The sequence below is a fragment of the Protopterus annectens genome, chromosome 4.part1 (assembly GCF_019279795.1).
Source record: "Protopterus annectens isolate FY-2018-M chromosome 4.part1, PAN1.0, whole genome shotgun sequence".
Lineage (NCBI taxonomy): Eukaryota > Metazoa > Chordata > Ceratodontiformes > Protopteridae > Protopterus > Protopterus annectens.
Genome location: NC_056734.1, coordinates 332,462,081 through 332,534,169, shown reverse-complemented (window position 1 = coordinate 332,534,169; position 72,089 = coordinate 332,462,081).

The window sequence follows — 72,089 nt, the reverse complement described above, 5'->3', positions numbered from 1 at the left end:
TAAACCTGTCTCGCTATGTTAAATGGGTTTAACATAGTGAGACAGCTTTAAAATAAGCAATGGAGATCTCCGTTGCTTATTTTAATGCTGTCTCGCTATGTTAAACCCATTTAACATAGCGAGACAGGTTTTAAAAAAAAGCAACGGAGAAAGCAAGATCTCTGTTGCTTTTTACACACTTTGTCGCTATGTTAAAGGAGTTTACCATAGCGAGACAGCTTTAAAAAAAGCAACGGCGATCTCCGTTGCTTTTTTTAAACCTGTCTCGCTATGTTAAACTCCTTTAACATAGCGAGACAGTGTTTTTAAAAAGACTTATACTAATGGGAAAAGTCCGGGCGACCGGACCTTTTGCCATTAGTATAAGTTGATTTACAACATGCACGCTGGCCAATCAGCATGCACGTTTTGGAATATTAATGGGGGGTCATGGTATAATCACCAACAACTGATCAGCCAACCCTTTTAATATAATCTGCACTTTCACCTACTTCATGCCGTTTTGTCATCCACAAGTTTCTTTTTTAATCTACTTGCCTGAATTCATATATCTTTTTTCTGTCCAGATTCCTATACATCCCTGCATCACCAAACCTTATTTCAGCACCTATGATAATTAGTATGAAACATTATCCTACCATATAACTCAGCCAGTTTTGACCTCAACATCATAACAACCTCTTCCATATTTTTCCACTGTCACCAAAAATACACAATAACTTCTAAAGTGTTTTTTATTTTATCCACAGAAACACATCCACACTATACCTTCCTATTATAATACCCCTACAAACTACCCATCTACCTGTACCACACACACTATGTTCACATATCATGGTTGCCCACTATTAGTATTTTACTAAGATACCAGCTAGTCTTCCCCTACTCTGTGTTACAAAGCCCAGTCCTATCAATCTACATCTTTTCATCTGGAATTTGACCACAGCCCTTCCTATATAATTTCAACTCATGTAAGAAAACTTTATATATTCTCTCCCTCCTTTGCCTAAATATAGCTACTTCCCATTCTATAGGGGAGTTTATCCCCTTATTTCCACTTGTGCATCTTCAAACTCCTACCACTTACCCCTACTGCTTGACATATCTATCATTTCTTTGTAGATAGGCCCATGGGGCCCCTGGATACCCATTTCTGACAAACCTACAATCCCTGTCACCACATCAAGGGCACTCACCCTTTGTAGGTCTTCTCCATGGATAGTAACTGAGTACCTATACATACTGGACATCATAAACTCCCTTTTTGAGTTTATAGTCTTATGTCTTTGCTATGGTCACTTAACCTTCCTATTATCTACTCACATGTTCTTGCACTATCAACTACTGCCTATGCAACAACTCATTCAATTTTGGGTGTCTTTCGTTTCTTTGAATAATGATTTTGGTAAAATGTATCCATTGAAGCACATGTAGTCGGACTTCTTTGAAATTAGTATTCAGTGCAGAAAAGGAGTTTCTCCTTTTCCCCACTGTTGACCTTTCTCAAAGTTGGTACGTATAATTAGCATTGTGTATAGGGGCATCCCCCCCCCCCACATTGTCCCCAACAAAATAGATGTCTTGTTTTTCAAACCAGTATTAGTTTATGCTTCTCGTCTGATGTTTCCCCATTTGAACTTTTTTTGTTCACTTTAACAAACTACATTCTAATATGTTACCTCTTTTTTATTTGGTTATGTTCATAAGCTTATAGGTATGTACTGGACCAATGATCACTGGGGCTTTTTTAAGCCTCACCATGCATCCCAAATCTCTGACAGGCTCTTGTACTTTTTCTAAATGTAAGCAGGGGCTTGGGAGGTGAAATATTTACAAGCAGGGCCCTGAAACATGAACCATTTGCAGGGTTCGCAAACTCAAATGAGCATGAGGGCCACAAATAACACCAAGGATTTTTTGTGGGCAGCAAGTTCAAGGCATCAACAAATTATACTTGCCTGCAGCCATCCCTTCAGTAGTTTGTGCAAGCATGCACAAGCACTTCACTGACACAAATTCTTTCCCCCAGCAACCCCTTCAGTAGCTTGTCTAAGTATACACAAGCACTGAAATAACAAAAATAAATTATTTTGCCCAGTGATCACTTCAGCAGTTTGTCCAAGTATGCACAAGCACCAAAATGAAACATTTCCACACTGACCCCAGTATGTTCAGATATGCACACATATCAAAATGAAATGCTTCCCCCACCAGTCCTTTCAGCAATAAGTCCAATTATGTACAAATACCAAAATGAAACATATCCCCACCGATCCCTTCAGCAGTTTGTCCAAGTATGCACAGACACCTTAATGAAACATATTCTTCCTGGCAGCTCCACTTTTGTATGGAAAAAAAAATCAACCAACCATACAACAACTCTAACAAATCTGCCTAATTCAAAGATGATGCTATTGAAGGAGGATCATAAAAAAAATATATATATATATATATATATATATATATATATATATATATATATATATATATATATATATATATATATATATATATATCACCTGACTGCAATCTCCATTCACATCTCCAATGCATTAGGTATGTTTAGTGACAGGATTCATTGTTTGAACAGAACACACAACACTAAAAAAAAGTAACAACCGCATACCAAAGCAAGCAACCAGGGCCACAGAAAACTACATTGCAGGCCGCATATGGCCCGCGGGCTGCATTTTTGAGACCCCAGATTTACAGTCTGCCTATGTCAATTAGAGACATAGGTGCCAAAATATTGGTGAATTTTCAGGTTTCCAATTTACACTTCAATTGTGTTAGAAAGGAACTCTGCTTCACATGGATAGGGAGCCTGCCCATAGATGAGGAAGTCTCTGGGATATAATCCTGTCTCTCTAGCAGGTCCTATTTGTATCACAGACAAGGTTTAAGTCTTTAGAATGGGTAATTCTGTTGCTGTTTGTTTTGCAGATATGCAGTAGGTCCATTAGATTGGGATCTGGTGTAACTGTTTCTGCCAGGCATGGATCTCTGTTAAACAGCCTGTAGCAGACAGATTACAGGGATAGGGCTTTGAGATGATCTGTATAAGAAACATTATTTATGTCCTGTAATCCTTTAAAAAGGAACTTCTGTGCATGTTCCATTTGTTGGATGTGCCTGGTTAGGTACATATCAAATGGGGCTCTCTTCTCAATGATATGTCTGATTAGTGCTGAATACAGTGGATCAATGGCCTCCTTAGACCTAGATGCCATACCTTTGTTTACAAGTTGCACAGTGTAGAATGATTTCCTCACCACTGTAGATGTGATGACTAAAGGCTAGATTACTGACTATGTGTGTTCACAAGTCTCTAATTGCTGGTTCAATTTTTAGAGGTGTGTTGTCAATATAGTAGTTACTAGGAGTGGTTAATTTCCCAGAAGATACTATTATGCCTCCCTTGGCATTTACTATTAATCCATGACTTTGACACAAATTATTTTTCTGTGTTAGCCCTTCCAGGAAAACATTAGAGCTGGTTGCAGATTCTATGACTGCTCCTAATTTGCAATCATCTGCAAATCTGGTCAGTCAAAGGCCCTTAACATTGGCCTTGATTTCAGAGAAGTAGATGTTAAAAAGGAATGGTCCCAGGATCAACCCTGAGGGACTTCGCTGGTGACTGGCCTCCTTATAGAGGTAGAGTCCACAGTTCTAACTTGCTGGGCCCTATCTGTGAGCCAAATTGCTATCAGTTGGCTGACATAAGGGTTTATCTCACCCAGTGGATGACATAAGGGTTTAAACTTAAACTACTGAGTTTGTCAACAATGCTTGAATGGTCAAGTGTCTTGACCCAGTCAAGGTAGGCAGTGTGAATCACTTTGCTTTTGACCATTATTTTTCTGAGCTTCTCAAAGAAGTCCACTGGGTTGAGTAGGTATGACCTGCCCTTATCAAAATGAAAATGGGTTGGGTCCAGTGGTTGGAGATTTCCTGTATCATTTTAGATCACATCCAAGGTAATTTTTTCCATGGCTTTAAATAAAAGACTAATGAGGCTTATGAGTCTGTAGTTTCCAGGGTTTGTAGATGACCCACTTTGTGCAAAGGGATGATGGTTGCCATTCTCCATTCATGAGGTGTAAAGCCTATATGGAGGCAACAACTATAAAGTGATTCTAAACAGCCTGATAGGTTGTGCTTCATGCAATTTAGAAGTCAGCCTGGGACATTGTTGGGCCTGATTTATGCAGTGTTATTGGCCTTAGATAGTGCATTGAGAACCTTCTCCCTAGTGATAGTTGGGAGAATTATATTTGAATCCATTTCCTGAGAGGAGGCTTGGAGAGAAAGGGGTGAAGTTAGAGCTGAATTTGTTTGTTGGCAATTTTGCTATTTCTTCTAGCTCTTTGTATTTGGCTCCATTAACAATAAGCTCTGCACACAACTGTGCAATACTTTGAGGTTGCAGACAAAAACAAACAATGCCTTGTTGTTCTTGACCTTGGAAACCCAATTTACCTAAAATTTAGCTTTGGTAGACATTATTTGTCCTCTGAGTTGTTTGTTTATTTTGATGAGAGTGCTTTTATCTTCCAGGGAGTTACACCTTCTAGTTTTCTCCATAAATTTCTTCCTTCTGTTATACAGCTGATTGATGCTGTGATTCCTCCTGGTTGGCTTGTTTTTTTGAGTTAGTTCTGTACTTAATCCTGGTGAGAACAGCTGTCTTTGTGCAGCTATTAACATATTTGTTTAGGGTCAGGGGCTTAAAATTTTGCAAGGTTATCACTTAATAGTAGGAAGTTATTCCCAGAGTAACTCCTGAATGGTCCAGGGTTAGCTGGGGTTCCCAGTTTTACTTTTACTTCAAAGGAAGCTGTTTCATGGTCTGACATTTCTGGAGAGGATATAACAGTAGGATATGTGCAGCTCTCTCCTATACTAACTGGGACCAGATCCAGTATGTTTGCGTGCATGTTCAGCACACTGACATTCTGGTCCAGGTAGTTTGTGATTACAAATTCTAGGGAAGTACTTTCATTATCCCTCTCACTTTTTTTAGTCATCTATTCAAACTAATTTATTTATTTTATATTTGTTGACTGGGATAGTCTTTCTGGGTGTGAGTCCAATTTCATTAGAGGCCTGGGGAGAAAAGCTCCAATAAAACAAGAATAACATTGACAGGTACAGTGTCAGTTTTACATAGAGTTGAACAGAAATATTTAGAGACAACAAAGAAAGTGCAATATACAATAAGTACTTTAGTGAAAAGGAGAATGTTATTACAATATATTAAAGTTGTGTTTGTGTGTGTGTGTGTGTGTGTGTGTGTGTGTGTGTGTGTGTGTGTGTGTGTGTATATATATATATATATATATATATATATATATATATATATATATTCATATATATTCAGGGGTACATCTTTAGTTGATCATTTGAGTATATATACCCTTACAAAAGAAAAGGAATTATAAAATTATATTCTTAGTGTAGGTAGCTGACAGATATTGTTAACAAGTGGGAGTGGGGTTTACATGTAGACTATAACATATAGGGGAGAACTTATTTGGATATATGCTTTTTATAGGAATAAAAAAATGAAACATAGAAAACAAGATACAGATAAACTAAAAAATAACCCACCCTCACCTGAATGCTTGAGGGTAAATGTAGTACAAAACAGGATATACATACATACATACATACATACATATATATATATACGTATAGATATACACACATATATGTATAGTGTCTGACATTATGGGCAAATAAATACTGAATAGCATATATACATGAAAGAAGACATCCAAATACAACAATGTCAAACTAACCCATCTACATAAGTGTTAGGGTTAGGCATAGGGCTCTTTGTTAGAGTAATGTGTCGGGCTGGAGTTATCATTTGTGTTTTACAAATAGTTTTCTACATTAAAGCCATGAGAATAAGAATACTTCCACAAATTGATGCATCTTTTAATATTATATTTTAAAAGACCTTATGCTAGAATGCTAAGGTGTATGGCAAGGTGTCTATGCTTAAAAAAATTGAACATGCAGACATGATCTATAGATATTATTGTTTGGTAAGTGAAGTGACTTACTTTTTGTCGTACATAAAACAATAAGCATCATGTAGGAAAGCTGGCAGCCATCTTTTTAAACTATCTATGATATGTTGATGGATACCATATTCATTGTCATTTTCCTGAGCACTGTATTGTACAGTGAGACGTGTCTTGTTGAATTGCATTCAGTATAATCATTTGTAGAAATACCACAAGCATTTGGCATGGCTGCTTAAATGAAAATCTCACATTAAGGATGGATAATATGAATTTCAATGGAAAGGATAAAAGAGCTTGTTGAATTGGTCTTTGATAACTATGCTGCATATGTTCACTGATTGCAAAACAGTGGAACTAGAATGGGATGGGCCTGGAACAATAGTGTGTATTGTGTAGTGAAGTAGAAAGTACAATTGTGTAAGTTGAACTTATCATAACAGTGCATAGTTGAATGATAACTGCAGCAGTAGCCTTAACTACAATATATAGGTCATATCTTGCCAAGGATATAATGGTTGGCCAGCTTCCAAAGATTCAGGGCACCTTCCATGTTTTCAAACTGTCAAGCAGTTTAGTGTGAGATGACTGAAAGACAAGTTTGGGCGTGAATCCTTCAGAGCTTTCCTTCTACCAGAAAGAAGGAGGGCGAACCCTGAAAGGACTAGGCTAGGAACAGCAAAATATAAATGTCCATGCCCTGGCATAAAAAAACACACTAAAAAACAAGGGGAGTGGAGGGAGGGAGCAGCTACTGCAGCAGTGATCATTTGAATAACCAATGTTATGGTAAATTCAACTTACACAACTGTATTATGTTCATCATATTGATGATTGCTGCAGTTGCCTAGCTATATGGGTATTTTAACATGCCTAAATTCATTTGTGAGGTAGAAGGAGAAGAGTCCAGGAACCCCTGAAGAATGGTCCTAGCAAAGCTTGACCTGAACCTAGAAAAGGAATCAAGCTTAAAGTGCTTTATAAAAGAATGTACAGGGACCAAGTAGCAGCTTCTAAAATATTTGTAGAATCCAGCCATTTCCAAACAGCCATAGATGAAGCTAAGGCCCTGGTAGAGAGCACCTTGACCCTTCCTAGAGTAGATTTGCTATGGTGACTATAATAACCATTTAGAAATAAACTATTTTGGCACGAGTTGTCCATTATTCTTACTTTCACAAGAAATAAACAACTGATCTAAAGATCTGAGACATACAGTTCCGTCAGGATAGAATTTGAGTTGTCTGTGGACATCCATGTTATGGAGTATACTGTCTCCCTCATTTTTAGACACAGTAAAAAAAATGGGGAGATGGATATTTTTGGCTTAAAATAAACTTGGCTACCACTTTAGGCATAAAAGGATTAGTTCTCAAAGAATCCTTGTGCCTGTGGAAAATGAGGAAGGGCTGACTTATAAGAACTTGCAACTCAGATACTATTCTTGCAGAGGTCAGAGCAATCAGTAAAACAGTTTTCCATGTTAAGCATCTCAAGTCATCCAGATTAGCTGGTTTAAATGAAACAAATGTTAGTTAATGTTCTCTTTGAACCTCAGCTTGTGTAAGAGATCTTTCACCCAATTGAGATTCCTGACACCTTCAAAAAGATATTGCAAAGATAAGCAAGTCATCTAAATATGGAAAATGTGGATACCCTGTAGCGTGTAGTCACTGGATCTAACTGGAGTTAGACATTTTTGAACATTCTTGGTATGGTGGACAGTCCAAAGGTTAAGGTAGAGAATTGAAAATGTGATCTAAATAAAGAAAAGACATCTGAAGTCTGGATGAATAGGGATGGATGATAAGCATTGTATAAGTCCAGGAAAGCTAGGAAACTCGAAAGAGGAAGTAGAGGTAACAGGCTGTGAAGTGACATCATTTTGATTTAGGGCACTATCACAAACAGGTCTAGGAAAGAAATATCTAGAACTGGTCTCCAAGCATTTTCTTGCTTTGTCACAAGGAATATCCTTGAATAAAATCTATTTCCCACCTCGGAGGGAGGAACTGGTTATATCAGTCATTGGGGCAGCATGTGATGAAGAAACGGTGGAATCAAAAGGGGTCTAATCTGGAGGATGAAGAATGACCCACATGGAAAGTAGGAATTTCCAGAACTGCCATCTCTTGCCTTGATGAATGAGATTCAGAACCTATTTGCTGCAGGAATTTGTTGCCAAAGTGAGAAATAGAGGTTAAGACTTCCTGGAAGAAAGGGGGGGCAAGGTAGGAGTAGGTCACAAGGTCTCTTGAATAGTCATTCACACATTTTGGAGTGTCCTTGATTTTGGGAAAATAGAGACTTTTTTAGGAACTCACCTGACATTCCTTCTTAAACAACTGTTTACCTGAATTCTGTTGAGACTGTTTATTCTGTTTGTTGCAAATAAAGTATAGGAGGAGAAAGAACATCCCTTGGACAATATAAAAAAGGAGAGCTGAAACAAAAATGTTAGGGATTCCCTGGATCAGCTTGCCCCTTCATCACACTTTTTGATCAGCTCTGGAGCGGAGGGGTCAAATACTAAATCTCTATCCAAGGGAGAGTTTAAAATCTCAGATTTAATATTATATGGATGATTCTGAGAATGTAGCCATGCAAAGCATAGCAATAGAAAAAAGATAAACAGAGACATATACAAACTGCAAACAATGAGTAATGGCCTGTGCAAAAGGAGAAACTAAGTATTCCCTATTGGAAATGTCTGTACTCGAAATGCTAAGTGCTGAACAGTCAAAAAAAAAAAAAAAAAAGACTGAAAACCTGGTGAACAGCAAATTTAGACTATCTCTCGTCTTAAAACTTTTCTTTTCAAGGGGCCACCCCCCCCACATTGCACAGTCCCCCATACCCCCTAAGCTTATATATACCAACCCTGAGATCACCATACCTTGCAGAAAAGGGAATATTCTGAGAAATGGCATCTTGGAGTTGGTATATACAAGTTTAATTTTTTGGCCATTCAGTCTATACATTTCAGGAGTCAATATAGCGGGTCCCGACATGTCAAATGGTTACCAAAACTAAGTTATTTAAAGCAGTTTTTTTCTCACAAGAAGAAACTCCAGATAAAACGTTCCCTCTCTTTTCACAATGTATCAGAACAAACTTTAATATATAAACCTAACAATTCAAAATTCTGAAATACAAAGTTGCAGTAGTATGCGCTTTTTTCCTATACCTGTCAATAACTTTCCCATCCTTATCAGAAAGAGTAGGTTTTGAATTAACTAAGTCCTTATCACCAATGGGATGAACTAAGGCTATAGCTGCTGGGTCAGGTTTGGGAACAGTGTATAAAAATTTAAATGCCTGAAGAATTGTATACATCCTATCTGCCTTTTTAGGGGCAGTTGGATGACTAACAGCAAAACTGGAGGCAGTGATAGAAACACATCCTCTAAAGCTGACAGAGCAGCAAGAACAGATGTAAGTTCTGGACAATCCTTCTGTAACAACTCTTAGTATTTTCTGAGGGACTGAGAGACTTCAGTGATCTCCAGCTGAAAACAGTGGAACATTCTAGCAATAGTCTCAGAGAAAAAGAAATGTCTACAGGAAGAATCAGAAACTGAGCTCTTCCCTGAGTCTGAATCAGAAATCTGAGGAAAAACCTGAATTCTCCCTTGCATATTCCTGCTCAGATTCAGAATCTTGAATCTCCTCAGGAAAAGGGGAATTCCTGTTTCCTTTATCAGAAACTACTTTACAAGAAGCCTCAATAGCCTGAATTAAACCCCAAACCAGAGCCAGTAAACTTCACCTGTCGAAAGAAATTTGAGGAGGAGATGATACATACTTGGTTTTATGTTTCTTTTTGGTAGGAAAAATGGGGTCAACCATATTACTAATGGCAGCAACTGCTTTCCGAGGGATGGGCACAACATTCCAACACAATAGGAAAATCTTACTTTTTGCCTCTCCCAGTATCAAAAAGATTGGCTCTTTCTTGCTCAATGAGGGGAGTCCAACAATCACAGAGGATATGGCTAACCTCCAGTCCATAGTGGCTGTAGCAGCTACAGCAGATAGTTCCAAAGTAAAAGATGAGTATTCTGAGGTACAACAAATGGCAAACAGGAAAAATACAAACTCATTGATGCAACTTATAAAATTAAGCTGTTTATTGAGACAAAGCTTTCAGGTAAAACCCCTTCTTCAGTGTAGATCTCTCATAGATGTCTCAAACAGCTTATTTTTATAAGTTGAGTTGCTGAGTTTGTAATTTTCCTGTTTGCTGCTGATATACAAACTAAGCTTTTATCTTTTTCTTGATTTGGTATAGTAGAACAAATGGCCACAGCAGAATCGCCCACCTATAACTGAGGCAAATTATTAGCCTGTTGTGGTGGCAAAGGCTGTTTGCTTAATTATTTTTTTTTTGTGGTTGGAAGCAGAAATGACTGTGGGACTGGTAATTTGCTCCATTGTCAAGGCAAAAATGGTGCCTCTTTCATGAGGAAGACAAACAGCAAATGCTGGTGAAAATACCAGTCTACAAAAGTTACATTTTTTTAAATAAAAATACAGTGAAAAGAACTTACATAGCCAAAATGGAAGCAAAGCTCTCTCCACCCAAGATTGTGCTAGACAGTCAAGAGGAGAAGGTTAACACCCACACTACACCTCAAGCAACACATAGCCCTTCTAAATCCACACCACCAACACCCACATATAGCAACACTAAATCCACATATGCAGAGGCCCTTAACTGTAACCTGCCCAAGCAACAAGGACCTCTGAAGCTGAAATGCAAACAAACACCAATTGCAACCAAAGTGTCACATAGTTCACAACACCAGTGTGCCACCCAACAACAGCCCCTAAGGCAAGACAATGTACCTAACACTTTAGTCATAGGTGATTCTGTAGTCTGGCACACTGATGTCCCTCTCACCAGGTTGAACAAGGAGAAAATTGCAGTCAGCTGCCTGTCGGGTGCCAGGATCCGCCACATAACGCATGCACTCAACTCACTCCACAACAAGTGCAAATATCACTCTGTCATTATCCATGTTGGTGTGAATGACTTGAGATGTACCTCCCTGGACTACATGAAAAGAGACATGGAAGAGCTCTCGGATCATGTGGCCCAGGCAGGTATGACCCTAGCCCTGAGTAGCATCCTGCCTTCACCCAGAATGATGCCACAATATAAGGACAAAATGATTGACTTCAACAATTGGCTAAGCTTCTGGTGTCATTCAAAGGGGATCCAGTATCTGTCTGCCTGGGATGACATGATTGACAGACCATGATGCTTTGCCAGAGATGGTCTGCACCTGTCGCCCCTGGGATTCAGGTTACTGGCTAAGGCTCTTACCACCCCTATAGTGCCTTTTTTAGGCAAAGTTCAAAGGACAAAACCCCCACCGTAACAGGTACAAGCATGCAAAATCTGAAGGTAATGCTACTCAATGCTAGAAGTCTAAACCTCAAAATTCACTCTCTCGAGGCACTCCTAAAAATGGAGAACATCGATATCTATGCAGTAACTGAGACCTGGTTCAAGGCTCCTGAGAGCACTCCTGTAATACAAGGCAACAACTCTTACCACACTTTTTGGCCACCAAAGCAGATCCAAAACACTAAAGGTGGAGGAGTGTCAATATTCACCAAGGATATTCACACCACCAGGCTAGCTGCCCAACACAATGCGTGTGAAATTCTCCAGGTGCAACTAACATTAGGTAAGACTGCAATCCAAATTGTAGCTTGCTACACATCATCCACCATACCCCAAGATTCTCACTACACCTTTCTAAACATACTGGAAAATATTAAGATAGAACCAAACAACCTGATACTACGTTATTTTAACTACCCTGCCATTAACTGGGAAAACTACTCATGTACCAACAACTTTGCCCAACGGTTCTTGGAATTCATAAATTCCAATGCCCTGGATCAACTAATCCATAGTCCTACCAGGGGCTCCAATATCCTAGACCTGGTCATTACCAACATGGGAAAGCAATGCTCCACACCTATGGTCACCCCCTCGTTAGTCAGGTCTGACCATAAGCTAATCACCCTTAACATCCATATCCCACCCCCACCCCCCCAGTAAGGACACCTCCATAAAAAACTTCTCCAAAGCCAACTTCATGCTACTCAAGTCAGAAGTGACAAATTTCATGACACCCATGCAGACTGGAACTGAAAGTTCAACTGCTGAATCCTACACTAAGGCACTGTACGAGCACATCTACTCATGCATGAATCGTGCCATCCCAAATAGAACCAAGATGCTCTCATCCAAAAAAAGGAAGCCAATCTGGTAGTCCCCTGCCATAAACAAACTTTACAACAAAAGGAAGAAACTGGTGCAGAAAAGAGGAAAATCCCAGGATGCAAAAAACTCCCTTACCAGCCTCAGTAAGAAACTGAGATCCCTCATAAAATCCTCCAAAGCTAGTTACGAAAATAAAATTAACAAAGATTCCAAAGACAACCACAAGGCATTCTATAACTATGTCAAGAATCTAAATGGCAATGCTCACATCTGCTCTAAGCTAAAACAGAATGGCATTAAATATACTGATCCCAAGGATATTGCCAATATCCTGGCAGATCGATTCAGTGCCAACTTCACCCCCCTCTCACCCCCTAAATGGCCATTCTCAATACCGGAAGATTGCCAAATTCTGGTAATAATGGCCACACAGGTAAAAAACGTACTCTCCAAAGCTAAGAATACAGCATCCATGGGACCAGATGACATCCCGGGCTGTGTACTACATGAACTACAATATGAACTGGCACCTCACCTAAGTGTCATGTTTAATCATGGCCTCACCTCAGGTTTTGTGCCCACTGAGTGGTGCAGAGCTACAGTTATCCCACTCCAAAAGGGGGGATCCACCTTGGATCCCAGAAACTACCATCCCATCAGTCTGACAAGCCTTATCTGCAAGGCCATGGAGCATGTTATCATGGAACTTATAAACAAAGACATTGGCAACCTTCAAACACTGGACCCCACCCAGTTTGGGTTCGTGAAGGGCCGATCTTGTCTCCTGACACTGACTGACTTCTTCAAATCAGTCTCCAGAGCCATGGACAAGGTTAAGGTGGGCCACACAGCCTATCTAGGCCTTGCCAAGGCCTTTGACACCATCCCCCACTCTGGAATGATAGATAAACTTACTAAGTTAGGCATTAATCCCTACATCATCCAATGGGTTGCCAACTGGCTTACTGATAGAACCCACACTGTAAAAGTAGCCAACTCCAAATCCAGCTCCAGACAAGTGACAGGTGGAGTACCTCAGGGTTCAATCCTGGGACCACTCTTGTTTGGCATCTACTTCTCTGAAGTACAGGTCAACACTAAGGGACTCTGGCTAACAAAGTTCGCAGATGACTGCAAACTGGGAGCCATTATTGAATCCCCAAATGATGTGGATAATCTACAAAAGGGCCTTACAGAAACAGATGCTTGGTGCCAGAGCCATGGGCTCAAGCGCAATGCCAAGAAATGTATAGTTATCCCCTTTGGGAAAAAACATGTATCCATGAATTACCATATAGGTGGCAGTACACTAAACACCGAAAGTGTGATAAGAGACTTAGGGACACAGGTGGACAGTGGTCTCACCTTCGATAACCACATCGCCACAACAGTCAGGAAATCCTTCTATGTGGCACACCTCATCACTAAGGGCTTTTCATCCAGAAAAAAGAGGTCATTGTCCCACTGTACTCATCCATCATTAGACCCATTATAGAATACAACACCCCATTTGGTATGTACCTCTCAAGACATCTGCAACAACTGGAAAGGCCACAGAAATACCTCACTAAAAGAATCACAGGCCTAAAGCAGATGCCCTACGCTGACTGCCTTAAAAAACTCCAGCTATACTCTGTCGCATATCGTCTACTCAGAGGTGATCTCTGCTTAACATACAAGGCCATGTCAAACCCAGAGCTGTTGGACATGCTACACTTAAAAAAATCCCAATCCCTCAGAGCCACATGCTCCAGGGATCTAAACCTTGTCATCACAATAAAGAAAACATGCTGGAGGGATAGGTTCCTGACCCAGAGACACCCCAGACTCTGGAATAGATTGCCCATACATGTCAAGCAGAGTGCCTCTTTGGCCCTCTTCAAAAGGAACCTTGACAATTGGATGGGAGAAAGGAAATTTACCCCAGGGATCACGTCAGTCACCCTGCTAGACAGCGGTCCAGGGAAGTAAATAGTGTGGGAAGAAATAGCCAGGGAATTGTTATGGCTAGGCTTGTATAGGCCCTAGGGCTGACAGCCTAGTACCAACCTATGAACCTATGAACCTACTATGCTAGCCACACCAAGGAAAAATAAGCACACTGTCTCTACAGTAAATATGTTTTCAGTTAGTAAACACTACTTTTACACTGACAGAAAAAAATGAGATTACAGTCATGAGACAGTCCATTAAAACACAAGATTCCAAGCTGTAAAATAACTTTTCTTTGAGGAAAGTAATGAAACATTAATAACTTTAAGAAAATGGAAGTTTTTCCTCCCAAAAGGAACTTTTCTGACCAGTGACAGAAAGTGCCAGCCAACCATTGATCATCAAAAGCCTTAGAGAAACATACTCTTCAGCAGAAGAAAAGTTCTTAAAGGCTTCACATCCAAATTTGTCTTTTAGTCAGCTCAGCCTGAGCTGCTTGACATTTTAGATGTATGGAAGGTGCCCTGAAGCTTTGGAAGATGACCGCTTGTTATATCATTGACAGGATATGGCCCATATAGCTAAGGCTACTGCAGCAGTGATCAATATGATGAACATCTACAATTATTTTGGTTTATAGTGAGACATTTCAGTGTTCAGTAACTTTTAGATCATGCTTTTACAGTTAGGAGATTGGTCACTGAAGAAGCCTTTGTGCATGGGTTTTCTATGATAATACTTACTAGGGGGGGCTTTATGACATAAAATGCTAGACTGACAGTGAGAGATATACATTGCAGAGCTGAATAAGTCATTGAATGGAACACTTCTCTAAGGCCCTTTGTTTTATCTAATTCTGGTCCATACTTTGCTGTATTGTAGAATGATGTGAATTATTTTTGCTGTTTCTTTTCTTTTCTTTTTTTTTGTTAGGTATTTGGAATAATTTCAGCTTGTACTGTTATGTATTTTTTGTAAGATCATTTGCCTTCTAAGAAAATGGTCTACTATTACCATATAATTGATGGGGATGCTTTAGACTCTGAAGCCCCGTTCACCCTCATGCTGGATTGCATGGTAGTACTGGGAAGTCTCTAGTTATCATGAAAGTGCATTATGTGTACTGGGAAGTCTCCAGTTATCATGCAAGTGCATTATGTGGCAAAAAATTGATACTTGTGTTGGTTAAAGTTTGCTACTACCAAATAACTTAGTCATTATACTTTTCTTAACTTCTGCAGTTTTAATTTTGTTTTTCATGAAGAAAATATACTGATTTTTTTCTTTTGGCATAAACCCATTATTTTCTTAATTATTATTGTGTGTGTGTGTGGGGGGGGGGGTGTGGGTGTGTGTGTGCGTGTGTGTGCATGTGTGAGTGTGTGTGTGTGTGTGTGTGTGTGTGTGTGTGTGTGTGTGTGTGTGTGTGTGTGTGTGCGCGTGTGCGCATGTGTGTCTATGTGTGTGTGTGTGTGTGTGTGTGTGTTTGTGGGGTAGGATCAACCTTCCTATGTTGGGATTCATGCTCATTTAGTTCCCTATTAATTGCATCATTTATAAAATCTAGCATATTAAACACTTAGATTTCATCCTTAAAAGGAAAATGGTCAAGCAATGCTACAAACTGAACAATGTCATTTACCACAAAATGGCAGCACAAAATGATAATATTGCTGCAGTTTTTTACTGAATTACATAACAGGAAATGTCCAGCATCTAACAGGAAAGCAGAAGACATGGCAGTGACACATATCTCTCATTATATAATGTAGTATAGTTATGAGGTATATTTCATTTCACATATAGTGATAAGCAAACAATAGTAAAAAAAAACATGCTTGTCCACTGTATCACTATCAGCTTACTTTTTGCATAATTCACTTGTTGGTATATTTTATCCATGTGAATGAACTTACTATGCCACTATGGCAATCATTTAAGGGAATAGTATAATTTGCTTAATCTCAGAACAAGGTGGATAAATCATGGTCCAGTACTTAACTGCATTACTTTGAATTTTGTTGCCTTTAATAATCGGTTTCAGAAAATCACTGCATTGTTAAACCAGTTTGAAAGAAATTACAGGAAATGGTGCTTTTTCTTTAACAGACATAATTTCCAGCGCAGCTCATATGGTCTTGTCACTGTTAATGACACGTCTACCCCATCTTGATGTTGTACGTGCTTCATGCAGGAGTCATTGTGAATGTTTTCCTTATTGGGGGAAGATGACTGTGTTTCATTGTGTAACCTGGCAGTCACTGATCATGAGTATGATTTTTTGGTGAACCAGTGATTCAATTATGCCTTTTCTTTTTCTGTTTATTTGATTGTTATGAAAGTAAAATATTCTTGTTTTTAGGAAGGTAAAATATTCTTATCTAAGATGAGTCTCTGCCTCATAACTAGCATTAGATGTACTATATTTGTTTTATTTGATTTTTATGAAGGTAAAATATTCTTATCTAAGATGATTTTCTGTCTCATAGCCAGCATTAGATGCACTGTATTTGTATACTAGCTCATGGTTTGTTTAATGCCTAATTGCTTATATTATATGAGAGTGGATATGTTTACAGGAAGACAGTATAATTGCTGTCACTTTATAGCAAAGCATGGAACTGAGCCTTCCTTAACAGTGTAAAAAATGTAGCTAGCAAAAGTTGTTTTCTTCATGTGACTGGTCAGTGTGAGTTTTGTATGCTAGGCTTAGCTAGAATAGGACAGCTATTCCCCCTGCTTTCCATCTGTTTGCCTGAGCTGCCTTATGCTTTCCAAAGGCAATCACTGCCTCAGTCTCTTCTGACCATCTTGTAGATGGCTCTGTCTGTCAGTCATCCTCTCCACTGAGATGTACTTCTTTGTGTCCAGGTTAAAAATTAATTGCCATAACTTGGTAGATATATGCTTTTCTATCTCCTCTATTCTTACTGTCCAGTCTAATGACATTCCACTTCTATTTCAGAGACATAGTTCATACCTGTCAACCTCTTAGAGCAAGAAATCTGGCCAAAGGCCCAAAAATATGGACAGATTTTAAATATAGCTCTTACAACCTTAGAAAGTTGATAGAATAACAGGTTTTGCATTAACAAGAATTTTCTGAAGGGTATGAAATCTGAAACTCAAATGTCTGTCTTTATTTTCTAACTTGAATCTTTAATGCTTTGCCATTAATTTGACAGAAAACCTTAATTTTATGAAAAATAGACCAAAAATATGAGGAACAAATCTGGACATTCTGTGAAATCTTTACAGTTTAGAGGTATGACATAGTTATACATGCCCTGTCTCTGCTGCCTCTCCTCTGCACCTGCTGGAGAGCTTATTCAAAAGTCACCTACCTCACCCAACATCTTTCGTGCTCCCTTTCTGTATGCCCTAATAGTGTAACCTCTTTCTCCCAGTAAAGCCTACTATACAATGCACATTATTCCACTTGTGGTCTTTGTGTTTCTTGCCTGAAAAACATAATCACTGTCCTACACCTGGATGACATACTCTGAGACACGCATGCTACCATCTGCTTCCCCTTCGTTTCTGTCCTCTGACAGTGTGCCTGATAATTCATGCTATCATTAATTATACCTCTCAATTTTTTCTATCTTTTCTCGGATTTATATGCTCAGTACCACCCAGTTGCACATCCAACCCTTTTGATGCTCTTTGCAGGGTATGTCACAGAGCAATTGGAAATGCTGAAGTGAAACAGACACCTCTTGGACCATAAGTCCTTCCTCTTTAGGTCCCTTGCGAGGCTTGTACCACTGCTAGCTACTACTCCAACAAGTTTGACATAGTTTCTAAAGACCTTGATCAAATTTGGAATGTCTCATTTGAGTTTTGAAATGAACACATTGAAAAGGGATGGACCATAAATTAGGATCAAACTTTTATGGATACCACTTCCTATCTTGCCTTCCTGACAGTTGACCCCTAAGTACAGATGTCTGCTCCTGTTCTCTGACCATAATATGTATCTTATTCCTATCCCCTCTCTGTACTGCAAGGAGGCAGTGATCTGTAATCGTGACAAAACATTTTCAAATGTCCATGTAGAACATGTTTATAGGGTTTCCACTGTCTACACACTGGATTAAATTAGTCAGTCAGGATCTAACTAAGGCAACATCATATTCTGATTCATCACCAGAACATTGTGCTCTAGGAATCTTGTGAGTCTTGACTTCATGATTGCTTCAAATGGCTTGCCCCTACTGAAGTCAGGCTCAGTGTCACACACTATTCTGAACTGCTTCTTGCCCTACCTTTCTAGAAGTGTACAATAAATCATTGCTTCCAATCTTCAGGTCCACCCCTTTCCTAAGAATCCACTTGAAAATCTCTTTTAGAAGCAAGGTTCATGCCTTAAACGCCTCCTTGATGATCCTGAGCTGAGTTCTATTAGTTTGCCTGACTTGTCCTTTTGCAGTGCTCCCAGGGCATCTCTCTACTTCTTAATTGCTGTCTCTCTATCTCTCTTTCCAATCTCTTCGTCTGACTTCCACCCACTTCATGACTGCTATTTTGTCCTCATTTTTCCTGACAAACATAAATGCAAGATGTTGATTTTCTCAACAATATCAAAAAGTAACTAAGAAATGGAAATGGTGTATCGGGGGGGGGGGGCTCTTGCATTGTCCACACCCCCTTATAATTTCATATACTAACTCCAGGATTGCAGAACAGTGTGGAAAAGGGCAAATTCTACAGTCCCCAGTGTACTGCAACTTTAGTGCAATTCCATTTGTATTTATCAGTTAGTTTTTGATATTTTAAGTTATTGATCATGTGGTCACGACCTTATGAATTTTGACAAAGTAAAACTTTGATAAACTAACATAAACCCATAAAAGCTTGCATATACAGAAACACACAAACTCACACAGACACTCACACAAACACACACAGACACACTTATAAAACAGAAGCTTCTTTGTTTCTTTCCTACTGACCTTGTATCATTGTGACACAGCAGAATGGGGATCAGGGGGTGTGGGAAAACACTTGTCTCTTTCTTAATTTTATTAATAGCAATTCAGCAAAGATGATCAGCAATTAAAAGTAAAAGGTTCTTGCTTTCCAATAGCTTTTAAGGATTTTTTTATTCTAAAATTGAAACCTATGGCATAAGATTTCCTTTTTCTCTGTCTGAGCGCAGGTTTGTCAGAAAGTTCATGTTGATGCAACGCAATTATTTCCTCATATTTATTAAATTGCCTGTTATATGTCTTCATGTTCCTTATGGTTTTAGCAGTCTGTGTATAATACTGAAAATCCAATGTCAAAATGGCATTGACATTAAGTTGCCGCCATTGCTACACCAAAGCAAGAAAATATAGATTACAGGCATTCTGTTGTTTTACATCCATTCCATCAAATAATCATTATACAGTTATGGTATTCATCATCATTAATTGATTGTACTGGACTGATATTGTTTAAACAGAGATAATTATGTACCACCATACTGTACAGTTAATGCCATATAGCTAATGCAACCAGCATTCAGACTGGTACATTGGTTAAGTTATAACACTTCAGGTATATATATATATATATATATATATATATATATATATATATATTTATGGCTCTACTTAAAATCAATGAAAACTGACATCATAGAAATCCATTTCATTGAGACCAGTTTAGCAAAAATGCACATAATCATAAACTTACAACATTAAATCCCAGAACATCAAAATGGGTGTACTGATTTGTAGGTAGTTGTATCACTAGTAATGTACCTGTAAGTATGCCTTTTTCTTCATGATAGTGCTATCTTGGAGTTGATATATTCAATTTCCAGGGGTTGGGGGTGCTGGGGGGCTTGCCCCCCCCCTGAAAAATGTTGTTATATAGTTATTGTCTTGTTTAAATTTATTTTTGGTGTCCTGTTTGCTTAAGACCACATAGACTTATGGGAAGATTTCATAGTGAATGTTGTGTATGTGGTATAGGGTGAGTGCCTTCTTAATGTACGTAAATGGACAGTTGTAGTTGGTTTGTTGTAATATTCTTATTTGGTAGAAGTGGATTTGATGTTCCAAGATTCAGTGTTGTACATTTTTGATTATGTGCATATTCGCTAAACTGGTCTCGATGAAATGGGTTTCCATTATATCAGCTTTCGCTGATTTGAAGCAGACCCATATATATATATATATATATATATATATATATATATATATATTATATATTTTATATATATATATACATATATATATATATATATATATATATATATATATATATATATATATATATATATATATATATATATATATATATATTATATATTATATATTATATATATATATATATATATATATATATATATATATATATATATATATATATATATATATATATATATATATATATATATATATATATACAGATATATAGATATATAGATAGATATATCTGTGTGTGTGTGTGTGTGTGTGTGTGTGTATATATATATAAATATATATATATATATATATATATATATATATATAGATAGATAGATAGATACATTATAGTAAGCAGAACGTATTATTTGGAGTAATTTGGAAACTACTCACTCATCTTTCTTCTCTTTTTTCATCTCTCTTTAATTCTCTCACCATGTAAAACTTTCTCTGTCTCACTTCTACATAAAGACATTTGTTTAGTAATACACCATAAGCCAAACAATAGGCTGGGGAAAAGAAATGGAACGGTGAAACTAGCCCTTTCCAAATACTGTTGAAGTTAAATAAATTAATGATAATATGCAAAATATAATGGCAAAATGCCCTCTAACATCCTGGAATTCTAGTACATCAAAAAAAAAAAAAAAACTAAATAGCAATTCAGCAGATGAAATACCAAAATAAATTAAAAAGAGAAATAAATGCTTTCTTGTTTTAGATGCAGGAATGCCGATGTTCTTCAAAGAAAGGGAAGACATTAACACTTTTCAGCAGTAAAAGTAAACCATGATATATCAGTTCTTGTCTTTCAAAAACAGATGTGAAAGCAGCAGTGTGTTTTTTTTCTGTTTGTCATAAACACATTCATTAACACGATGTGTTAATAAACATCTTTAAATACATAGCCACAGGTCAGGCCCTCAAAAATATATTTTCTCTAAAAGTGTCTTACAGGAATTATGAATGATAGTATATGAGATAGGATACGACAAACTAGAATGACATACAGATGTGGCCATTGTATCTTTAACATCCAAAGCAGGAAAAAGGAATACTCTGATGTTTTTCAATTCCATGATGAAAATGTTGCAACTCATAGTAATATTGAGCCCCAGGTGGCAACAGTAAATAAAGCTAATGAAAATCCAGAAAGCCATGTTTTCATTTAGCAGAGATTTTCTCTCTCTCGCAAACAAGGCAGAGAGAGACAGAGAGACAGGCAGACAGACACAAAGAGAGCAAAACAGAAAGAGACAAAGACACAGAAAGGGGACGAGGGGAAAATGGAGAGACACTGAGAGAAATTAAATTTGGCAAGGTAGTATAGCCTTAACTACTTGAATGCGAAACATGCTTGTTCTTGGCTCTATGGCTTTTTTGAAATGTAAGAGTGAATCAGTTTAATACTGAAGAAAATGTACATATTATATTATATTTTATTAACTTTATGATTGCCTTGTTACATTTTTTTTTATATTATTTATCGTATTTATTTATGGATTGATTACTAGCTTGTCCATGTTAAAGACCAGAGAAGGTGGGTTGGGAAATTTCCAAAATGTTACAGAAACAGGATTTACTAATCATAATAATTAGTAAAATATTAAATTAGCAGCATATCAAAATGTTCGTAAACTGCAAAACTGAAAACTAGATGGCAATACACATTATTGATTATGTACAACACATATCACTTGGCATACTCCCAGAGCTTACTCTAAAAAATACACTGCCACGGCTTGGATTCCCTCACAAAGTTCTTTATTTGAACAATTCCACACACATTAAAAGAATCGTTTAATGTGTGTGGAATTGTTCAAATAAAGAACTTTGTGAGGAAATCCAAGCTGTGGCAGTGTATTTTTTGGAGTAGACTGTGGACTTATACACTGTTGGGCTCATTTTTGTATACTCCCAGAGCTGTTAATATGTACTTGCTGACACAACAATGATATGATGAATAATATTTTGTCAATATTATGTTATTGTAAGTAAACCAAAATGGAATCTATATTATAGATTAACAGGTAAGCAGTAGGCTAGTTGCCCTTGCATGCCATTATAAGCCTAGAGAATTTCTATCTTTGAGCTCATATTAATCTATCTCATTTGGTTAGAGAGTGGAGATCGTACTTACCTATCCCATGGTCGATAACTGTATATTACCTCTAATGAGAATAACTGGGATCTTATCTTACATAATTTGAGGGGACACATGCATGGGATTAAGTATTTATGGGTTGACTCTGTCCATTAGTAGTACGGGGAGCAGTCCTGGAGTAAATTTTGTTTTCCATCAATAGGTGAAAGTTGCACTTAAATATGGACAGGGATGAACTTTGTTTTAATTAGATGGGGAGTTTGTTCCAGAACAGCAGTATCCCCTGCTGTATCTATGTTATATATTCACAACATCAGAACAAAAATAATATAGTTTCAAGTCCTTGTATTGCCAAGTCTAATAATTTGTGTCCCCTTCCTTTAAATATCAATATATGATATAGAGTCAGTCGCAGGATTCACAATAGTATGCAGTATTGTTTATTTATCTATTATATTTTATACTTTTTAATATAGTTGGTTTTGCAGAGGGGTACTGGTATCAGCTCCTGCCTACTGGCCATTATGGCAGCTTAACTGCTGCCATAGCTGCACATTTGTTCTCCACTAGGACAAGAGCTTAGTGTGTGTGTTCTTTCTCTTATCAGGCAAGAGTGGTCCATGCCATTGCCATCAACAGAGCAGCCATGAATGCATTTTCTTTTCAAGTCCCTAGCTCCACTTCCTTGGTGGAAGCACACCTACCCATCATTACTTATGCTTTTGATGTAATGATGTATAGATCCAATACCTCCTACACAGCTATCAAAAAACAACTGCAAAAAGATATGGCCCAATTTTCCAACTGGGAATTCAATAGAGACTTCTTTTGCACAACAAAAATCAAAATGTAATGATTTTTAGAAAAAAGAAGAAGAGCAAGCTAGCCAAGGATCTGAACAACTGGAAAATAAACCCTAAAGAACATTGCCTTCTAGATGCCACTACCCATTTTTGATACTAAACAATATTTCTTGAACAAGACAGTAACATTCAACAACACATTCAAGTAGAAAAGTCAAAAACAATCTGGCAAATATTTTAGCCCACAAAGATCTCTCACTTTCTTTCCCCCAAAATAAGGATGGCCATTGGTAAAGGTATGGTCCTCTCATAGCTTAAGCTGGATGTGGAACCAGACATTTACTCCTGGTCTGGCACCTGTGGTTCTATTAGAAAGAGGCAGCCTATAAATGCCTGACCAGCCATCCCAAAGCCTATATATACCCCTTAAAATAACACTATGGTATCAAAACCTTTCAGATAATTTTGGGACGCATAACTTGGTTTAAAAAGTTAGCATTGGATTGTCAGCCTAGTAATCACCTATGGTCTTCTTCTGGTCACCTCAGCATTGAAAGAAAACCCTCCCATATTTTAAGAATGAAATCAATATCTGAAGATTCATCATATTGTCATGTAGAAGACATCCCCAATTGCCTAATCCTTGCCAAAGTCCAATGGCTTCTCATTACACACAGGATAACAGTATTAAGAGACTATCTACTTTTTAAATTAACTAATCTTCAATCTTTCCCTTTCCAGATCAGGTGGTCATTTCCCTGGATAGTACTATTGTTTAAGTTAATTTACTATTAACAGTTGATGCTCAAATTGATCATTGTGGCATTAACCTGAAAAATATGGTTATATGTTGTCATGCATTGGACTTCCATCAAGTTTAAAAGCTATGAGTTTCTTCCTCACAAACAATATTTCTTTCCTTAGTGGAAGAGCATGCATTGGTATAAGGGGGCAGATGGGCATGAAAAACTCAGAGCTTTCTTATGCAAAGGCTAGATGTTGGTAACAGTTAGGTCAAAGCCAGCATTTGTCATGTCAGTAGGACAACGTCAAAGAAGGTCTTCACATCCCTGCCAAGAAAAGAGCAGGAAGAAAAGGGGGAACATGAGAGGCTGCTAGCACCACAACAGGGATCTATTAGAATATCGACTGCTATAGTAAGTTAACTTATACAACTCTACTATGTCCTTCATTAGATCATTGTTGCAGTAGACATAACTTTATGAAACAATTGCTATAGCTTAGGAAAAAGTATGAATGTAGAAGGATCAGATTCTAGAAATGCTTGGAAGATGCCTTTTATAAATGATTTTCTAGCTCTGTAGACTAAATCAAGTTTGTTGTGCCTTGTTAAGGTGTGCACTGAAGACTAAGTAGCCACCTATATGATAAATCTAGAGTCCATCCCTTTCAAAAAGCCTCAGAAGTAAACATAGCTCTAGTAAATTGAGCCTGACTTTCAGAGTTAGGATTTTTATAGGTTAATAGGTTCATAGGTAAGTACTAGGCTAGCTTCCCTTGAAAGCCATTTAATCCTAGTCAGTTTCCCTTTTGGTGCTCAAAATAACCCATTGCATTTGGTTATTGATTTGCCTCACCCATCCCATGGTCAATAATTATATATTAGCCCTAATGAGAATAACTGGGATTATATCATAAAGAATTTGAGGGAACTTATTAATGGGATAAAGCACTTAGGAGTTGTCTCTATCCATTAGTAGTACAGGGGGCAGTCCTGGGTTAAATTTTCTGCTTCCCAGCCATAGATCTATGTCGCACTTAAAAATGGACAGGGATGAACTTTGTTTTGTGTGGATGGGGAATCTGTTCCTCAGCAGTGATATCCTCTGCAAATGTATCTGTCCCGCCAAATTGTTCTGTTGATTTTGCAGAAGAGGTTTAGATCCCTTGACTGAGCATTTCTGATGGGTATTTTTTCGTAGTGAATGTATCAAAATTTGATAGCCCAAGACATCCTTCTAGAAATGCATAGTTTAGAAATTGGCTATAATTTCTTTTTGGCATTGATGAATACAAAAAGTTGGTTAGAATTTCTAAAATCCTCACTCCTGCCCATATAAAAATCTCAGTTATCTGTAGACATCGAATGTGTGAAGAAATGCTTTCTCCTCTGTTTTGGGGTTCAGGATAAAACATAAAGGGATACTTGGTCTGGTAAAGTAAATTTAAAGACAACCTTTGGCAGAAAAGAAGTTTTGATTCTAAGGCTCATCTTGTCATTGCGGAAAACCAAAACATTATATGGTAACATAAAGGCTACCAATTCTAATTACATGTAGTAGGTGTCAGAGTAATGAGCAAAGCAATCATCCATGATATAAATTTTACAGAAGTGCTGGTCACTGGTTCAAAATGAGAAAGCATTACCTTTTCCAAAATAAAATTAATATCCTAGGCAGGTACCACTTCTCTTCTTTATGGCCTAATATGCAAAACCCCTTTCAAAATTTTTTTAACTTGATATAAAGATGAAAGGGGTGACCAAAAGGTAGATAAGCGTAAATGTCTGAAAGATGTAACTTTGTAGAAGTCTTTATATAAGTCTATCCTAAATTAAGCAATTCACACAAGTGTGGGCAGAGGAGCCATCACACAGGATGGGTCTTGTTCTCTTTTATGGCACAAGCAAAAAAAAATATATATATATATATATATATATATATATATATATATATATATATATATTTTATATATATATATATATATATATATATATATATATATATATATATATATATATACACACACACACACACACATACATATATATATATACACATACATATATATACACACACAGAGACACACACACACAAACACACACACACACAAACACACACACACACACACACATATATATATATATATATATATATATATATATATATATATATATATATATATATATATATATATATACACACACACACATATATATATATATATATATATATATATATATATATATATATATATATATATATATACTGTGGGCAAAAAAGTGTACACACACCTGTTAAAATGCCAGGATTTTGTGACTACAATACATTATTTCAAAATGTTTCCCACCTTTTAATGTGACCTATAACCTGTGCAATTCAATTGAAAAACAAGCAAATCTGTTATGGGGGAAAAATATAAAAAATAAAAAATGTACAATAAGCTGGTTGCATAAGTGTGCACACCCTTAAACTACTACTTTGTTGATCACCTTTTGATTTAATTACAGCATTCAGTATTCTTGGATACATGATATTGGATAGATCAATTAAAGACAATCTGATTAACTGCAAATAAAGTTCAGGTGTCCTAGTAGGATTTCTCTGACATTTATTCAGTTGCCTGCTACAGCAAAAGCCATGGTTTGCAGAGAGCTGACAAAGCATCAAAGGGATCTCATTGCTGAAAGGTATCAGTCAGGAGAAGGGTATAAAAAAATTTCCATAGCATTGGATATACCATGGAACACAGTGAAAACAGTCATCAAAAAGTGCAGAAAATATGGGCCAGATTCAGAAGGTGAGCTCAGTAAGATGACACTTTGTCTGGTGGGAAAGATGCAATGGATGGGAAGTTGGCTGTCAGGCACTTAAGAATCATAAACTCATGAGAGATGTTTAAACAATATTTTTCCCTAGTCTTCTGAACATATTTATGATAAACTGCAAAACAAATAAGGTGTCTAACAACTGAAGAGCTGAAATAAGGGGATTGGTCAAATATGTAAAAATATGATTGCCCTGAAGTCTGCAAAAGGGCAGTTACTGAGGTCAAGCCATTTGGGAAAACAGCACTGGAAAAAAAACAAAACAAACATGCAAACTGAAAGAGCAATCCTGTGGCAAAAATCTAAGGAAATGGCTGAGCATTTTTGGAATGCATGATTTGACATGTTTTAAGTCCTAAGTTACTAGAAAAGCCTTAGAATCAAAAGGGGAAAACAAGTTTGTAAAATAAAAAAAAAAAAAAAAAAAAAAAAAAAAAACATACTGAATTTTGGAGTCACTAGAAATGTGTTTAGCTTTGAAAGGTCCAAAACCCATTTCCATGTGTCTTCCTTTCTGAGGAACAGAAACATTTTGGAATATAAAACCTTTGCCCATTTGGGATGGAGGCACTAGTTCTATTACACCATGAGACAACAAATCTAAGAGTACTTGAGGAAACAGGTGGATTTTTTTTTTGGTGGTTGAGTAATTCATGATTCCACTGGAAGGGATAGACACTAACGTCTGTAACCATCTTTGATTATTTTTAGAGCCCCAGCAACTGAAGTTATCTTTTTCTAGAAATGAAGGCAGTGGGAAAGATTTCCTGCATTTTGAGAAGAATATCAGGATTAGGAGGAGTTAGAGGCATAGGTAGCCATTTTACATTCTTTTGAAAGGAAGTCCTCAATATTTATCTCCATTCATTTTCTAATCTCCTTTTCATTTCTTCTTGTATTAATGTCTAGCTGCCTTTTGATGTTGTCTAAAATAAGGAACAGAAGTTGTATGATATATAGAAATAGGAGACAAAAAAGATTTGTTTGATTCCATGCATCAATGTATCCCTTTATTAGTTTTTTTAAATAAATGTTGATGAAGAATTGCCAAAGAAAATGTCTCTGTCAAGAGGGAGGTTATGCTACTGATTTATAGCATCAATACAAAAACAATGTAATATTATCCATACATTTCTATGCATTACATGCCCTGTGAAACAAAGTTTAATATTTCTGATAGGGAACATTTCGTGTCCGAGTTCAAAAGGAAACCTAGGTCTCACTACACTTTAGCAATAATCTATACATGGACATATGAGTCTGGCAATTAATAATTCTAAAATCCAGAGTGGAGGATGTATAGACATTCTTTCCAAATATAGCAAAGGAATGGTTGTCTTTATCACTTGAGACAGGGTTAGAAAAAGGAAAGGCCCTAGAAAGTCTGTCCCCATTTATGTAAGTAATAGGAAAGTCTGCAATGGAGTTTTTGTAAAGTAATTTACATGTGTCAGGCATCCTGTAAATTCTGCCAGGTTTCTTAGGAACAGGGGGGTGGAAATCAAGGGAAATAGCAACAGAGACAGATGTAACCTTTCAAGTTCCTAAGATTGGAGAACAGCTGCTGTTTTTGAGAAATTCATTCCCATTATTTCATAATATCTTGTCTGAGATTCTACTTACCTTCCTATTCAAAGTATGCCTTCGTTTTTGAAATTGTTTATCCAAAATAAATTTTGCCATGAGGGAAGTATGTGAAGAGGTTTTCTTTTGATTCACACTCCAAGGAGTAGAGGAGGATAATAGGGTGACATAGTCCAAGACCGTAATATCTGATTCAGAAAGAAGGAAACCTCTTTTGTTAACTGGTGAAGAAACTGTGAGTGAAGGTAAAGAAAGTGGATTCTCTTAAACACATCTTGTGCAAAATAATACCAGATTGATAGAAGGGCAGGACGAGATGTTCGATATTTTGTTGTCTGAGTCATCTTTTGGGCGTCTATATCCTTAAGATCTTAGGATAGGCATCAATAGCCTGACCTCCACTAATGCCTAGTGACTACTTCCATCACCCTCAAAAATTATGGTCCTAGGTTCTGTCTTCCTGGCTGAAGCCTGACATATGGTCTAAATGGACATGCTTAAGTCCCAAGCCATACAGGCCTCATACAGGGATGCACTGGTGTGACCAGGAAAACTATATTGATGGCCATGGGCTACAAAATAGTTAGTAGAGATGTCAGTCTGGCAATTAATAGTGGATAAAGTCAAATATTCCATGGACATTTCTTTCAATACTCTTTTCTTTTCTCCCTAAGACGGAGGTTGGCTGAAAGAAATTCAGTCCCAGGGTGTTGCAAATCAGCTGCTTAATGTGCCTATTCTCTGGAAATAATTTAAAAAGATATTTGCCTATTGATTGAGGTTTGGTGAGCAAACAAAAGACAAATCTGACAGGACCTAGTATTGAATTATCTCTCTAAACAAAAAATACAACAAGAATGGACATCCTTGTACAAAATCTGTCTATCACACAAATATTTGCCCTTATGACAGACATGAGAAAAATAGAATACATTTTACTTCAGAAAAAGGAATATTCCTCAATAGGAATAATTATCTGGCCAATTTTATAGCTGAAGCTGACTACCAAACTCATGACATCAAGCTGACAAGAAGTCTGTTTAAATGTGTTAAATTGCAAGAAAGAACTGAGTATTTTCTAGCATTTATAGACTCCTTATACCAGCACATTCATCCACACTAAGAAAAGTCATTTATGGTGTGAGGGAGGAGGAAAAGCTTTGCAGCTGTGCAGATATCTGGCCACGCTGGACAAATGTCTAACTGGTATGCAAAGCTGGCCAGATGTGTGATCCTTGGCAGGATATTTCATATCATTAAGGCTACAGCAATGGTGATCTAATGAAGAACATCTCACTGCCTCAAAGTATAACTTCAGTACAGAAGCTCAAAACCAAACCTCATTGCACAGACCACAGTTTCCAACAAATCTGGAAATCATTTCCTAACTCTCTCAAAGAAAATTCATCCTTCACAATATTCAGAAAACAATTTTGTGATAATGTGAGGTATTGATAGCTATGCCAGGAGAAAAAGGGCAGTGGATGTGTAACATCTGTTATCATATAGCTCATAGATTCATAGGTAGGTACTAGGCTATCGGCCCTGGGGCCTATATAAGCCTAGCCAAAAAGGTTCCCTGGCTTTTGCCACCCAAGATTGTGATTGAACCTCTTGTGTTTATTCTAATGAGATATTTAGTATTTTCATGAAAAAAACTAGCTAGGGTTTTGTAAAGAAGTATATGTCATTTGTATATCAAAGTGATTTGTAAAGGTGTTAGGGTTGAAAATGTATTTGCAAAACAGCTTGTGCTAAAATATGTACCGACAGTGGGTCCTGCTGGGCAGAAAAAAGAAATACACCTGTATATCAGACTGTATTATAACTATTGAAATTAATATTGCAACAGAGGATACTGGAAGAGAAGAGGTTAATCTCAGTCCCGCTAACTCTGAAAATAGTCTAAAATTAAATTACCTGGTAAGCCATAAAGATTTTATCTTACAGTTTTGATTGCAGTCAGAGATGAAAGGTCTGTAATAACAAGGACCAAGAATCCTGTTGTATTGTCTTTCACAGTGAACTAATTGCTACCCTGGAAGGGTGGAAGTGTTGAAATGGTTTTATGGCTTCCAGATGCTATAACAGATCTTAGCAAAGTGCTATATGTGTGTATGGTAACACATATGTGTGAGATTCTGGTTCAGTTTCTAGTAAAGGGTGCAGTATGGGAACCAGATCTCAGATGACAAGGCGTATGTGATACCATTCTGTAATCTAACACTGAAATGATGTCTTAATACTAGATGAGACAGAAGGTTCAGAGCAGTCTGTTTTTGAAACCTGACAAAGAAGGAAGGACCATTCAAGAAAATATAGTGAGATTAGTTAAGTACCTGTCTGAGTCTATCCATCTATGTTATTTTTAATATTTCCTGTGATTGAAACTCTTGTGTTTATTCTAAAGAGATATGTATTATTTTCATCTTCTTTTATTATTTATTATTAAATATATTTATATTTTCAGTGTAGCTGGTCCTTTATAGAATATTTAACCTTTGAGAGAACATATATTTATTTGGTGACACTGTAGCCACTCCTGAAAGCCTTACTGCATTTGTCAAACACTACTATTTGTATTACTATTAATTTCACTTATTATAATTGGGTACCCTTGTAACAGCCTTAGACTAGTTGGCTTTGGAGTGCCCTGGAGGAAGTATTACCTTATAGTCTGGGCAGAGGGGAATAGCTAGTAAATCTGCCAGCCTTTCCCAAGTGTGTGTGTGTGTGTGTGTGTGTGTGTGTGTGTGTGTGTGTGTGTGTGTGTGTGTGTGTGTGTGTGTGTGTGTATAAATCAAACCTCAGAGAGTGTGTGTGTCAGCTGCTTGGAGCAGGGACAGAGTGCAGTGGTTTCATAGAGAGAGTGGTAGAGGACTTGGCCTAGGACACTCAGCTGAGGACTCATCTCTATAACTGTGCCAGTGGGGAGTCTTACTGTGAGCCAGGAGAGAAGGAGATGGAAACCCAGACCCCAGACTGAGTGTGTTCCCTGTGTGCTCTTAAGGGAAATTGTGGTTGGTGCAGAGAGCTGTATCTGGAAATACTGTGTGTACCTATCTTTGTTCTAATTGAATGTTCCTCATTAGTGTCAGTGGTGAGGATTCAGGCTCCTTGATTACCAGCCCAGAGAAAGGACGTCACAAATTAAAACAGTTTCTATTCAAAAATGCAGCCTGTTGCTGATACATAACTGGCTCAATTACCTAAGCCCTCTCCACATTCTTAGCATGTTATGCTAATCCCCTTATTAACGTTCAAACAGTTCTTTTATACTTATGTCCAGTTCTATTACCAAAACTACAACATAACTTTCTCACTTAAATCATAATACATATGCCTTGTTATTTAATATCTTCTTCTCAATTTCTCATTTTCTAAAAATTCCTCTCCTAATTTTACTTGCCATATTTATAGAGGATTTCTTCAAAAACATACTGTATTTACATGTGCTATTGTATGCAAAAGGACATTTTCATCTCTGCATGTATTATATGTGACTTCTGGATTTTTGTTTGTCACTGAGTTTAACCAGTCAGCAGTCTAAAGGGACCAGTGTTATACCCAAGTTAATGAAAGTTCTTAATCTACTCAAACATGGGTCATCTGTGTCTCAGTCAAAAGTGTATCCCTCTCTACATCACAGAGACAGGGTCAAGACATTTGATGTTTTTGCTTCTATTCAATAAACATCAACATTTACAGATTACTGTTCTCCTAGACTTTGCAGTAATGACATTAAATATTTTGTGCATGCACAAGATCTTAGGCATCCATCACAAAATAATTCTACAACTGAAGTTTTAAATGCCCTTAATCCTCATCTGCATTTTACCATCACCTATAAAGAACAACTTCAAAACAAGTTTTGGATTACTATAAAATATATTCCTTCAGTCAGAAAAAGCACAAAGTCCTTTTTTTTACTTAGTATATATTTATGTGGTAACACAGTGAATTATTATATTTTATTATTAATGCCCATATTTTATAACTTCTCTATAAATAGAAGTAAAATGTGTATGTACGATGTTGTATATGAATAAAACTGTCCAGTCAGTTTAAAGGCGTTTCAGCTTTCTCACTAAGTAATATTTTTGTTTTTCTTACATAGGAGTACTATTTACAGACTTAGTTTAAAAGCATGCAGATGAAAAAAAAAAAGATAAAACAGCTTTTTTTGCAAAGATAAAAATATTATTATTTTAAATGCATGAAGTCAAGGGAGTTTAACATACTATTTACATTTTCTATAGTAAATTATGAATAATTTCCTGCAGTGCATAGATCTATGAAAATGTTTTGTACATATAAATACAGTAGCACAGATTTTAGGAGCGGATGGCAACACTGCATCCTCAGTTTTTGGAATGTAACCTGGGTTTGTCAGATGGAAGTTGCACATGGCTGATTACTTTGCTGACAATTTTGACTACTATCCATTAGGACATTAACTAGAAGAGAGTAATTAATTATCTGTATCATTCTCACTGTTCACCATGATGGTAATCTACAAATTGTGTCTGTTGCACACATGATAATCCCCAAAGTAGTGGCAGTAGCTTGAAACAGAAGCACAAATCATTTTTTTTTTCCTGTGGGAGATGTGAATTGATTAGACATTTTTATATATTGCCTGAAATAACACAAAAAGCTTATTATCATACTGTTTAGTTTTTTAGCTTAGTGCTGGCTCACCCACTGTTTCTTTGTTTGAAACAAGAGTTTGCAACTGCTGGTCTGGTATCACTAAACATAAACAATGGGGAAAAGATGCATCATTGTGGCAGAATACTCACCTACAATAAAAAACAGATTACAGAACCCAGCTAAATGATGCATATCTCCATTTACTTTCACAAAAAAAAACACTATATAATCGTATGGAATACAAAAAAATGCAAACCCAAGGTCATGTAGATCAAGCTTGTAGAAGGCAAATAGACTGCCAGCATGAAGGTCAAATCTACAACTATTATTTTCTTTTTCTGATTATAGTGCTACAATATCAAATGAAAATAACATATTCTTGTCATTCTGACATTTCTGACTAATTTAGTCAGTTTCATAAGAAATTCCAGACAAGGGATTTTTTTTCATCCTGAATGACTCATAGTGAAACATTTCCCTGAAAAAAATATTACATTTTCACTGAGATTCCATGTTAAAATGAAACTTAAATCACAAACTTCATTTTGTGACATCACACAAAACAGGAATCTGTTAAAATGTCAAATACAGTTCATCATATGTTATACTGAAGTGATTTAAAACATCCTGCATCAGCACTTAAAAATGTTCTCCTTCATTGAACTTTAGTTCTGTAGAACTGGGAGTAATTTAACAGAGTTACCCAGAGTTACGGTACTCCTAACTGTAGCCAATCTCATCACCTGGGGGTCTAGGGTTGAGCTAAACTAATGTAAAAAAAAAAAACAAAAAAACAGTAATTATCAAAAAGTTAAGGTAAGTAACAACTGGTATCCGTCCATTTGTGGTCTAAACCATAGAGAATGGATAAACACTGGCCTTTGGGCTCTTTGGGTCTTGCTTGCTACTGAAAGGTATTCCTGATGTTAGCAAAAAAAAATCTAAGGAGGCCTTCAGTCTCTTTAGAAGATTTGTATTTGTGTAAATATTTATTTGTGACCTTTATCTGCCTCTCATTACTTATTTTATATCAGTTCTGTAGAGTGCGCTTATTGTAAACTTCTTTATCTGCAGGCAAGCAATAGCTGTCTACCATTCTTGTTTTTTTTTTTTTTTTTTTGGAAAGGAAACCCTGCTTCTATGAAGTCACATAAATGTCTGGTCATGTGACTAGTCAAGCATGCCTAAAAACAGAAGTGAAATCTGATAGCTGCCCCCCCCCCCCACGACATTATTGGGATAAATATTTGTGGCCATAAGAAAAGAAATGCCATTTTCTGCTCTGCAATGCTTCTAATTACTTCTGCTATGAAGAAATTCATAATGAAAATGACTGCTTATAGCATTTTGTGTAAATAAATTATATTTCTTATTTTCTAATACAGCGATAAATAAAACATACTGAAAGTCTATAAAATGTATACCGTCATAAGCACTTATCCTGTTATACAGTTAATGAATTGAATAATCCAATTTCTGTTCAGTATAACTGCAGCTTACTTTTCAGAAGAAAGTATGTTTAAGCAAGAAATATCAAATTAAATCAAAAACAGAAATTAGACAAAGAGCAACCGATTTGTAATTGTATTACTTCGTTTAAGAACACTATAAAATTACCTTTCATTCCATAATGTAACAGTCATGCAGATATCACTTGAAAGATATCTTGCATGTATGTCATGTGTTATAGACTATCACCCATATAAAATATCATAAAGTTCCTTCACCATTTAAATAACGGCAACATGTTTAGCTAAAGTAAGAGCATATTCTTTAAATGAAGAGGGGAACCAGTAGCTTGCATCTTGGTTGCTTTCCTAAACTGATAGATTTGAAATAAACCTATAAAGTGAAACAATGAACCATTCTCCAAGAAATTCATCTGCTCCCACACCCATGTTATGAGCATACCACTGCTTGTCTTCTTAAAGTTGAAAAATAACACAGAATCATCTCAATCCAGCCAAAAATACAGAAGATGACCATTTTATCATATGTTAAAAAAATAAAGGAAAAAATGCAAATTTAAACATGGAGACCCCAAAGTAAAAGGAGAAGACAAGTGTAAAATGGACTATTTCTTTTCAGTGGAAGGTTCATTTCTAAAGTAGTACTGCATGACATAAATGCAAAAAAACTGTTAATTGTAGGATAAAAATAATGTTACTTTATTTTGAATCAAGTTGTTTTATTGCAGCTTTCATTGTTCCAGAATTTCTTATCATGATATAAAACTAAGTTGTTGGGCAGCGGACATTTGCTTACAATAATAACCAAAATGTTTTGTGAAATAAAAGAAATAAAAGAAAAGGAAATTATTAGTGAACAGGTAAACAATACAGAAACAATATGGAGGTTAATAATGAACACGACTTTCTAAGACAGTAAGTAACAACACAGAAGCCAATGAAGCAAATACAAAACAGTGTTACCTCTTCTGATATAACTGTCCTCTGTCTGTTTTTGTAACGATTAGTCAGAAATCCTGTACAACAGAGCACTTGGTTAATAAATGCAGACAATTTACTTTACAATGTTATCAAATTGATGTTGAATATTCACATTCAACTTAAAATGTTTGCATACATTAATATGTTCTAAGCTTAAAAGTCAGTGTGTGTAATGCCAGAGTTTTCAGCAATTTTATGTATTTCATATATTATAGCAAATAATAACCACATATTAGCATGTTTAATTTACAGATGGGATGTATAATGAACCACAGCTGTATGAATGATGGTTCAAGTTAGTTTGTTTCCTTTCTTGAATTCTCTTTTCATTTAAAAGTTTCTTGGGTTAGCAATGTTGAGTTCATAACTGTTTAAATAAAACATACAAATAAAACTGAGAAAATATACTTACAAGAGCATTTATTAACCAAGAGAGGGTGGTTTGTGCTAAACATGTACAAGATGAGGTTCTGAAAGTTTGACATTGGCTCAATGGCGACAGGACTTAATCATGACTGATGAGTAGAAAACTGCTAATGACTATGTAATAGTGTTTTAAAGCTTAAATGGAGCCTTAAAATAATCACTCTGTTGGAAGGCAGTCAACAAGGTTATAAGAAGTAAATTGGTAATATACATAATTTGATTATCCATTTATTCAGTGATAGCCAACATGATACAGCTTAGAGTCCTGGGAGAACCAAAGCACCTCCAAACAGACTGTGAAAATAACCATAAGTAGGATGCCAGGCCACCTCAAAACACATACACACAAACACATGTATGCATGCACAAGTAAACACACACACATAAACACACACACACACACACACACACACACACACACACACACACACACACACACACACACACACACACAAACACACACAAAACGCATTCTCAATTCTAGGCATTTTTTAATCAGAAATTTACATAAGGAATGCAGACTGAGATTTGGAAGGAAACTGGAGTCTTCTGACAAAATCAGCATAAAAATAATAAGGACATGCAGATTTTGTAAAGAAGGCATACTTATCAACCACCAATTAGGATTCTGAACTGTGTGATACAGCAATACTAGCAGCTGAAACACTATGCTGTCTCACAAGTAATTCAACACACAGATTCCAAATGCTTATGTACAAATCAGATCAATGGTTGTAGTGGGATAATGTTTTTCCTGCATTCTAAGCTATGTTGTATCAGTAGGTGTACGTATCCTATGTTTTCCTTGTGTAATATTCAATCTTTCCGGTATCTCCCAACTAAATATGAGTTTCTCTCTGAAACACCTCCTTTCTGCTAACAAACAGAACTGGATCATAGTCATGGGGAGCCCTAGGCAGTGTAATGGATCAGCCCCCCACCCACCCCACCCTCAGCCTTTTCAGTGTTCCATTACTTTTCTCCCCAGTTACCATAAACAATGTTCAAACCTGTCAGTTTGCATGCCATTTGCTTCATTACTTCTGCATTGATATTTGGATTTAATTTGAATCTTTTATTTCAAATTTTAAAGCACAGACACTAATAGCCATTTGCTAAACAAAACAATACAGTGTCACAATGAAAACAGACTTGGTGTGAGCAACAGTAACCTTCTCAGCTCTTGAAACCCACATTCTTTGAAACAGCATTGGATCCCACATTCACAAAAAAGGCATCTGGCCAATGCTGGATTAAGTGTACCTGTGGATTGTTTTCAAACCACTGGCCTGTGCACATATTTTAGGACCATGCATAAATGCAGGTGTTCTTTAATTCACCCGCCTGATTGCATTAAATTATATTCCTCATTTAATACAACACTGCTTGTTAGTGTATGTTTTAAATTTGAAGTTTTGTAGATTTTTCAGTAAGTAGGGCAAAAAAAATGAACCAATAATGAAAAAAATAACCATTTCAGCATATTTTAACCATAGAAAGGGTCACACAAGGTGCTGTCATTATAATCCATCAATATCAGTCAATACCCACAATCTCTGTAGAAGTAAAACTCATCTGAATAATTCCACATTAAAGAGAACTGTAACTAATGAAGAGGTTGCTATTGACAAGTGACTTTGCATTTCTGTTCTTCATCTAGAAATTCAGTTTCTGTCACTCTTGAAGAATAAATTCCCTATTTCGTATATACAAAAAATGATGTGCTGGTGATATGCAAACCAACACTCTGAAGTGCAGCATTCTCTCTTCTTATGCTGCATGGTAGTGTCAACAATTAATCTACCAGCTGTGGGAAGAGAACCCACTGTCTTCTGCACCAAAAGTAAATCTGGTAACTGTTGCACTACTGACCATAAACAACAGATGTGAAACTTTATAACTGACATTAACAGACTGCAATCCTCAGTGATTTACAAAAACAAACAAACAAACACTATATAAATAAAAGTAAAGGACACATGGCAGTTGATATAACTGCCATTGACAGACTGCAATCCTCAGTAATTTACAAAAACAAACAATAAATAAATAAATAAAATTAAAGGAGACCTGGCAGTTGATATAACTGACATTGACAGACTGCAGTTCTCAGTGATTTACAAAAACAAACAAGCAAACAATACATTAATTAATTAAGTAATTAATTAATTAATTAATTAATTAATTAATTAGTTAGTTAAATAAGCAAACAATAAATTAATTAAATAAATAAATAAAATTAAAGGAGACCTGGGAGTTGATGTGGGGGTTTAAGGCACTTGCTTGCTAATACTTAAAGTTCAGGGACTGACACTTAGCCTCCCTAACTGGGACCTTTTACACAGACACACACACACACACACACACACACACACACACACACACACACACACACACACACACACACACACACACACACACACACACACACACACACACACACACACACACACACACACACACACACACACACGCACAGCAAGAAATGGCAGTGCTCTACATATCTCCCCTCTGTGAAAAGAGACAGCAGTATTTTGTAACACAAGCAGCATACTAAAATACTGCACTCAATGAATGCAGCAATGAAAATGACTGCACTCACTGCTATCTCCATGTGCAGCAGCTCCGCTTGCATCTTGGAATTGTATGACCTTTGTTTGCATTCCAGCATGTTAAATCCACTTCCTTGGCTTGACTGGCCTTCCTACTTAAAATCACGCATGTTTCATAAGAACATTGAGATTTCTGAGGCTTGTTCTTTGCAGAAGTCTCCTGCCAGGCCATAAAGCATTGTTGTGTTTATGGATGTCAAATGGTCAAATGCTTGTATTTGTATTTATTTATTTATGGAACTTTCTTTTTCATTTTTCGTGATCCCTCTCCCCCATCCAGCTAGCATAGGCCCCAGGGAGCTACCTTGGTCACCTAGTGATGGGTCTGGCAGTGTTACTAAGATAAAAAAACGCTTGAACAGTACTCATACATTCTGATTTCTTAGCTCATCCACACAGGTACAGTTGCAGCACTGATCTCAGACTTTACCATGGTGATGTTGTTTAGAGTCACTGGATTATTCACTTAAGGTTTATAGCAGACTGATATTATACTTTTTATTGCCTGTTGTCTTATAATGGCAGTGAGAGAACAGCATCCTATCACATAAATGAAGTTTGGCAACAAACTAAGTTTTGTTAAGGACATCTTTGGGGCAGGCAAAAGGAATTAGATAAATATACTATTGGGAGTTACAGGGTTGGGAATGGAAAGGGTTAAATGGAAGGAGGAATGTTTGGGAGGAAATGAAGTAAGGGTGGGGAGGGACTTAAGGAGTGTAGAGAAGTGTAGCTGGGTAAGTAATCACATTTTGGCATGAACTTACTAAAGTGAGCTCATGCCCGTGACAACCTATGGGTATTCCAGGAGAGCAGGTAGGCCTAACAATTACTGGAGGATGGGGGTCTGGTTAGTGACAGTTATACTGATGGTGAAAGAATGCATGCCATTGAGCTGGCTTTTGCTTGGTTGTTGTGCTCTCTCCTAGCACTGGCTGTTTTTAGACTTTTAGAGAAAAGGGGCCTTCATGGGGGTTACTGGTTAGGGGATATTTCCAAAAAAAAATAAAAATCTGTAGATAAATATATTTATATATATATCAGAATGGGTATATATAAAATAAAGCTGAGGAGATAAACAAGGGTTGTTGCATGTGGGCAGTGGAGTTTCTTGTTTGGGTTTTTGAACTTTGCGCTGAATGCTTAGGTTGGTTGGTTCAGTGGTCGAGTCAGGAGCTCCGCTGAAGCAAAGAACATTATGCCCTCTCAACTGTGGCTTGTGTTGTGTATGGGATGACATGTTGCATTTAGTCGACAGCTTGAGTGCCTTTCCTCGGGCTCCTAGTAACTTTGTATGTTTCTTTTTTTTTTTTTGTTTGTTTTTTTTTGTTTTTTTTTTTGGTTTTGGAAATGTTTCGATGTTTGCCGCATAATTTGGCCCCTTTATTACGATGGAGCAAGCCGTACAGGGTTCATTTGCAGAGGAATGGGTGATGAATCCTTGAGGTCCTTGCATAGGTAACACCCGTTATGTGTAATTAAGTTGGCAGTTACAAAAATTTTAGTATCGGACTTCTTACGCTTCTGAAAATTCATACCAATGCAAGATGTGTTATTATGGCAATTTTTTGACAGTGAGATTTTGAGTTTGTCCCTGATGTGTGGTTTGAGTATCTTAGTTTGCTCTGCCTCTCATAACAGTTGTGGTAATATGTGCTCCTCTCAGCTGAAGCTGTCAGTTGCTTTCGCAGGTTATGAATAAGGCAGAGTAATGGCTGCCACTGTGAGATTCACAGAATGTCCACATTTATGCCTCATTCATTAGAGCGATGGTATTTGAGACTGGTGAGTGATTGCCCGTTAGTGTGGGTTTGTAGATTTCATTGGATGCTGACTTTAGAAGGAGCTTTGGTTCCTTTTGCTAGGTTTACTGCTGGCAGCATTGAGGGGCATTTCACTTTTCTTTCACTCGTGCGGGTCCTCTGACTTGTGGGGCTTGGGGGTAGAAAGAGCAGAGAGGGCTGCGTTCAATGTTTTCTTGGGTATTTTGAATGATGAGTTATTATATTTGGTGGTGGACATGGGGAATGCGTGATCTATTCTTGCCAGTTGATTTGGTGCTCTTAGACTTGGAGATAGTGGTGGTAATTGTTCGCGGCTTTCAATAGGTCATCTGGAGCTCACGCTGAGCTCAGCTTTTTGCGGGCCTTGGGTGGCCAGCATGGTGGGCAGCCTGTGGTGGTCCATCTTTGATTGGTGCTTCTGACTGTTGAATTTTTGGTGGCTCTCCTTGTCAGCTAATATGTTGTGCTTTGTCGGTGGTGGTGTTTGAATGTTGGAGCATAGGATTGAGAGCTGGAGGACAGAGTTGTGGCTGGCGTGAGGTGCTTCTTTTGGGCCAGCCTGTGGTGCCATGCTCTGAGGTGTTTTCCTCAGCTAGGACCAGTCAAAAGGAAGGGGGGTGGGAAAGCTGCTTTTCTGCGGGCTCTGAACGAGTTGTTTGGCAGTTGGGGCAGATTTCAGTTATCCATCTCATCCCAGTAATTTAACGCACTTTGGAATAGAAATGTAAGCTATAACCAGATGTCATCAAACATCATTGCTGTCGATGAGCATTATGTTTTCATTTTCTTCCCTGACTCTGACACTACTATGTACAAACTTTTCACATGTATACATTATTTGGTTTTCTCCCCTTTACAGAATTGCAGAGGATTTCTATTAAAATGCAACATCGCTGCTCTAACATTGTGGCTAGAACCCTCCACAGTCTTTTCGGTGACAGGCAATGCTAAATCTACAAAGGATGACTGTCTTAGCATATCATGGCAGAAAATCGGGTCAAGGACTTCAAAATCCAATCCTGAATCAAATAGCGAATAGATGTTGGCTCAGTGTTGTATTAATACATTGATAAGATTTCTTGTTGTTGAGCAAAATTCTATTCTTAGACTCATCCAGTCCTGAAGCTGAGTGTACTGCTCTATTAGAGCTGTTGCTTTCTCTGTGTGTACTTTCAGCTTATACAGTACTCGTCTGAAGAATATTATTACTATATAAAAAAAAAAAAAAAAAAGCAGGTGTGGAGCTGGCGGTCAGTGCCATGCAGACAGTAATGGCCGTTGGCTGTACACAACAAGTAGCAGGGTCAATGACTGAGGGGGATAGTAGCCATCTCAAGTAAAACTTATACTGTTACATAATAAATAGTGCCAAGAACAAGCCTTCAAATATATTCCAAAAACATAGTGAATAATATAAATGAGAAGTACGTTATGTCATCTTAGTTATACTTTCCTTATAAACAAGATAATTAGAATTATGAGCTAATACCTATAAAATTTTCTTTAACAGATATTCCATGATAAATCATTTGCAGCTTACAACTGAGCTATATAAAAAAAAAAACATATGTACAGGCATGCACACAAATATTGCAATGCACACATTTTGTGAACCATGGTTATACAATTGCTGCTATAAACATCAGATACTTCTGAAACTTAGGAAGATATTTTCAAATAACAACTGCAAAGACTTAGTGCACTTGCAAAATATGAAGCCACATGTGCACGCACACACACACACACACAAGCAGACCACATGGAGCAAGAGACTACCAAAAGACTACCAGTCATCATCTGCATCACACAGGAGATCGGGTAATCTAAAATCTGATATCTTAGTGTGCCTCATTTGGAGGTGGATGGCTAAGAGCTAGGCAAAGGGTTGTGGATATTGATAGGTCCCTCCATGTGATGGTTATGTTTAACATACTTGTCGGGTAGTTAAATTTATACTGAGTATTTGATAGTGTCATTGGAAACCTAGCTTCAATTATTGCTGCATTGTCATGGATGTGTGTGAAGGTGTTACATTCATTCCCTGGTTGGCAGGATACTTTGGATTTGAAGATATCTTGGAATGTGTTATGTATTTTAAATGATTTACATGTCTTTTCTTTCTTACAGTTGGGGGCTTTGGAAAGCTGCTGCTATAATTTGGAATAGGTGGATATCAGGTAGAGCCTTCTCTTTACATATTAAACAATTTACTTTTGTCCTTTTCTTTGTAGACGGTGGTGTGCCGAGTACCAGCTATGGTGATACACAGGGAATTTGCAGGTGATAGAAGCAGTGGTGAGCGAGGAAGTTACACATGGGGAGCGCAAGGTGGCAACAGTTACTGACTGAAAATGGCGAGGTATGGAAATGGAGCAGGCTTCAATTGGGGACCTGAAGGAAAGGTGTTCAAAGGTGATTGAGACTGTTTCAAGGGATGTCACAGTTCGTTTGGTGAACAGAGGTCACGGATGCGGGGCACAGAAGGAACCATGGTCAGTGCCATGACAAAAAGGGAATTAAAAGGTAAGGGATGCTGCTTGCAGAGATATTGGGTTTGTGGAATGGGGCACAATGGGTTTGCAGGTTGTCTGCCTCTGTGGGTCATTATGGCACATCTGAGTTGGTGGAGGTGTAGGGATAATTTGGGGCATAGCTAGGTGGGGACACGGTAAAGCTGGGCCGAGGATATTTAGGGAGTATGTGGCTTTTCAGAGGGGGTGGAGAACATCAGTTGTAGGATCTTAGACAGCAACTAGGTTAATCATTCTAGGGCCTTGGTGAGCTGGGCCTTGGTGAGCTGTCCACGCTCAGTTGTTTTCAGGTGCTGTGCTAATTGTTTGCAGGAAGGGCTTGGGTGTGGCCTCTGGGTGTCTGTATGTGAGGAATGATTTTATAGTATCATTCAGTTCTTGGTAGATAGCTAAGGAGGTGTTTGATATGAGGTGTGAGTTGTTCCATTGTGGTATTTTGGGGAGATAAACCTTTCAAACTAGTGTCATGTTTGTATATCAGTTAAGGTTTTAGAGTGAGTTGCGCATGGAACATTTGATTTCTGTCTTGGGCTTGTAAGTGTGCAGTTTGGGTATGACTTTTATGGGTGGATAAGGTTTGTTGGAGCATTGTGGGTATGGGGGTGTATTGAGGGCATGGGGGGTGTTGAGTTGTGGGCTTATCTTCAATTGTGGTCGATGGGAGGCTGGGGATGAAAGTTTAGTTAGTTGACAGGAGTGGGAGCATAGTAAGGCAGTTTATTTGGTCAGGAGGATGTAGCCACGATTATTGTGAACAGACTGATCTGGGTAATGTTAGATTGAGGTGGTCGAGCTAAGACAATTTAGCAGGTGTGCTTTGACCATGCTTAATAGCATTAAGAATGCTTGATTGGTTTATGTTGATAATTTACTTTTCTCTTTCTTTTACAGGTGACGGTAGTTTGGGCCTGAAGGAAGTAGCATTTGAAGGTGATGGAGTTGACAGGGGGTTGTTTTTGCTGTTTGGCTACACCGGCTGCAGAACAGGTCCTGCTCATCAGTGGAGCAATCTGCCCACAGAATGCAGTTAATAGAGGGAGTGAGGGTCCATCACTTGAAAGAAGCTGAGTTAAAGGAAATGCATTCTGTTGGAGTGGATGTTCAGGTGTGGTATAAGGGGGTCACAGGTAATCCTAGGTTATTTACACTCATCAAGACCAATTTCGGTACTGGTATGTTAGGGCTTTCGAGTTGATGACAGGGATCAGACTTGCTTTACAGATGATGAGTACAATGAATGATGTTTGACTTAGCCCAGTTTTATGGGGGGGCAGTTGGTTAGGAAATTTTTGGGAGGAGGGAGGGGGAACAGCCTGGTCAGGCTGGTGTGGCAGAGAAGAAGGGCAGGTTTGACCTCTTCTGTTCCCCCTCTGGTGTTTGGATGTTCATTTGCAGCTGGAGGTTGCGTATTAAATAAGTGGAGTTTAGGATGCTACTTATTTGGTGGAACGTAATTCAATAAATGGTGTATGAAGTGAGTCTTGGACGCTGCTTCATAAGGAATGGATGGGTGATTCAATAAATGGGATATGAAGTGATTCTTGGACGCTGCTTCAGAAGTAAAGTAAGCAAGTAGGGGCATTGGACGCTGCTTACGGGACAGGATGAGTTGGTCACGCTGTCCTGATTAACATTACATGAATATTTATGCTGTGATTAAAGCAAATATACTGTGTTCAGTTGTGGTTAATGAATGTTGGTTATCAAAGCTATGTTATGGAAGTTTAATAAAGGCCGTCAAATGTCATTCAGTGTGATGTGTTTATTGAAGGGGACCAGGACAATCCATGCTTACAGCCTTAAGCAATATTTATTACATGACTAGCTGTGTTTTTTCTCCTGCAGGTAATTGAATATACTCTTTATGCTGCTCTTAGCATGTTTGCTGTGAAGCTATAGCTGTCTGAGGATATCTCACCTGTAGATTCATAGTGTTTTGCAGTAGTTTACTCCTTCAAATCAGCCCAGCTGTAACTGCAGTCTGATGTAGTAGTATGTTCTATATACTAGCAAGAGGTTACAACATTTGTGATATACAGGAAGCCCGTAGTAGGGCTTCGAAGGAAATAGAAGGGTTAAGTAATAGGAGAGGGAGTTTAAGATCAACTTTTGTGACTAGGGCTAGTGAAGGAGAGAAAAAAATAGTGAATCCTATATATTTTGTAACAGGTTACAATATCAAAAGTAAGGAAGTAAAAGAATTAATAGAACATTACTGGAAGTATTTAATACAGGACAAAATTTACGGCCGGTATTTTTCCACGAAAGCCGTTTTTTCCTTATACTAGTGGAAAAAATTTAAGAGATATGGTTGTTCATGGCATGTTTACAATGCCGATCATAGAGTTAATTAGAGCTCCAATTGTTAAGGGAACGTTAATATATGCACCCACATTGCAACTACTTTTCACAGAATGAATCACATAAAATTTGAATCTAGGGGCACTTTCTTTTGTAAAAGCAAGGTGGTTATATATGTCCTAAAATAGCAAAATAAATGTAGTCCATGGGTAAATGTATTGCTGTAGTAATATAAACCAAGACACAGTAAAATCAGATACTTATAGGCAAAATGAAGAACAGCAAACATATAAAACCAAATCATACTTTCACCATATCAACGTGGCTTCTTCAGACCTTAATAACACACATCAATAAAATGTTCACTTATAAAACACTCTACGTTAAAGCAGCCAATCATATGCATTATCCCACCATTCATTAATGACATCAATATCCAAACTTTTTAAAGGTAAAATGCACTATATAAAACATACAGCAAATAAGCTCTCCTGTATACAGTTTATGCAAACTCACTTGTACACAAATCATCTAGGTAAGCCTCCAGCTTTAAGTATAGGCTTAATGGAGACCACTTCATTAAGTCCAGCTTCCTCATCAGCCCTGAGTTTTAAAATCCATCTTAATTCAGCATCTTCAGTTTTATTTTCAATATTCCCCATTCTTGCCATTTCTTGTATAACTTCAATTGCTCTAAATTTAAAATCATGTTCAAGTCAAGTATTTAAGACATACTTAGCTACATTGTTTCTCTTTCCATTCTTAAAACTATACAAGTGTTCTCTTATATGTTCCTTAAGGGTACAATTGGTCTTCCTTATGTAAAACCTTGAGCAACATACACATCTCGCCATATAAATGTGTTCAGTATTGCAATTGTCCTACATTAAATTTATATAATCTCCCAGTATCCGGATGCAAAAAATCTACAGATTCTGGGTCAATATAATCACAATGCTTACATTTACAACACGGGTATGTTCCTTCACATGCCTTATTCATTGCTTTAACCCTATCAGGATAGCAAAGTAACTTTTTCATGGATTGACAGGTCTTATAACAATAACTTGGGTTCATACACAGTAATTTGACAATCTTCTCATCTGTTAATAGAATGGGCCAGTTTTTCTCAATAACCTGATTTATACTATTACTATTGCTAGTACAATACATAGTATACTTAACGTGCTCATAGACTTCTTTCGTATGCTTAGTCATTTTTCTTTCCTCTATACATGCTTCCTTAAAATATGGCTTCTTCCTTCCTTCTCTCATATCCTTCACTTCATTAAATATTCCCTTTGTTTCGTTATATTTTATTCCCTAGCTACAAAACTATTCACCAATTGTTTTATTCCTTCCTGGAATCCCTCATCCTTATGTTGTAATCTCGACATCTTCATATCTTGTCCTTTCACCAAATTTTTAAATATCCTCCTGGGATGCATACTTCTCTATGTAAAATATGATTTCTATAGCATTCTTTCCTGTAGAGACTGGTGGTGAAGGATAGATTTTGTTCCCTAATAACCATGACATCTAAAAACTCAATCATGTCCGATGAAAATTTAGTAGTAAATTTGAGGAAAACAGACATAGTATGTAGAAACTCCACAAAATTAACTGTTGCTCAGTCCATTCCCAAATCAAAAACATGTCATCCACAAAATGACGATAAAGGGATATGGTAAATGTTTGTATAATTTAACAAATTAGTGGGTACGAACCAAAGTTATTGTTATAAGAACTGTCAATCCATGAAAAAGTTACTTTGCTATCCTGATAGTGTTAAAGCAATGAATAAGCCACGTGAAGGAACATACTCGTGTGGTAAATGTAGGTATTGTGAATATATAGACCCATTTCTGTATTATTCTGTATTATAGAGCTAAATTGTTGGTTAGATATCTGTTGTCTTACTGTTCTGCAAATATACAGAGATCAGTATATATTTTTTTGGTTTTATAATTTGCACTGTGATTCCTCACATCTCTGTTGAAACTGTCTTCCCCACCCCCTCCCTGCTCTTGGTTGTAGTTTAAATTTGGTGGCTTTTGCAGTGCCCGCCCCACTGTAGATTTGATCTAGGAATCTCCCCCAGTCCCATCTCTTTACTGCAGTCTACCTAATAAACCCTTTCTGCACTTGCTTTTAGTCCTTTTTAATAACATTTTTTCAAACTGTGTGTGGACTAATATTGCTACATACTCAAGTGTGCCAGCTTGCACTGCATGTGATTTGTTTTTACTACTGTTTTTGCTACTTTTCTGAAAAAAAAATTCTGCTTTTACTGTATTTGTGTTTCTTCCTACTTTATTTTGATTTTGCGTCATCTTAAAAGTACTCAGTTGTATTTATTACTGCTTGGTGTAACTCATTCTAAGCCTTTTGCTTTAAGCACTTGGGCTTCAGACCAGTTGTTTTACATTAAGAAGGTTTGTGGTCTGCACTGTAGTGGCAGAACAGGTAGCTTACATCCTTCTAAGTTGGGAACTGCTGAATGAGGACTCAGTGTCTGTTATTCTAAAAGTGTATTAATTCTGGTTTAAGCACTTGGGCTTCAGGCCAGTTATTTTACATTAAAAGGGTTCTTGGTCTGCACTCTTGCGGGAGGAGAGGCTGGACTCTGCCCTTCTGAGCTGGGAATTTCTGGTTAAAGGCTTATAGTGCCTGCATATTTGAACTGCTTCTTACTGAAATTGGTACACCTTGTTTGCTGTAGCATTGACTAGATCCAGGCCTGCTGAATCTAGCTTTGTTTGTAAAACTTGAGCACTAATCCAGGCATTCTTTAAAGTATTCAATTGTATTTACTACTGCTTGGTAGTAACTTGATTAAAGTGTAGCTATCATTCTAAGTCTTTTGGATTAAGCACTTGGGCTTCAGACCAGTTGTTTTACATTAGGAAGGTTTGTGGCCTGCACTGTGGTGGCAGGACAGGTAGCTTACATCCTACTAAGTTGGGAACTGCTGACTGAGGGCTCAGTGTCTGTTATTCTAAAAGTGTATTAGTTCTGGTTTAAGCACTTGGGCTTCAGGCCAGTTATTTTACATTAAGAAGGTTCGTGGTCTGCACTCTTGTGGGAGGAGATGCTGGACTCTGCCCTTCTGAGCTGGGAATTTCTGGTTAAAGGCTTATAGTGCCTGCATATTTGAACTGTTTCTTACTGAAATTGGTACACCTTGTTTGCTGTAGCATAGACTAGATCCAGGCCTGCTGAATCTAGCTTTGTTTTTATGCTTGTTGTTTGTTTGCTTGTTATTTCCCTGAAATGCTAATACCACCTAAAACGCGGCTTTTCAGCGCTTTTGTAGATCCCTAGTGATATCTGCATCGCTTACTGTACATATTTCCTTGTTTCACTTAAAAGAAAGTTACTGTTTGTCGTTTTTGCATTTAAGTTACCTGTAACACATTGCATTTAAGTTACCTGGAACTTTCTCACTAAAGCAATTATATAAGTCAGCACTAAAAAATTAAAAGCACTACACCCTCACAATCTCCCCTTGAGTACCGTGTTCCCCATTGGCCCTTTTTTTTCAATTATAAAGGAATTCCCAATACTATTCTAGCATGTCCAAAGGTCAGTTGTCAATCTCCTCTCCGGTCCAGCTGGTGAATCTGGGAATCTTGAGGCAATGTTACAACTGCCTCATGTACACAGACAACCCTCTCCTCCTCCCAACAAATTCCAACACATGTGAGAGATGCATCCATATAGTCAAACTGGAGGCTAAGCGCTCTCTACTCAGTACTGGCGTAACCAGTCAGGAGGAGAAGGAAACCACACTCACTACAATTTCAGTCTCACATAGACCTACCACGACGGCAAACCAAACACATAAACACACAAAAACATACTCGGAGGCTCTAAATAAAAATCTGCCTAAGCAGCAGAGACCTCCAAAGCAGATACCCAAGCAACCGCTACCCCAAAACAAAACACGTGCAACACATAGCTCACAAAGCCAGTGTGCCGAACAGTCACAGCCCTTAAGGCTAAACAACACACCTGATACACTTGTAATAGGTGACTCTATTGTCAGGCACACTGACGTCCCGCTCACCAGGCTGAACAAGGAGAAGGTTATGGTGAGCTGCCTGTCGGGTGCTAGGATCCGCCACATAACACAAGCACTCAGGTCACTCCAAGGCAAGTACAAATATGACTCAGTCATTGTCCATGCTGGTGTGAATGACCTGAGATGTACCTCCCTGGACAACATGAAAAGAGACATAGAGGAGCTCTCTGAGCATGTGGCCCAGGCCGGTATGACCCTGACCTTGAGTAGCATCTTACCCTCACCAAGAATGATGCCACAATATGAAGACAAGATGATCAATTTCAACAATTGGCTTAAGTATTGGTGTCATTCAAAGGGGATCCAATGCCTGTCAGCCTGGGATGACATGCTCAACAAGCCACGATGCTTCGTTAGGGATGGCTTGCACCTGTCACCCCTGGGCTTTCGGATATTGGCAAAGGCTCTTGCTACCCCTATAGTCCCTTTTTTAGGCAAGGCTCAAAAGACAAACCCACCTCCATAGGTATCACAAGGGATAAGAAACTAAGAGTAATGCTACTCAATGCCAGAAGTCTAAACCTCAAGATGCACGCACTCAAAACTCTCTTTAGCATGGAGAACATCGATATCTGTGCAGTAACAGAAACCTGGTTCAAGGCTCCCGAGAGCACCCCAGCACTACCAGGTTATACCTCATACCATGCTTTTCGGCCCCAAAACTTGGACCATACTACAAAAGGAGGAGGAGTATCAATATTCGTCAAAGATACCCACACCTCCAGGTTGATGGCAAAGCACGAAGCATCAGAGACTATCCATGTGTAACTAACAGTGGGTAAAACTGCCTTCCAGTTTATAGCCTGCTACAGACCACCCTCCCAAACCCAGGAACCCCACTCGGCCTTCCTGAGAACTCTGGAAAATATGAAGGTCTCTCCAAACACCATTATATTGGACAACTTCAACTACCCAAACATAGACTGGGAGCATTACTCTAGCTCCAACACCCTAGCCCAAAGGTTCCTAGAATTTATTAACTCAAATGCTATGGAACAACTTGTTACCACTCCCACAAGAGGGGAAAACATACTGGACCTGATCATCACCAACATGGGGACTCTATGCTCCAGACCAGAAGTGTATCCCTCACTGGTAAGATCAGACCATAAACTAATCTCACTGGATATTCACATCCCGACCCCACCTCCTGCCCAGAAAACCACAGTGAAAAACTTCTCTAAAGCAAATTTCACACTCCTCAAAACCGAGGTGGAATCCTTCAAACCCCTGGGCCTGTGGAAAATACGGCCCAGACCGCAGAATCCTTTATAAATGCATTCTATGAACACCTTCAGGAATGCATGGATCATGCAATCCCAAATAAAACCAAAACCCAATCCTCCAAAAGCAGGCATCCTGTCTGGTGGACCCCAGCCATAAACAAACTATACAATAGAAGGAGGAAGCTACTAAATGATAGAGCAAAATCCCAAAAAGGGAAGGCATCTCTGATCAGTATTAGCAAAAAACTACGGGCACTCACAAAATCGTCTAAGGCCAGCTTCAAGAGAAAAATTGCACAGGACACTAAGGATAATGACAAGGCTTTCTTTAGTTATGTTAGGAACCTGGGTGGGAATTCCCAGATATGCTCAGAATTAGTCCAAAATGACAAAAAATACACCGAACCCACAGACATTGCCAACATCCTAGCTGACAGGTTCAGCGCAACCCCCCCCACCAAAAGGGCAAATATCTATCCCAGCAGAGTGCTGCCCCCCTGACATCTCAGATGCTCAGCTAAGAGCCGCCCTCTCCAAAGCAAAAAACACAGCATCAATGGGACCAGATGGTGTCCCGGGCTGCGTCCTACATGAACTCCAAGAAGAGCTAAACCCAAATATAAAACTACTGTTCAATCTCAGCCTTACTACAGGATATGTACCCAAAGAGTGGCGTACAGCAACAGTGGTCCCTCTCCACAAAGGTGGTGCCTCAACGGATCCTGGAAACTATCGCCCCATAAGCCTGACTAGCTTGGTCTGCAAAGCTATGGAAAGGATCATCATGGACCTCATAAATAAAGATATTGGGGACCTACAGACACTGGATCCTACCCAGTTTGGCTTTGTTAAGGGCAGATGCTGCCTCTTAAACCTGGTTGATTTCTTTGAAACAGTCACCAAGACCATTGATGAGGGGAAGGTGGTCCACACAGCCTACCTGGACCTCGCAAAAGCCTTCGATACAATACCACACTCGGGCATTATAGATAAGCTTACCAGCTTAAATATAAACCCCTATGTCACTAGATGGGTTGCAAACTGGCTCAAGGACAGAACCCACATGGTTAGAACTGTTGGAGCTATGTCAGACTCCAAACCAGTTACAAGTGGCGTCCCACAAGGCTCAGTCCTGGGACCTCTCTTGTTCGGTATATATTTCTCGGAGGTACAGGCCAACACGGAAGGACTGTGGCTGACCAAGTTCGCAGATGACTGCAAACTGGGCGCCATAATAGACTCTCCAGCTGACACAAGCATCCTCCAAAAGGGCCTCATAGAAACAGACAACTGGTGCCAGAGCCATGGCCTCAAGCTAAACGCCAAAAAGTGTATAGTCATCCCCTTTGGCAAAAACAAAGTGCCCACAAATTACCACATAGGTGGTAATCCATTAAGTGCAGAAGAAGTAATTAGGGACCTGGGGACCCAAGTTGATAGCAGTCTCTCATTTGACAACCACGTGGCCAAAGTGGTTAGAAAAACATTTTATATAGCCCACCTAATCATGAAGGGATTCACATCTAGATCAGGGAGGTCATCGTGCCTCTTTACTCATCCCTCATCAGGCCCATAATTGAGTACAATGCCCCTTTGGGATGTACCTTACCAGACACCTGCAGCAACTGGAAAGACCCCAAAAGTACCTCACCAAGAGGATCAAAGGGCTCAAACAGATGCCATATGCTGCCCGGTTAAAGAAACTCCAGCTCTACTCAGTGGCATACTGCCTGCTCAGAGGCGATCTGTGCCTGATGTATAAAGCCATGTCCAACCCGGAATTAATGGACATGCTGCACCTCAGAAAATCCAAATCCCATCGAGCTACGCGCTCGAGAGACTTGAACCTCAGCACTGAAATAAATAGGACATGCTGGAGGGACAGATTCATACCCCAGCGGCTCCCTTCACTCTGGAATAAAATCCCAGTCCAGGTTAGGCAGAGTCGCTCATTGACTCTCTTCAAGTGGAATCTTGATGAGTGGATGGGAGATCTTAGGTTTACCCCGGGTATCACTTCTGTGTCACTGTCAGACAGAGGCACAGTATACTAACCTCGAAAAAGGGCATAGCAAAATTAATTTAAAATGGGTGGCGAAAGCCAAACACACTCTGGCTAGGCTTATAAATGCCCTAGGGCAGATAGCCTAGTATGAACCTATGAACCTATGAACCTAAAACATTCAGATAAGGGCAACAAAATAGCAATTATGAATGTCTTACAGTATTACAAGATGTGTATGGAACATTTAGAGAACACTGAAGTTTATGCAAAGTGTGATAGATAGGAATATGAACAAGCAATGCTTAATTATGAAAAGATGTTAGATAAAAGTGTTAGGTTGGGTTATTTTACCGAAAAGGATGTGAACAATAAGTTGTTTAACAGGAATAATGAGAAGGCTGTTTTTTTCTCCTTTCCGAAAGTTCACAAAAGTTTAAAGAATCCCCCTGGTAGACCAATAATATCTGCTTGTAAGTACTTCTTGCAAAACATCAGTCTAGTGTTACATAAACTCTTGATGCCCTCTGCCCAAAAATCGTCAGCATATGTACAGGACAGTTTTGACTTTTTGGCCAAAATTTCTCCTATAATTTGGAGTAAAGAGAAATATTGGCTGGTTCTGGATGTTAACAGCTTATACACAAGTACTAAGCATGAAGATGGAATTAAGGCTATCAAATATTTTATAGGTGATAGTCCTTTTTCCAATTTTATTTCAGATTTGGTAGATTTTTGTTTAAAACATAATTATTTTTATTTTAATAATGAATTATATAGGCAAAAACAGTAGTGGAAGCTAGGTTAAGAAGGGAGGTGATGATTAGTGCTCAGCAGTATGGTTTCATGCCAGGAAAGAGCACTACAGATGCGATGTTTGCTCTGAGAGTGTTGCTGGAGAAGTACAGAGAAGGTCAGAAGGAGTTGCATTGTGTTTTTGTAGACTTAGAGAAAGCATATGACAGGGTGCCTAGAGAGGAGTTGTGGTATTGCATGAGGAAGTCTGGAGTGTCAGAGAAGTATGTAAGAGTGGTAAAAGATATGTACGTGGGTAGTGTGACAGCGGTGAGGTCTGCGGTGGGAGTGACGGATGTATTTAAGGTAGGAGGGAGGATTACATCAAGGGTCAGCTCTGAGCCCTTTATTATTTGCAATGGTGATGGACAGGTTGACAGATGAGATCAGACAGGAGTCCCCGTGGACTATGATGTTTGCAGATGACATTGTGATCTGTAGTGAGAGTGGGGAACAGGTAGAGGAGACCCTGGAGAGGTGGAGATATGCTCTAGAGAGAAAAGAAATGAAGGACAGCAGGACTAAGACAGAATATATATGTGTGTGAATGAGAGGGAGGATAGAGGAATGGTGAGGATGCAGGGAGTAGAGGTGGGGAAGGTGGATGAGTTTAAGTTCTTGGGATCAACAGTTCAGAGTAATGGTGAGTGTGGAAGAGAGGTGAAGAAGAGAGCACAGGCAGGATGGAGTGGGAGGAGAAGAGGGTCAGGAGTGATTTGTGACAGACGAGAACCAGTAAGAGTGAATGGGAAGGTCTACAAGAGGGTAATGAGACCAGCTATGTTATATGGGTTGGAGACAGTGGCATTGACAAAAAGGCAGAAGTCAGAGCTTGACGTGGCAGAGCTGAAGATGTTGATTTGCACTGGGTGTGATGAGGATGGACAGGATTAGGAATAAGTATATTAGAGGGTCAGCCCAGGTTGGAAGGTTTGGAGACAAAGCCAGAGAGGCAAGATTACATTGGTTTGGACATGTGGTGAGGAGGGATGCAGAGTATATTGGGAAAAAGATGCTAAGGATGAAGCTGTCAGGTAACAGGAAAAGAGGAAGGCCTAAGATAAGGTTTATGGATGTGGTGAGAGAGGACATGCAGGTGGTTGGTGTGACAGAGCAAGATGCAGAGTACAGGAAGAAATGGAAACAGTTGATCTGCTGTGGCGACCCCTAACGGGAGCAGCCAAAAGAAGAAGAAGAAGAAGAAAGGCAAAAACAAGGTACAGCAATGGGGGCAGCTTTTGCCCACATGTACACGGATCTTTTTATGGCTTTTTTTGATTTTTTTTTTTTGCTTAAGTTAGATTTTATGCAAAAATATGTTAATTTTTATTTTTGTTATATAGATGATTTAATATTTATATGTGAGAATGGGTGGGAAGAAGTAGAACATTTCATAAAAGAGTTTCATAAAAATCCATTTGGTTTAGCTTTTGATGGCCTACAGAAGGCTAATAGAGTCATATATTTAGATCTTGTGTTAGAAGGGAATAATAATGGAAAGATTGTAACAAATATTCATAGAACATTTATAGATGCTAGCCAGTACCTTTGTGCTACAAGCTGCCATCCACTACATGTCTTAAAAGCTTTACCTTATGATGAAATGTTACATACTTCAAGTTATGTAGTGATAAAGCTTTATTGGCACAAGAGATGAATGAAACTATAAAGATGTTTATAGCAAGAGGTTACACCTTTTGTGATATACAGGAAGCCTGTAGCAGGGTTTGGAAGGAAATAGAAGGGTTACGTAATAATAGGGGGAGTTTAAGATCAACTTTTGTGACTATGGCTAGTGAAGGAGAGAAAAAATAGTGGATCCTATATATTTTGCAATAGGTTACAATATCAAAAGTAAGGAAGTAAAAGAATTAATAGAACATTATTGAAAGTATTTAATATAGGACACATTTTTGACCAGTGTTTTTCCACGAAAGCCCTTTTTTCTTATACTAGGGGAAAACATTTAAGAGATATGTTTGTTCATGGCATGTTTACCATGCCAACCATAAGAGCTCCATCTGTTAAGGGAATGTTAAAATGTGGTAGGTGCAATATATGCACCCACATTGTAACTACTTTTCACAGTATGAATCACTTTCTTTTGTAAAAACAAGGGGGTTATATATGCCCTAAAATGCCCATGTTACCTATATTATATAGGTGAAAAAAAGAGAGAGTTCCATATAAAGTTCATGGAACATTTAAGGGTCATAAAAAATTGTAGGGAAGATAAAGTGATTGCTACACACTTTAAAATGTTCCATAAAAGTAATACTGATTTTTTGCAATGTACTATTTTGGAACAAATTGAATGTGTAGATGTCACAGATGAATTATTAAAACAAAAATGATTGTGTAAAGTATTTGCATTTTAAAATATAATACATTAATTCCTAAAGGTTTAAACAATGAATTGAATTGGAAATGTTTGCTTTAAAAGCTGATTGCTTAATTTATAGGTGTCAAAAGTATTTTGCAGATCTGGATTATGTATAACAAATGCAATTATTTGAAAAGATAGGGTAAGACAGCTCTGATTTATTATTATTTCAGCCTAACATGCTGTCCTATATTGTTTTATTACATTGTGGTACTATATAGTTTCTGTATGGTTCAAATTCACTGTTTTTAATTGTTAACTTACTATCTTTGATGTCCTAGCGTGTATGGTAGGTCTTTAAGAGATAATCAATTAATTAATTAATCTTCAATTGCCAGCCCAAATTTGTATATAAGATGTAAAATCTGTCAGTTAACTGATTCTGAGGAAGCCTCCGGAGGGAGATGAAAGTGCTTAATCAGTGGAAGTTAAAAACTGTCGATCAGTTATAACCGTTTTTTTGTTTTGTTATATCTTGTGTATCCATTAAACCTGTTTTTAGAACACTTCTATTGGATTATATTTTGGGATTTTGGACAACTAGATACTGGTTTTGAGAAGACAGCCTTCATTGTTACCGGAACTGCATTGTTTTTGTTTCAGTTTTTACTGTTCTCTTGATTGCTTAATTGGTTGATGAGATGTAATTAGAAATGTAGTATATAGAGTGGTTTTTGTAACGCTTTTATTCCATGAAGGTGGCAACACCAAGGCGCTAGAATAAGCTATTCTTGTTTTATAGTACGTGGTTTCTCCTTTTTACTTTTAAGTAACAAGAACAGCATTTGGTATCCTGTTGTGGTTTTGAGAAATTTGAGGAGGTGGAAGTGTTGTTGCAAGTTATTGATGTAGTAGTATGACCTTTCTGTTTCTATAGCATGGCTTAGACTATTCTTATTACTTAACGTTGTTCCACTGAAAGCATAAATGATAAAGATTCCTCCTGTAGGTATTGGAGCTGTTCAATTTAACACAAATTTTATAGAAAGCATTAAAGCCCTTACTAAAGATTTCCCTCCCTGCAATCCTGACATGCCCTCTCCTCAGAGCAAACACCCCCTGTTTCACCCTAAAACCCATCTATACCTCATACATCAAATCACTATTCCTTAAACTGCAAGCCCTCTTCTCCTTCAGAAGATAATCTGCCAACAGAATATATCAAACTACCTGCCAGTTTCATAGCCTATCCTGTATCTGTCTTAACTAACAGATCTATCAAGGAATCACACATTCCTTCCATATGGAAAAAAAAACTTAATTATTCTTCTTCATAAAGGAGGAACATCATCTGATATAACCAAATTCAGACCTATTGCTATATTATCACCTTTGTCAAAACATCTAGTGAAGTGCTTTTACAAACAAATGCTTGAATACATCCTTCAGGAAAAGTCTCTTCCCCCCACACAGCATGGTTTTAAACCCTCCAATTACACTACAACAACCTTATTAGTCTTCACTATTAGTTTTCTACTGTTAACAAAGCCAGAGACAATGTCAAACTTGTTTACTCTGTATTCTTTGATATCTCTAAAGCATTTGATCTATTCTTTCACTAGAAACTATCACAATCCACACTACTATGGTTTAACAACTACTTAAGCAATAGATACCACTCTGTTAAATGGTTCTCCACCTTCGATACTGGTATGCCACAGGGCTACAATCTTGGCTCTCTGCTGTTCAATATATTCACTAAAAATCTACATAAATCTTCTCAGCAAGCTTCCCTCATACAATATGCTAACTATTCTACTCTAATATGCACTTCAGAGAACCTCATACCTCTTTAGAGAAATACTCAAAAAGCTTTAGCTCTTTTGAAAATTAGCTACAGAATAACCATTTGCTACTACCCCGAGAATAAATAAATGCACTATTTTTCTTTTTCACAAAAATCAATTTCCATGAAAAAGAAAATAAAAACTTTAAAATTGCTTCCTTAAATAATAAGATGATTGAAGTTACTTCAATGCAAAACTAGTTGGCATGATAATCAATGACAATCTTAAATTTGATTTGCGTATCCACAACAGCATCAAGAAAACCCATCAAAAATCTAGGTATCCTTCAGAGTAAAGAAATTCCATATAAATTCTGCCAAGTAAACATTAATTACCACTTATCTCTTACCCTCCCTCCTATATGGAGTCCCTATCATGACCAAGCTACAAGCCCCAATTAGTTCTAGACTTGAACAATGCTACAACAAAAGTTGTCAGATTTGTTTGCAAAAAAACCTTACCAGACCTCCACTTACCTGGCTCAAACTTCTTCACCACATAACTTATACCCAGATCATCTTAGCCCACAAATTCATCTGTACCCCATTTGTCTGCACAGCAATTAGCCCCATACTCCAATTCTAGCTACTAAACCATCCTCTTCGGTCAAATCAAGAATAACTGCTTACCATCTGCAGACCACAAAGGACTGCATGGATCATTCTCTATTCCAGAAATATTGCTAGAACTTTTAATAAAATTTCTGTATCATTCAGGTCTATCTCACATCTTCATCTTTTCAAGCCAATCCTAAAAGACTTTCTCTCTGCCTCCTGGCTTTGTCTCTCCCCTTCATCTGGAATATAGCTTCTCCTAAAGTCCTTCTTCACTTTCTTATATCTCCCTTTAAAGCACTAAATCACTTAATCTGCTTATTCCCTTCTAATAATTCACTTTGTTGTAATACTTAAACCACTATACCAACTTCTATTGGCAGAAACAAATTACCATTTTATTGTAACTTCTCTATTAACACTTAAACTCGCTTATCTCTTCTAATACCTTGCTCTAATGTATTACTTAAATTACTACTATCTGTCTTACACACCACTCTTTTATCTGTAAATTCCCAATATAATGCTTCTATATCAATGTTTATTATACTGACTACTATGCTATGTATTCACAGAAATTGCATTATAAAGTGTATTATTGTAAATATTGATTGCATTAAATTTGTTACCTTGGAGTCTTTCCCCTTAGGCCTCTGCTTTAAAAGGGCACCTGTGCCCAGTAGGGCATTCTCGGTAAGCAAATGTCAATAAGTAAGTAAATAAATATAAGTAACTACAGAATATTATGAGCTGTAAGGAATGCAACTCTAGAAGAGACAAAAAGGCATAAAGCTGTCTATAACAAAAGGTCAATGTCAGAACATTTAATACATAATTCTGCTTTGTAATTTGCAGTGTCAGAGACAGAGCAGGTAGCACACTTGCATTTGGTGCTTTGAGAACAGAAAGCTTTGGACTCTGTCCTCATTAATTGGATTGCTTACACTGCAACACAGCATAAGTGCGGTGCTGCACTCCTGAGTACGCCGTCCTTTGATTGAGATATTCAACATAAGTCCTATCTGCTTGATTTGGTGATAACTTAGGTAGAGATAAAAGATCCCATGGCAACTATTAAAAAATGTTAGAGGGGAGTTCTTTGATGCACTGGCAAAATTTCCCATAGTAGTATAAATACCACCTCTGGTGTCCCCTGAAAAGACGCCACTTACCTGGTCAACATAAGATTAATAATTAAATAACTATGTCCTGCAATACATCTGCCATGAACTAGTTTAAAATGGTCAAATATATGCTCAACAGTAGACTGACATATAATGAGTTGCTACAGATATGTCTGGGGATTCAATAAACTCCATGCAGGCTTAGCGTGAAGCTTACATGGAGTTTACGTTAGCATGATGACTAACAGTGCTAAATTCATATGCATGCCGCGCTTTGTGCTTGCACTAATACAACAGTGTTGCTTGCCAGGAAACCATGTAAAGCAACATGAACATCTGCAGACATGCTAACATATTTAGCTACTGGCAAACTAGGTCGGCGGGATTGTATAGAAAACAACAATGACTACCAGGGTTTAATATAAAGCAATGTATACAGTTCTAACACACTTATGAAAGTATAGTCAGTGCAGAGTAGTGTGCAAACTAGTTTTGTATATACTGAATAGAACTTTTGCTAATGATCAACAAGGGTACATAGACTGCAATCGAAATAAATATTCATGAGAAGTGTGTGTGTTGAAAAGGGAAATACACATGAACTGTAGGAGTGAACACAGGGAAAGAGGACAGGTGAAACATGTAATGTACAGCAGATAATGGCATGCTAATGTATGTACATGACAAAGACAAAACAGTTGCAGCATAAACAGTAATCATAATCTACATGATACAGTACGGACTGCTGTTTACACCTCCTATGTGGGTGTAGTCATTTCATGCAGTTATAGAATAATATGTGACTGTCACACAATGTCATACATCAATGCTGAATATTTTTGTGATTGAAGCATCCTGACATTATCACTGGAGATGACATTTATCATGGACTGTATATACAATAGGATAGGTGCATATTGTGAAGCTGTGCAAAATGAGTTACTGAAAATGAATGTAATGTCAGCATAGGTCTCAGTCAAGTGGGGCACATAGCAATAGGCTCATGGACAACAGTAGGCATAAGTAAGAACAGTCATGGACAGTATCAGCATAATACCGCCATTAATCTGTGTCATTGACATAAAATATGTGAGTGTGAGTTATTACAGACATTTCTGCAAAGAACACACTTTTACAACTATAATGAAATGTTTTTTTCCTCGTACCTCTAGATCACTTCATTCCTCCTCTTCTCCTATCTTCTTTTGCACTTTCCTTCTACAGACCTTGTATATAGCTATGTACTATTCCTTGCATTACATTTATTTTCTTATCCATTGTATCCATATGTTAGTTTTGTTCATTATATTGTTAATTGTCTCTATTTGTATGTATTTGTATGTTTTGTTCGGGGCTTTTCCCCTCGGGTCTCCACTGAAAATGGGCAATTTCTTATCCAGTTGGACTAACCTAGTTAACAAATGTGAAATTAAATAAATAAATAAAAATAAACAAATAAATGTCAGTAATCTTTGAGGGGAGTCAAGCACACCTTCATCAAAAATTGACATCTTTCAGAGGTGCTAAGAGGAACACTGTTATACCTGTAGTTGAAATTAAGAGCATTCCTGGCTAGTTGACAGGTGTGCATGGCATACATATATATCTATATCTATATCTATATCTATATCTATATCTATCTATATATATATATATATATATATATATATATATAGGTCTACATATACATGGTCGACATTTCAAAATGTCAAAGACCATATGGCCGAGACCCTATGATTGACATTCAAAATGTTGACCATGTAAAAAAAAAAAAACACAACAAGACAACAATAACTTACCTTCACACTACTAGCAGGGGGGCTCTGCCTTCCTGCACCCCCATAACTTAAATATACAAAATCCGAGATTGGACTACAGTACAGAAGATGGAAATCTTAGCATTCTGCACTGTACGGAGATGCCGGTTTCTGCATGGTCACCATTTATAATGTCGATCATATGGTCTCGGCTATATGGTCTTCAACATTCTGAAATATCTGAAATATCTGAAATATCAAGCATGTGAAGGGGACCTATATATATATATATATATATATATATATATATATATATATATATATATATATATATATGTATATATATATATGTATATATATGTATACCACAATCCATACTTTCCATATTTGTATATATGTACCACGTGCCATGAATGTTGTAAATCAGCTATGTATTTACTGTGTACATCACACATGCAACAAAGCAAAGTGGTTTCTGCAATGGCAACCCCTAATGGCTATTCATCAGAAAAAAATACCTACTTGTGGACAATAAGATGTGTGGAAGCTCACTGTGGAAAAAGTGATACAGTTTAATAAATCATCCCTGGTAGATGTGTTGGGACGTATGTGCAAAATGGTGCATTATACTCAATTATTGGTGTGATGAGAGCTGAAAACAGTGGAATGGTAATGCCTTTTAATATTCATGTCCCACACATCTGCAGGAGTTGTGTTAAATGCAAGGGATTATTACCCACTCTGGGCATATGTTTGTGGACATTCTGCATACCATCTACCTGAATGCACTCATCACATACCACTTGGTCTGCTCATATGGGTGTGCTGTCTATATTGTAATTAGCTTATGTATTTGCTTTCATAAAGGAAATAATCCCCCCATGATTTTTATTCATCTACTGTGGCTCCATGGCTGTGGCAGCAATTCTTTGTGAGTGTTAATACTGTCTACATTATGCTAATAACAAACTTGGATTTATTGATTGTCCACAATTTGCAGTACTCCACAAAGCTGGTTAGACAAAGGATGTGTAAGTTAGACTAGTGAACAGGAAAAGGCCTAGTACAGAAACCTGAGGTATGGACCTGGTGAGTGGACTCTAGATAGAGGTGACTTTACACACTTTGACTATATCTGCCACATATGTGATCCATTTGTCCACCCTATTGGTGATGTAGGTCTTTATGGCCACTTGAGACAGTTTCACTGTAATACCTGACTGTAGATTTGCATCAGAAACCTTGGCCAGGTCAAGTTACACAGGATGATAGTGTTTTTATCATGCATGCCCTTGGTGACCTTCTTGAAGGCATCAAACAGATGTAATAGACATGATGTTGCATTAACAAATTAAAAATGTGATTGGTACATATTTGGGAGTTTATTTGTGTCTTTTTTGAGAAGGTCCATGATGCCTTGTTGCTCAACCTCACAGATGATGGGTGTTAGGAGTATGGTTCCATTCCATGCATCAGGTTATGTCCCCCCAGCCAGACAGATGCATGTTGCTGCATACACTTCTATGAAAACATAGGCTTCTGGAGGCTGTGTTTAATTAGGGATCCAACTGTATCTGTTATATCAGGTTTTAAGTCATGCTATAGACAACCTATGATGTTGTCAGAGCCCATTGACTCTTTGTTATTAGCCATACAAAGCACATGGATCAGTTGCCTTCCTAAGAGTAAAAAACAAATAATGTTTGCATGTATACTTTGACTTGATGGGCAGAGGTGACAGGAGGGTGAAGTGTGAAACAAACTGTCAGCTAGCATATCTATTTTCTCCAGTTAGGTATGTCTGGTGGCATCCACAAACATTTTTGTGCTTAGTTGTGTATTCCCCTTACCGTTTCACATTTATTGAAATAAACAGTCTGTGAAAAGAGCTGCAAATACAAACTTAGTCATTCATCACATTCCATACCCTGGTACTATTCAGTCATACAACTGTGCCAACGTCATGTAATTACATCAATTACACAATATAACATATGCCTATATGTGTGTCATGGGAAAGCTGTGTTTGAGTGGCCTGATGCTATATAAGGACATATTGCAGATCAGTTGTTTGTGGGTCATGCAGAACATTTCCAGATAAAAATGCTAATACTCACACACTGATGCTGCTGACCACCTCAATAATCACTGGGAATAGCAACAGAACCCCATATACAATTGATCCCACAAGGTTGCAATTTAATTAAAACACTGGATAAATGTTGTATATCACAGCATAATGTGGATGAAACAAGACTTATGTGCCATGTAATCAATGTGAATTTATACTGATGTCTGTCTGAGAGCATTTAATGATGGCATGTCGACAAATGCACACCTGTGCCATACTGAAAGTGTCACTGTGATTGAGGAATGTGAACTGCGTAGAATGTTGATCTGCTCCACTACAACACATGTCCTCATAAGCCAATGTATATAAAAGTGTATCATACCATATCAACAGTTCTCAGCAGGCATTTTACTACAGTTGTTATAGAAGGAGCATGTAGTGCAATGATGTCAATGGCCATCAATACATCAGCTCACATCACAGATTATTATACCCTCTTGTAGCCATACTGTACACCTCAATATAGCACATGTCAATGACAGCAACACTGAAATGTTATCTGTTAATAGGGTCATAGGACATTACTAGGATAAAAGTTAACATCACATAAAATCCTAACCATTATTATGCCATTTAAAACAAACTTCCTATATCTATTTTATGGAAGATAATAAAACTATTGTGCGTATGTGTGCATTTGTTGACTTGCATTACATACTGTCACTCTCCATATAGGACATGTAACCACACCACGGCAGAATTAGTAATCCCACATGTAGTGGTCTGAAGATGGCTTGCAGAGGTTTATGAAAGGACTCTAGTTCTTGATGTGTGTATGCAGGAAGTATGTCATGTGTCCAGAGGAAAAAAGGGAGGATGGTGGATGCATGGGGCTATGTGAAATGTTCTCTGAAGTGGTAGTGCAATGAAGAGTGATTCCAAAGATCATACAATGACCATCATGTACCACCAACCACACACACACACACACACACACACACACACACACACACACACACACCAGTACACTGGGCTTGATTTTAACATTACACCTGTGTAGGTATAGAAGATGAATGCCATGCAATATAATAGTAGCATCACCACATGTCTCTAACTTTAACACTGTCATGTTGCACTTTATGGAGTATGATAGCATCATTGTATGGTGAGATAAACATGTTAAGAGGAGTGTCTGACATGGATGTGGAGTCACATGTCTGTGTAGAATTGTCTCAAAAGTAATATGTAGATTATACACACTCATGTTGTCTGTTGTCAGATTAAAACCCCTTTATATGTTAGTCAAATAGCTTGAAAGCACAGTAGTTAATGTTTACTGCCACAGCACAGGTTTGTCTTAAGTACTGTCACAGTACATGTTATACAGGATGATGTCACATAGCTGTGAACTCACATGTCATTCTAAAATTTTCACCATACTAATTTTTGAATGCACACACAAACGAGTTAACCACAGTGAGAACAGAACCCTTTTTCTAACTATTAACAAAGGAGAGTACTTAATGCAAGCACCATAGAACAAGTCTGGCTTTTATAGTGTCCAACAACACTTTATAGCTGATGACATCAGCAGTGCCTGGTGAGAAAAAAGATGGTAGTAGCAGTGGCTCACATCCTGGTCTTTTGAATGTAAACAAAGAGAACGCCAGCACACAAACAGACAGCAATAGACTGCAGTGATAATAGAACCACTACCTAACTATTCACAAAGTAAATAAACAATTTGGAGGAAAAAGGTAAAATCCAAAAACATAACTGTTTAACACTCCAAAACCAAAAGATCCAACTTGGGACATTGGAAAACCAACTCCAGAAAGAAAGCCACACTGTGGCGATTTTTAATACCAGTGTTCATGTGGCTTATTTTCTGGAGTTGGTTGTCCTCTATCCAAAGGTGGATATTTACAAAGCACAGTACTTAACACAAGCAAACCAGCACCAGTCTTGCTTTCATCATGTCCACAAACACTTTATAACTGATGTCATCAGCAGTGTCTGGAGAGAAGAAGAAGATGGTAGTAGTGGTATCTCACATCTTGGTCTAATAATAGCAATATCTCACATCCTGGTCTAAAATGGTCTCTTTAATGTCAACCAAGTGAACAATGACACACACAGATTGTATTGACTGCAGTAAGAGTAGAACCCCTACATAACTGTTTACAAAGTTTAGCACTTAACGCAAGTGCAAAAGCACAAGGCTGATTTTTACAGTCTTTGACAAAACTTTATAGCTGATGACATCAGCACTGTATGCTTGTGAGAAAATATTGTCAAAAGTGTATAAAAGGGATGTAAAGGCATATACAACTAACAACATATTTTTCCTACATGGAACTGGATTACTGACAATAGGATACATACTCCTGCTGTCCTGACTACACATATATACCAGTAGACAGCAGTAACATTAGAACCCCTACCTAAAATACCAGCTAGTGAACTCAGTACTTAACACTAGAACCATGGCACAAGTCTGACTTTAACAAGGCTGCTGGACAATCTATAGTGGATGACATCATCAAGGCATGTTTGAGAGATGATGTTGGTAGGCCTGTCTGAAATGGATGGCTAGCCATATATGGGTCTCAAAATATTTTTTTCTCCAGGGGACTGTATTGCTGACTAGGAACACACACACACACACACACACACACACACACACACACACACACACACACACACACACACACACACACACACACCAGTTCACTGCAGTGAGATTAGAACCCCTACTTAACTAGATACCCAGCTAGTGAACTTGATACTTCATGCTAGCACAATAGCACACGTCTGACATTTACAAGGCTGCTGGACAATTTATAGTGGATGGCATCATCAATGCACATTTGAGAGATGATGTTGGGATGTCTGAAATGGATGGGTAGTCTTATGTGGGTGTCAAACTATAAGTACTCTGGGGGGATGAAATGCTGACAGTAGGATACAGACTGATTCCCCTCTGGCTATGTACACATACTTGCACATGCATAGAGATACACACACATAACATGGCTGCTGTGGTAATTTAACACACATGTAAGTATTTTGTTTCCATTTGCAAAAACAGTTATTCAATGACTGCAACACCTCTAAAGTATTATGTTTTTGCTTTGTCATAGGGGTATAGATGATGACACCATCATTATTTTAATGTGGGTAACATATCCTGTTATGAGAGTGGTGTGCAAAGTGTGGAAGTACTATGTCATGTTGTGTTTCCAGTGTGCAGGTATACTTTAAGAGACAGCTTGTCAACCTAGATGCAAAAAGCTGTCAGGCATGCATGCAGCAGAACTGGGACATATGCAGCTCTTTTCCAGTATGTTGTGTACATTACACAATTATTGTCACACACAGGCACAGACATTTTTTTGTGATCTTCATGGATGCAATTGGATATGGGCATGTGTTCATATCTGTGAAGAATTGCTGTCCATATTAATGCATGTACAAGATGATCTGAATTTCTCTTGTCATTTTAAAGGGGTACATGGTATGTAACAATGACATTTTTGCTATTTATTTCTACAAAGTAGTTGACATTTTGTAAAATATTACTGGCGTACAAAGTTTCAGTGTAAATATGTATGCATTTATTTATTTATTTATTTTACATTTGTTTACCAGGAATGTCCGACTGGACAAAGTGCCCTTTTTCAGCATAGGTTTTGGGTGAAAATCTCTACATAAAATGTGACTGACATATGCATTATTAGAGTAGATTTGTTAAACAGTAGCAGAAATGCTTTCTATGCTGCAGACAAGGTAGACAACATATCACAATATAAGGCAAGACAATTATCCAAATATTTCAGTTTAACATTTTGCAGTGATTATACATTACAAAAAAAAAAAAAAGAGAAAATAGCAGATTTTTGTGGTGGCAGGGAAGGTAATTTATTATAGACAGGGTAGTGAATGAAAACCAGTTATGACAGCAGTACTTATGTATAAGGTATTTTGAAAAAAATTAAAGCTTAAAGAGGATCTTGGCCATGCTATGTTAGCAGCTATTTTGGTTGGAGTGGGTTACAGCAAGAGAATATCCAGGTATTTTGTAAGTGTGTTTTAAGAATCTCTTTTGAACATTTTTTTGTTTGTGATTGCTTTTATACTTAGAGGAAGGGAATTCCAGAGTTTGACTATGCAGTCAGAATAGAGAGCATCTCCTGCAGAGTTGTTAGCTTTTGTAATATTTAATAAGCATTTATTGTTAGAACAAAGGACACGATTGGCAGTGTATTGTTGGAGGAGGTTTAGGATGGCAGGGGTTTTGTCTCGGTGATGAGTAGCTGGTGAGTCTTGGAAAGTTGGTTATAAGCTAGGAGGTTGGGGAGTTCTAACCAGAAGAGCTTTTTAAGAGTTGTGCAATGGTGAGTTCTAAAAGATGAATCTGAAACAAACTTTGCAATTTTATTGTAACAGGCATCACGTTTATTTAAATCTGATTTCTTGATATTGATAAGAATCAGTGAATCATAGAGAAGAGTTGAGATTAGATGACTTCTAGCAATTGTGGCTTTTGTGGTATTTGTGAGGAATTTTTTGTGTCTTTTTATGTGTTCATTTATTAAAAAATGTCTTCCCTTAGTTAGTGTTTTTACCTTGATTTTAATGAAATGAAGAGTAGCTGGGCAGTAACTATAAATAATACATGCTAACAGGCATAATAGTGCAATGCCAATTTCCACAATCAGTGGCAGTGTTTGTGCTTGAATGTACACATTTCAGGACACTTACTTGAACCTGAAAAATGCTTATCCATATTGGCTAAGATAGACACAGCTAACAGATCCTCTGTTGTTGAGAATTAATTCATATTGGAATGTAGTGTCATAAATTTTTAACATTGCAAATGAGTGTATACTGCTTTCCCTGTTTGCTATTAGTTAAGCGATGAGCAAATGGGGGTCAGCTTCATTCATAAAATTATGAGATTTCTATTGGTTTACTTTTCTCCACACAAACATATTAAGCAGAGAGGCATGGCAGTCAGCATTTCTGGATAGTACTGAATGGAATAAAACACCTGTTGCCTAGCTGACATTGGGGCAGCAGATGTGATATCAGTGAACTCTTATTCTGAGAACAGATGATACAGAATTTGAATCAAGCTCAGTCTATTTTTTACACATGTATTCAGGATGTCATTAACTAATTAAATGTGATAATTTTACCAAATGTAAGAGGAATGACTATAGTGAACTCCTGTATTACAGCAAATAATAATGAATTGGTTTATTTCAACAGTGCACATATGGATTTACATATTTATATGTTCATCAATTTAAATAAATAATTATATAACATTTTTAGTATGAGTGCCTTTATTCTGATTTAACTATGTATTCCCAGCAAGTTTAAGCAGTATTGTGCAGACGTAACTGTACATTGCTATAGGACATGAAGAGCCATTCACCATTGTTTGGCATTGGGGACACTGCCAAACTCCATGAAAACAGAGAAAACAAAAAGTGAAGGGCTTCAATAGGGGTCATATCTGCCATGTATGTGATCTGTAATTCTATTTTTTGACTGGACAAAATGTGTGAAAAGGGGTAGATATGAAAGTGATGAAATGAGGACCAAGCAAAGGGAAGAACAAAGTGGATGCACTATAGAAATGTGCAGGAAGGAATTATGAATTAATCCATTTCTTCAGCAGTGTAAAATGAACATGGGTAAAATATTGGATGAATTTGGACTGTCACCTCAACAAAGATGGGTGACAACAATGCAATCATGTTGTATAGCCAATTGGGCCAAATCAAGTGTGTCAAGAAGACATATGTGCAAAGTGGAGAGCTAAGTATGGGACAATATTTTTGGGGGAGACAGGTGCCTGTTTTTTGTTTCTTATTTCAGTAAAAAAGGGATGTTGGGTAAGGGACATGGGAATGTCAGGGTCAGATAAGTAGGGTAGGTGAGGAAGCGGATGTAGAGAACCAGGACAAACAAAACAAGAGAAAGGGATGGTCTGAATATGATGAAACCAACAAATGCTAAATGTCTATACTGTTGGATTGACAAAAAATATTCTTTATTCAAATAAATACACTAGGCTATTGTATTAATGTTCCATGTAAAATTATTTTTTTTTTTTGTTAGAACTAATAGTCATCTTCTATCTACATATTTCTACTTGTCTCTTTAAGCTTGTATGGGTCCAGTCCATTTCTTCCTGATCTTGCTTATCTTTTTAGATTTAGGAAAATGGAGATCTTGTAAAATATTCAAAATTTCTTGTTGCTCTGATTCAAGGATTCTTAGTCTCATGGGAAATAAAGTGCAACACAACACCATGGATGGTTTCCATAGTCCAGGGATTCACATTTTTGTAGTGGTGATCCATGAAGAGCAGAGCTATGTGGTTATGCAAATGACTATTGAAATACAGAGGACTTTTTATGAACATGTTCCCTATTGCAAAAGTATAACAATATTCACATATATGTGATAGGGAGACAGCTACTGTGCTGTTAAGGGGCTTCACAAGTATACGCATATGTTTGATTCATAGACATGAAACTATAATTAGCTCATTTACATACAAAGTCTGTAAATAGACCTGAATTTATACTAGTATGCATCAGTTTTCAGGGAGAATGCAGAGATATATGGGGGATTAACTGGTGCTTCTGCATACCTGACATTCTCACTGAAGGGGTCACTTGGGGAAATGTTTAATTTTGGTGCTTGTGCATACCTGGACAGTTTTAATGAAGAGGTCACTTGGAGAACTGTTTAATTTTAGTTCTTGTGCAAACCTGAACAATTTTAATGAAGCAGTGATTTGGATGAATGCTTCATTTCAGTGCTTGTTCATACTTGCTTCGGGAAATGTTTCATTTTAGTGATTGTGCATACTAAGGTATGTTACTGAAGGGGTTACTTGGGGAAATGTTTCATTTTGGTGCTTGAGCACATTAGAGCATGCTACTTAAGCAGTTGCCTTAGTGACTTTTTTTGTGTGTTTGGCATACTAGGAAATGTTATTGAAAGGATCACTGTGGGTGTTACTCATTTATGTGTCAGGGAAGTTCTTATACATATATGGTCAGCTGATGCGATTGCTGAGCAAAATAATTTATTGTGGCATTTTATTGCTTGTGCATGCTTATTTCAAATTAATAAAGGGGTTGCTGGGGGAAATAATTCACTTGTGTGTCAGAGAAGTGCTTATGCATACTTGGACAAACAAATTAGTGAATTGCAACTCCAATATCAAAGGAGAAGCATCACTTTTAACAATGGATGTGAATTCTGCAGGGATGTCAGACTAAAGAACTGCAAAAAAAACACCTCATCAGCATATTACACTTTACAACATTTCTCATTCACAGCTCATTATTTGCAAGGCCTTTCACATTCATATAAATAGTCTCTATGAATCTTGCCTTTGCTACTCTCATTTGTATGCATCAGGAATAAAACCATCACATTTATGCAAGCGACTATAAATACTGGCCCATATTTTAAGAGCTTTACAAGTGATACGCAAACATTCTTTTTCTTCTGTTACTTTCTGTGAATAGTCACTAACAAATATAATAATAGAACTAGCAATTTTCAGAGGAGAACTTACCGAAGCAGTTTTAATAAAAAGTTTTTTTTATCCAGATGAGACATGAATTTAACAGTTATAAGCCTAAGTTAAATGTTTCGTGAAAGATCTATGGGCTATTTTATGCTATAGGGCAAGTTCTCTTGATGTTTTAACACTTTTAGAATCCATCTGGTAAGGCAGTTAACATTTTCTCCTTCCACTTTGTAAAGCACGCCATATATTTATAAATTATTTGATCACTTTGGGTTTTCTAGATCATTCTCATTATTCAGGAGCACAGTATTTTGTTTTTGAAAAAGTCAATATGGTTCACACACTGACCCAGTGCTATTTAAATATGTTTCAGTGCTATTTGTTTCAGTGTTTTGTTCATATGATCACATTATTGTATATTAATTTTTAGAAGTTCAAATTGTTTATTGCCATTCTCTTGCTAAACATATAGTTTTCTTCTTATCCTTGTTTATTTTCTTAAGGATAACTCTTATATGGATTACAATGCATTTGGAAGTCCTTCTTTATAGAAAAGGTAGTTGTTTTTGGAAACCAAAATCTTTCAAGTGGACTGTTAAGGTATCTTTTTATGGGCTTTTTTAAATTATTAATTGCTGATTAAAAATAATGTTGAAACAAATTGCATACCTTTCTTCTTTTCTACCACTAACTGAATCAAATGTGAAAGCAAATCTCTGTCAACAACTTACTAATAGCACAGAGTAACTAAAATGTATTGCACTGAGTCCACCATTTTGGTCACACCCCAATTATGCAACATTTCTTTCTGTTGCTTTTTCACGTTCAGACTCATCCTTACTTATCAGAATGATAACAATGTGCTTTAATACATTTTATGGCCATATATTTTACACACACACATTTATATATAATCTGTCTTTGTGTGTATGTATATGAAATGCTTGAAAAAATGAAGTATTGACTCATAACAGTATTTTCAAATATATAGTCACATTAAGGCATAACAGTATTTTAAAATATAGACACAGTAAGGCAAATTAATCTGTCTCCAATGACTACTGAGATGATTAAATTAGTAAGGGGTTACAGAGGAGGCATAAATGCCTGCATTATAGGTATATGGTAGCTGTGATTTACTAATGAATATAACATAAAAATTCTATCACTAAGACTGCATTTAAATTCAAATGAAATTCAAATTCTTGACAGTTACTACTATGATTTGCAGCCAATGTATACATAAATCTATTCTTTCTCACTGTTTTGTGAGCCAATGTATTTCACCTGCAGTAGTTGCATACACAATAGCATGTATGATGCTGTTCTAATAATTCTGACTCTTTATTTCTCGATTCAGACTATTATCTCTATTATTGGCCTGTTTTACAACTTCAGTAAGGACTTCAGCAACTACATTTATCACCTTAGTTGTACTTTATTGCCACACTGCTAAATTTTCTTCTTGTTATTTATCATATACAGTGATGGTATTACTTCCTTTGGTGTACTGATGTCTACAAACTTGCTGTGATAAAA